A 68,725-nucleotide genomic window follows, 5' to 3' on the forward strand; every position below is an offset into this window, starting at 1 on the left:
CCATTTTAGCTATTTTAGGTTTAATAGAGTGCGTTACTTAGATGACGTATTACAAGCTGTATTATCATAATGATGGTGGAGGAAAAGATAAGAAGACGTCTTGCATTACATTAATAAGTTGGGGTCTCAGATTTTCAATTAACCAGTCCATTAATCATTCATCTAAACTGAATTATTGACTAATCATGTATTTGCTATAATAGTCTACTGTATAAATAGTTAATATCAATTATCGACCATTTTCCTATCAATTATTATTGATATAATATATGATTTTAATTTGTTTTCAAATCCTAACAAAAGTTCATTGATATTTCACGTGTGATCCTTGCATGATCTTCATGGGCTATTAATATATCTTTCTCCCAAGCTCCATGCTTGTTTTTCAATATATTAAGCCGGCCAATCGTATGCTCCTAATTAAGGCTATAATCTTAATTAATTAATTAATTAACAATAAACGAGTTGTGACAAAAATCACAACTAGTACCTGAACTATACCTCAATCTTATCGATGGTACCTGAACTTTATTTTTTGTCACAACTAGTACCTGAACTGTTGGAACTGAACTATTTGGGTTCTTTTGTAATGGTACCTAGAGCCACATTCGGTCACTATTCCGACTAAAAACGGCATGTGAGGCTATCATATATAGTGATGATCTTTGGTGATTTTAAGGGCTGTGATCATAGTTATGATCGTTTTGGTAATAGACTTGCCTTGAATTATTTTTTTTTTTTTGGATTTAGTTTTTTTGGTCGGAATAGTGACCGAATGTGGCTTTAGGTACCATTTAAAATGAAATCGAAAAATTCGGGTACTGGTTGTGATCAAAATTAAAATTCAGGTATCATCGATAAAATAGAGGACAAATTCAGGTACCATTTATGATAATAAGTTTTTTTTTTTTTTTTTTCTTGACGAGTGTGACAAAGTGAGTTTGAATAGAATAATCGCAACGACAAAAGATGGTAGGGCAAAAAAGTGAACAGAAATTGGTCGTATTTGGGTGTCTCGTGCTGGCTGCGTATTTTACAAGATTAATAATCTTTCCTTTTTTATTTTCAAGTTATTTATATCCTCATACGTGTATTGTCGGTCGTGGAAAAACCCTCCAATCATTGAGGGCACAAGGTTTAATAGAGTGCGTTACTCAGATGGGAATTGATGGTGCGTGAAGTTTTCATTAAGTCAAGATTATGAAAGAGAGCTTGATTTGATAAGATATTCATGGTTCTCTTATGCTAATAATTAAGTGGGGGCAATTCCTTCTTTACAATTTACCTAATTAATAGTGTTAAAGACTTGGAAGGGAGTGCTTGTTTTTTCATACTTAATTAATTTCATGAATACATTAATTATGAAATCATGATCTTAATTACGTAATTATGAAATCTTTGGAGGGAGTATTCAGAAATGGTTATTTTGCATGAACATCCGTTGAGTTATTTCTTTGCATTTTGTCTTGGCAAAAACTCTTCCTAATGTATGTTTCTGATCTTAATTACGTTAAGATATTTCTTATATTATACGTGGCATTTTATTATACACATATAGGCGACATAATTTTTTTATACTATTGACAGACCAGAGAATCACCTTTTACGGTTTTACCTTACAAATTACTTTCATCTAAATCATTAATATATATCAACTTGGACGTGTATGTTAGAGATGAAGGACAACAATAATTAGTACAAACAGAAAAGGACAATAGAGAATTATCAATTCTTAGAAAGTACTTGGGAAAACAAACTCTCAATAAGTCGGTGAAAGAATAAAAAAAAAAAAACAAACTATATATATAGGCTAAATATACCTCAAGTAAAATTATCACCAACCCTTAATAGAGCTTAAGTAATTAAGCTTGCTAATAATACATGGAATTCCAACTGGGTAGGGAAATACCTAGTCGAACAAAAAAAACTGGGTAGGGAAATATAAAAGAAGAATGAGGAGGAGAAAAAGGGGAAAAGGGAAATTGTCTGTTCTTTCGTTTTTTTCCTTTCTGTTTTTTTCTTTATGTTTTTGCTGTGTACTTTTGTGATGGAATCTTAGGTTTTTATTTTTATGTTTGTTCTGTAGAAAATTGGATAGGTATACGAAGCGTACGGTCAAGATTGTACTGGGTTCTGACTCTTATAAGTTATATATGTAATAATTTTCTTTCTTTCTTACATTCTTCTTCTGGATCAAGTTCTTATGCATGAGTCAAATATACGAATGGATTATGGAACCCACACTCGTTGATTTGCTACTGTCGGCTGTCTTTTTTATTGAATAATTATTAATTTGTGTCATATTTTTTCATGGTACTCAAATGCATTGCACCGCATATAGAAGCTGGAAAAGCATGGATGAGACCTTATTTTATGGGGATCGACAATGTGTGAGTTCTAATTTCCAATTGAATGAAATCTTGAGTTAATATGTAACTCTGAAAATGGCATTTGCAAAAGAAAATTTTCAAAAATAAAGAAAATATGTGTAATAACTTTAAAAATATAATTCCTATGTAAGATATATAGAACGAACCTCTGCTAATGAGTCGAAGAGATGATGTGCATATGCAAATTCGTCATTTGTAGCTGAGATTCAAATATGGTCCCGGATCTCCAAATAACTGTCAATGGTAGAGTGATCGGCTGTTAATTGATTGGTTTTAGGTTCAAATTCTACTTTAACAAAAACCTAGCGTCATATTTAGTGATTCTGATCCATTACTTTCGAAACAAAATATTTCATCAGTTTCCTTTGTAGAAGTCTAACTTGTAATCAAAGTAATTGACTTTGTAATCTCCTTTGTATTTCCACAAAAAGTCTACAAAATATTTGATTCAAATAAATGGTTCTTAACCTTACCAAATACATATAGCAATATGGTGGGTGAGACTAACTAAGTGCACTATTATGAATCTATAATTCTAGTCACAACTTGCACATGCTCAATTTAAGCTAAAGGTCTCCTACTTGTGCAAGCGACACTAAAATTGAAAGACAATACTTTTTGGTTTATGAGGTTTTAAAACACAAGCAGCCGTACTGACCCTATTTCAAAAAAAAAAAAAAAAAACACAAGCAGCATCTTTTTCCTCAAGCCTCCAAGCCCCCCGTTATTAATTATATATTTATGAATCCTAATTATACCTAAAAATAATAACTGTATTTCCCATACAAAAGTTAACGTACAGAGCTAGCTGTTCTCATTTATACACTATTTCCCTTTTCCTTTATGTTTAATTTCTAGACTTAGAGATATCTTAAAACCCAATCCAGTCCCAATGCAAAAGCAGCAGCACCAGATTTGCGTAAAACCCACTTGATTGCTTCAACTTCCTCATCTCTCTCTGTGACTTGAACTCTAAGTATGATTTATCCCACTTTTTTCTTTAAATCATCAGAAATTACTCTTAATTTTTCCACTCTAGCTCTCCCTTAGTCTCTCGCACCAAAATAGAGAGAGAGAGAGAGATAGAGAGAGAGAGTCATATAGAGACGACAGACATATATTCCCAGCTAGCTGCTAGCGGCTGCTTTATAAAGAAAACCAAACGAAAACACATATCATTGTCCTTACAAGCTTAGCTTAGCTAGCCAAATATGGGACGCCATTCGTGTTGTTTGAAGCAAAAGTTAAGGAAAGGTCTCTGGTCACCGGAAGAAGACGAGAAGCTCTTCAATTACATCACTAGATTTGGCGTCGGTTGCTGGAGCTCTGTCCCCAAGCTTGCAGGTACTTAAATTCACTACCCCTATACTTCAACAACTTAATTGCATTACTATGCATTTTTATCTGAATTCGGTGCATGAAACTTTCATCAAATGCTTGATGTTCTTTTTGAAATTTCAAACAGGGTTGCAAAGATGTGGTAAGAGTTGCAGGTTGAGATGGATAAACTACTTGAGGCCTGATTTAAAGAGAGGAATGTTCTCTCAGCAAGAAGAGGACCTCATTATTAGTCTCCATGAAGTTCTTGGGAACAGGTAAATAGTTAAAAACTATGAATTCGGATATGAACAAAAGAAATGGCGGGGGAGGAGTCATTAATTGTGTGTTTTGGTTGTGAATTTCATTACCAGGTGGGCTCAAATTGCAGCACAATTGCCAGGAAGAACAGATAATGAGATAAAGAACTTCTGGAATTCGTGTTTGAAGAAGAAGCTAATGAAGCAAGGGATTGACCCGACCACTCACAAGCCACTAACAGATGAAGAACTACTCAAAGACGATAAGACGAATATAGTCAAGTGCTCAGAATTGAATAACGAGTCTTCATCCTTGCCACTAGTGCCAGCTCATGAGCATCACCACGAACTTCCCATGGCTAATTCATCACAAGGTCCAACATTTCTCGTCAACGATTCGAGTTATTTTGATGGTACTAGTACCGGAATAAGTACTACACAAACTTCCAGAGCTGCAGCTGCCTTCGACTCTCTATCCTATTTCGAATTCCAAACTAGTATCGATCCATCCGGGTACAATTCTGACCTCGTTACTAGTACTCAGTATCATCCGCCTACTACAAATTCCATTAGACCCTCTTTCAATTATGAAGCAATTATCGGATACAATTCTATGCCAAGTTTGGCGAATTCGGACCATGGAAGCATGTCCGGCACAGACTTCTCCTTTAGTTCAAGCAATAGCTCAACTGCAGGTTTCCATATGAACCACAACAACAATGTAGTGGAAAATAATGCAGGTACTTTTTCTTGGGATATAAACACAGAGAACAAATTAGAGTCCTTGTTTCATCAATTTGATGGCCCGAAATCAGAGGAACTGGTCATGATGAAGCCCAATTCATCATCATGGGAAGAAGGGCAGCTTCATCATCAACACCAGAATTCAGTAGATTTCAGTAGCTATCCGTTAACGTCGCTATCAGAAGATCTAACAGGTGCAAACTTTGATGTCTTCCAGCATATTTGAAATTTGTAAAAAGAAAAAGAATTCCATTTTTAATTTCTCTCTCTCTCTCTCTCTCTCTTTTTTCCTGGTTTCTCTTTGTTTTATTCTTTTTCAAACAAATACACATAGAGAAAGAGAGATGTTGATAGTAACAGGGGGAATCCTACTGATGAAAAAGGTTTGATTTTTTTTTCTTTTACTGTATTTGGGAGCATATTGATCCATTCTGTGTAATTTGTTTTCAGAGAAAATTTGAGTAATAATAATATGATGATGATGATGGTGAGTGAAATTAGAAATGTTGCTGTGGTCCTAATTAATTGATAATTATCTTTTCCGTTTTCGTGTAGTTTAACTAATGATGATTATAATATGAGGGAGAGTGTTTTCATGTCTGTCATTTTCCTTCTGCTCATTCCAAAAGTGCTTTTCAATTAGAGCGGCCAAAAATTATCCTGAACCCACCAAACAGTGCTAATTAAGTCCAATTCGTATTATTAATCCCCATTATTGATGACCCTAAATGTCTGTATGAAGAAATATTATACACTGAACGTGCAGATATTTACATACACACATAGATATATACAAACTGCATATATATATATATGGAAATGGAAATGTGAATGTGTATGATTAGTGATATGAATAGGTGTGGGTCTGCAGTAGGGTTGCTCAGAAATGAGATTGTGATATTTCATGAAACGCTGGCAGAGTTTTAAGAAGATTAGCCGGGCCTAGCTCGCTAGCGATTGAGCTATACTAATAATATTGTTCTGTCAGAGATGCTGATTTTCTTTGCAAATATGTGAGGGCTCCAGAGAGGCCCTTCATGCATTCAGTCGCTTCCTTCCAAAAGGCCAATATTGGCTGGCTTCTCTCTTTTCTCTTCGATATCTCTTCTCTGCATTATTGGAGAGAGAGAGAGAGAATTATATGATTTATGGGGTTTTCTAATTAAAAATTAGGTAAAGTGAATAAATTGTTCAAGTTGCATTTATGTTTTATACAGCAAGGTGTGTTATTGTGACGTCAGAACTCCTGCATGGATAGGAGCCCATGCAAAAGGGTAGCTTGCTAATTCTAACTTAGAATGAGGAGTGAAATAGTTAGGCTTTTGAATGAGCTCCAGTTTTTCCCAAATTCTGTTATTTGTGTTGGTACAAAGATACTTACCGGCCTCCTTAATGAAAAGGAAAGAGGATGCTTTAACTCTGAAAGTCCATCAGTCCATTACAACTACTTATCTAATATAGTTCTAGTATGTGGAGTGGACTTGTGTAATACGGTTTCCAGGATATAATTAAGCCGCACAACTCGAACAATTTAAATTATATCTGCTATGTACGTATAGGGAGGAGGTTCGTAAAAAATGTCATTTTCAGTCACCATGAAAACATGATTCAATAATTGTAGCTGTCAGATTTGGTTCGTCGAGGAATGATATTTGTTAAAAGATATTGTTGTTCTAATAATAATCTTTAAATTAAATGACGAAGGGTATAGGTCCGCAATTATTTCTCATGCGAGATGGTCAGGACTAAGACCATTAATCTGGGTTCATATATATTAAGTGGAATATTGTTAAAACAACATTTTTGTTTTTGACTGAAAGCTGAGTGATTTGAGTGAAAGAGAATATCACCCTCTCTAACACTCAATTGAATTAATCAAAGAAAGAAAAAGAGAGCAACAGGAGAGGAGGACCAAATCGGAATCTCCCTAAACAAGGAATAATGTAACAAAAATGAAATTGAGGAAAACCCAAGAGTTCACAACATTACATACGAGTGTTTTATGAAAATTAAACTACATTCTTAGGCAGTGGCGGATCTAGGATCCGAAAATGGGGTGGGTTACGTATTCATGTGTCTCCTTGGGCGAAGCCAATTTTTTTTTTTTTGTACAATTATGCATAAGTGTGGGAATGCAGGAGCGGGAGATAAGAACCTGAGAGTTTAAGTGTTCAACGATGAAATTTAATCTAGAATTTAGGCCTTTTTGGGAAGAAGAAGAAGAAGAAGACAAACAATGGGAGTTTGTGATGGACGAAGAGAATGAGAGAGCCAAAGAGGAGTTTGACTTCGATAATTCAGGAATTCGGATGGACTTTGTCAAACAAACATACATACAAATAAAAAATATATATCATATATATAAGTTTTTTTTTTTCAACCCAAAAGTCTGGGGAGGGCTTGAGTCCTCCCACCCCTATACCTAGATCCGCCCCTGTTCTCAGGTCATTTTTCACTATACAAGTAGTAAGATCCTGTTACTTTGTGAACTAAGAACCTCGTACAAATTAACCACATATCGATCTACTTGATCGATCATTGTACCAACACAAAGTCTATCTTTATAGTGCAACAGTTCGATAATGATATGTGTGACGAGCAAGTAAGATAGGTAATATGTGGATGCGATAGGCATTGATGACCAATAAATTATAAACAGGATTGAACAAGTAGTCTCTTTTATTTTGCATGTGTTATCAAAGTCTTGAAATTAAACCACAATGCACGCTATGGTCCTGCCTCAATTTTTCAAACAGTGCAAGAATGAATTCACTCACTGTGGTGACGCTTATTAATAACTCCAAATCAATCAAACGTCCATCAGTACTTCTCAACGGTTTAGTTTCTTTAAATTTCTCTTTCGTTTTCGTTTCTGGTTAGAATTAACACCTTGTTGATGAGTGGCTCTGAGCTCGTTACTTACTTAGTCCTTACTCCTCTTGATGTCTTAAGAGGTTGCTGGCATATGCAGACGACAAAGAGTCCGAGATCACACCGCGAGTGAATTGTTATCAAGGGTTCTATAGTTCGATACAAGTCATGGATGTAGATGCGTAATCTTACATTACGTAGAAGCGAAACGTACGTACAGAGTTGATGAGCTCAATCAAATACTAAACCGACATTACTAGAGGCGAGTCAAAAGAAATTTGAAATGCATGAACCAAAATAAAGATGGTCTCCCACGCTGCTTTCTTTTCCTCACGAACTAAAAAGATGGAAAGGGTAAAAATGAAAGATGTGGAAGTACTGATTATGTAGTGTAGCTTTCTTTGGTCAAACAAGGGTGTGGGGAGTTGGGTATGCTTTAGCTAATGAACTACTCTTTTCTGAATTGAGACAAATCAAATATTCAAACTGCACCGACTTCCATGCATGATGAGTCTTTTCTTCAAGTCATTGAGTCAATTCCGCATGCAACATGTTACATGCATTTAGGTTTAGGCTAGGGGTTTAGAGCTGGATTTAGAATTTTTTCGATCTAGGCGCAAAACCAAGATTAAACAGCGCATTCCTACACAATACATATAGGTGCAGTGCATATCTTCTTATTTTTCCCCAATGTCCATTGTGGAACCTCTTTTAGCATATATACGAAACTCTTGCCTCATCTTCCATGCGTAAGATGATGTGAAGTTCTTCCGATTCATGACTTGCCAAAAATCTGACCGGAGGATACAATTGCCTACACTAACTCCTGGTAGCCCCGGGTAGGTTTGATTTCTACAAAAGCAGGACTAACAGAATTGATCCCTGACAGTATGCACTCTCCATCTCTTTTCTGCTTCTCCACTTGATTAGTCTGTTTTGGCAAAAATTAATGATGCCAGCCTAATTAGTTATTTAATTTTTGATGACCAATCTATATATGTATATAGGACATTCACTTTTGAGAGCTCAAATGTTTGCACATGGTGGAGGCCGTGGAGCTCATTACAAGTTGATGCTTAAAATCATGTTGCAAATCAGAACTAATTTGCATATTGGCTTTAGTAATATAATGAATTTAAGCATGTAAGAACTATAACAAACTTAAAAGAACATCAAGTGCCCGGGTTTGCTTATCTTTAAAGTTTCATCATAGCTTCTCATCAAAGGTAACTAGGTAAGTAATTAAGCTACAGTCTTATGAGTTATGACCAATAAGGGAGAGTGGTTTCATGTCTCTGTTGGTTGCCTTTTTCATGGTTTGAATTAAGGAGCAACTAATGACATGCCTAATGAGTGCCTGCTCTTGCATAAAGATGGGTTAGACTAGCTGTCCCTCTCAAATTGGAATTTGGTTCATGGCTTAGTTTAGACTTTACAGAAGGTTGGTGCAAGAGTACGTACACTGGAACTGCAATTTAATTAGAACCTCCAGAGGACCCCTAGTAACTTCTCTGCTATCCATTGGTTCCGAAAAGTGGTATTCAACGGACTTCGTTACCATTTGTTTAAGACTAGTGATTCTATTTCGAAGTTTAGTGTCACTGATGAACAAGATACATTTCTTGTTATGAACTTATGCAAGACTGTGAACTCGTATTTTGATCTGATACTGATTGACATGTATAATAGACATGGAGAATTATAAATTGGAGACAGAGTGACAAACAATCTATCTTGCTCTGTTTCACTTTCATGAAGCCTAATACATTATGGGTTTTAGAAAGCAACCCAATTGACAAAACAAAACCAACAAGACTTACTGTAGCAGGTGGTGGTGGTAGTAGACAAGATATTGTTGGTGAACTAAAAAGCCCAAAACAAACGTGTGTGCTCATAGTATACACAGTTGATTCTTAAAGAATTAAAGAAAAAAATTAGGATTGTGACTGAAAAACTGGTCATAATCAAGGTAATATTTAGGGGATTGGAGTTCCTGGTCATAGTTTTAAGCTGTTCATTTAGAGCTTATCAGCTGCAAAAAAATCACCACTGAATGCTCGTTGAAGATTCACATCTATGTTTCCAGGTTCTTTAGAGTTTAGGACCACATTTTTCATGAAGCAGATTCAGGTTTGAATCTTGAAAGCTCTCAAAGAGTGATTTCTCTCGAGGGAAGCATCAGCCTATGTAGCTAGGGCTGCATTAGGAGGAGAAACAAAAATTTCGAAATCATTACAAAGAATTTGGTATATAAAAGAGGTGAACATAACAGATCATGATTTTGACTGACTGAATAAGACACGGGACGATTAATTCTAATGTAATCAGTCACATTACCCCTACTTGCAATGCAGACACGGCAGAGGTTATAATCTTCTCTTCTGCAGAAACAAATGTCAATGATTGATAAGATTTGGACAATGTTTTCGTTACTAGGATATTATGTTACTATGATTTAAGTAGGTTCCTCACAAAATGGACTTGAACCTAGATCCAGTTATTGGATTGCAACCACAGCCATCACAGCAAGCACCGGTATGAAGCATCATACCACTTATGGCTTCAGAGTAGTTCCTTTTAAAACAAGCAACAGTAGGATTAACCAGGTCATCTGCAATGAAGGAGCATTCATGGAAAGAAGGGCTACTTGTATAATCATTATCACGAGTTGCATAACCACTGGTACTAGCTCTGTTGGTCTCCATGTTGTCATCACTAGTGCCAAGACTCGATCCAACAGAATCCATCATCACTCGAGTACTCCTTTTGGAGCTTGATTTGCGATAAACTTCGTTATCGTTCATCAGTACATCAATCCTGAAGGATTTCAGATGCTGCCTCATTGCATCTCGCAGATCATCGTCGTCAACAAGAGTAACTACATCACCGTCTTCATCGATATACACTAGAGTAATGTCTGAACCAGGTGGGAGATAACAAGTACTGCAGATTTTCTCCCTCAATCCACCCATGTCAAAACTCAGTTGTCCATTCTCATCAATAGGAGCTTTCAAATACCTCTCTCTGTCCCCAACCTTAACCTTCAGCACAATCAAGACATATTAGGAACAATATTCAAAAGTAACAAAAAGAACAGAGAAAATCATTGTATCATTACAGTTAAACCCCAATGAAAGATCAGATCTTTTACCTTTGAGGTTCCAAAATATCGAACCTTGATAACCATGCTGGACGCCATGGCGCCCCAAACAGACAATGGAGAAGGTGGAGAAATATCATGAGAGATATAAAGATTCCAACCCTTTGATCTCTTGACTATTCTACCTAATCAATTTTCAATATTGCTATTCACACATGGCGGCAAAAATTAATTTTTTAGGGTGGTCGGTTTTGTTGAAGGAATATCGATTTAGTGTGCCTTATCAAACTAGGAGTAGCAATAGGAGAGAAGGTTCTAGATTTCCCAATCCTACACGGATTGGTATTCCTTGTAACATTAGAACTAGTACTTTGTAATCCTTATATATAGGGCTCATATTCTCAATAATAATACACATCTCTCTCTACAATTCTCTATCGAATCTATTTTACTTAAACACGTTATCAGCACGACTCTAGCCACAAAAACCGAAACCAACTATTCTGCCTACCTGCGTGCCTACTGCCCCAGCAGCCCCTAGCCCGAGCTAGCCAAGCCTTCGCTGCAGCCTGCTCCTTGCGCGCCCAGCGCTACGCGCCCCTGCGCTCCGTGCTGCCCGCCTACGCGCCCGTGCGTCTGCAGCCCCGCGTCGCTGCACTGCTGCTCCTACAGCTCTGCCGCACATCTGCTGTCCCTGCAGCACCTACGCGCCCCTGCGCACGCATCCCTACTGCCCCTGCAGCACCAACGCACACCGACTGCACCTTTCCCCTTTCCTGTGCACGTCCGTCTGTTTGCAGGCTCCGAAACATCTAGTTCGGAACCTCGGATCAAAATCTTTTCTTCATCAAAGTTGTTCATCTCTGTCTCTTCCATCTGACCTCCGAATTTCAGCCTTATCGGAGTTATTTTGAGACCAGTACAACTATCAAAGTTCAAACCATGACTGGTTAGAATTTCATTCCCCAAGGTTGTATTTCCCTTTGAAACCTTTTGCCATCGAGGAGCACGGACTCCGAAACTAACTTGTCCCTGTTTCATCTTTCAGGATGTCAAACATGAACAAACTCGATTTTGTTTCATTGGATTATGCAGGCAAACGGTACTTAATTTGGGTCACTGATGTCGAGATCCACCTTATTGCCAGTGATTTATTGCATACAATCCAAGAGATTTGTCCTATAGAAACAGCTCCAGGCCCTCAAACTGAGAAAGATAATTCCAAGGCACTTGCCTTCATGAAACGTCACATGGATAGTGACCTACAGTTTGAGTTCATAAATGAGGATAGCGCCATAAAGCTTTGGCATGCGCTTCGCGAACGATATGGCAATGTCCGTGACTCCATACTTCCGAATACAGAAGCAGAATGGAAAGATCTTCGCTTCTCTAAATTTGACATTGTCATGCAATTTTATTCGGAAGCTCTCAGCATCAGAGCAATGATGCGTCTTTGTGGAAAAACAATCACAGAAGACCAGTTGATTGAGAAAACCCTCAATACCTTCCCCGTCTATGCTATGAGGTCCTCTGACTTACTCCGGACTCATGTAAATGCAAGACGGATCACAAGTTTTCAACAGCTTATTGAAGCTATGGCCACTACTGAAAGACGTGGCAATGAACTTGTGCAAAGAAGATTTGATAGGCTTCAAGATAGCTATCAAGAGCCTCGTCCTATGGCTAGAGAAAGTCGCCATCGACGTCATGATCCATACGATCGAAATGCTCAAGAAGGTAATCGCTCAAGGCGACAATCCCACGACCGTAGGAGGCGTGATTTTGAGGGACATAGGGTTGGAAACCATGGAGCCAACGTTGGCCATGGGCACCACTTTCCAACGCCACCAGTCCTAGGGACTATGCATATTGCGCCAATGCGCCTCAATCAAGGGAGAATCCTCTTTATGGTGTCTATTTCTGATATGGAACGTCTGATCAATGGACTTGAATTTGCAATGTACCTACGAAGGTAGTTGCATCAGGGTGATCAAGACATCAAGTTCACAAAGACTTTAACTCAGGCGATGAAGACAAAATGCCGCAGATTTTTATAGTCTTTATTATTTCCAAGAATCATGTAATGGCAATTATGCCTTAAATCAATAAAATGACTTATTGTATTAACTCTTTCCCTCTAGGCGTACTCAAGAGTAATTGTGATGTCTAGGCAAGGTTTGATCTGAGAGAACGGTTTTAAAAGTGAGCAACGCTCCACCAAAATCTCGCCTTACCTTACCTGGTCACAACTAAATTGAAATTACCGAATGGATTGAGTGACTACGATTTGATTTTTATATTGGATTAGATTTTTGTCCAGAAACTTTGATGTAATCATTGGATATTATTAATAAAGTATCGATTTATTTTTCATGTCATGGACATATTTTTTCGAACTTTATTACTTCAAAGATATAAGAGCCAATGGTTTTCATGTGGAAACACATTGTGAGAATGGACAAGAGTTTCTTTGCATCACCTCTAATGACTACGGACATAAACGAGTCTTAGAGAAACTTATGTGTCGCTCTAGTGGGTTGTACGCAACCACTATTCGAGTCATTGAATCCAACCATGTCATGAGAGATGATTTATGGGATTCCGACACATATAGGCTTTGGCACGACCGTTTGGGACACCCAGGTCGTGACATGATGATCCGTATATTAAAGACTTCACACGGACATCCCTTTTTCAGAACGAAAAGAAGTAAAACTCGGTTTTTGGACACCGAATGAGCCCCTGCGCCTCACGGCGCCGTTCCCCCCCAAATCTGGCCATCCTTGGCCGGCGCCGCCTTCCCTCTGCGGCCTCAGGGTGGCATTGACGCCACCAAGGCTCCTTTTGTCTCCAACTTTTACTTCTAAAGTCACTTGTGATTTTGTGGCTCAACCAAAATCCTCATTGGTTGTTTCTACAGCCTATCATTCATTCTGCAAAGCCTGCTCTTTAGCAAAGTTAGGATCGAGACCATCCTATGCAAAGGACACCAAAGAAAATATACCATTCTTGCAAAGAATCCAAGGTGATATTTGTGGACCTATTCAACCATCATGCGGACCATTTCGATATTTTATGGTATTGGTTGATGCATCGACACGCTGGTCACATGTCATGCTATTGTCCACAAGGAACGCTGCATTTGCTAAACTCCTAGCACAAATAATTAAGTTGAGGGCTCACCACCCTGATCATCCCATTAAGTCTATAAGATTAGACAATGCTGGAGAGTTTACATCAAAGACTTTTGATGATTATTGCATGTCCATTGGGATTGATGTTGAACATCCTGTTCCTCATGTTCACACCCAAAATGGTCTCGCAGAAGCCGCCATTAAACGACTACAAATGGTCGCTAGGGCATTGGTAATGCGCACCAATCTCCCTATTTCTGCTTGGGGCTATCCAATATTGCATGCAGCTGTGCTTATTCGTCTGAGGCCCACTGCCACTCATCCCTTTTCTGCGTCCCAGATGGTGACTGGGTATGAGCCTAATGTCTCACACTGACGCATATTTGGGTGTGCAGTTTATGTGCCAATTGCGCCACCACAGCGCACCAAAATGGGTCCTCAAAGACGATTAGGTATTTATGTTGGATATGATTCTCCAACGATTATCCGCTACATAGAACCCTTGACAGGCGATCTCTTTACCGCTAGATTTGCGGATTGTCACTTCGATGAGACAGTCTTCCCGTCGTTAGGGGGAGATAAGAACATCAATGTTCAACAGGAACGACAGGAATTGTCGTGGTCTGTCCCCACTCTGTCTCATCTTGATCTCCGAACCGCACAGTCCGAAATTGAAGTGCGGAGAATTCTCGATCTTCAGAACGTAGCAGAATCGATGCCTGATGCGTTTTCTGATATCGCTAAAGTGACGAGATCACACATACCTGCTGCAAACGTGCCTGCAAGGATTGAAGTCCCTAAAAGTAGAGGACATGACGCCAACTCAAGAATGCATGAGCATGGCGCCAACGTCCCATCTCTCAATGATGGTGACGCTATGGCTAGGCCCACGGCTCCTGCCAGGAAGCGCGGGAGGCCCATAGGTTCGATGGATTCTCGCCCAAGAAAGAAAGCGAGTTTGACACAAAATAATCCATTAATCATCGATGTGAATAATCCATCTCATGAGAATATTCCGGATTATGGTTATGTCCAAGAGACATCATTGGGGGACGCTCCAATGTCAGAACCAACTCCAGAGAATAGAGAGATCTCCATAAATTACACTAGTGTACATGAGATGATGGATAGAAATTCTATGACGATTGATGATGCATTTGCATATCATATTGCAAAAGGAATTATAGAATATGATGATATCGAACCTCGCTCTGTTGAAGAATGTCAACGAAGAGCAGATTGGCCTAAATGGAAAGATGCGATCCAGGTTGAATTGGATTCACTAACAAAGAGACAGGTATTTGGGCCTGTAACGCAGACACCCCCAAGTGTAAAGCCTGTTGGCCATAAATGGGTCTTTGTTAGAAAGCGTAATGAGAAAAATGAGGTGGTAAGATATAAAGCCCGCCTTGTGGCGCAAGGTTTCTCACAACGCCCTGGAATCGACTACGAGGAGACATATTCTCCCGTAATGGACGTTATAACGTTCCGTTACCTTGTCAGTTTGGTAGTTTCCGAAAAACTTGACATGCAGCTTATGGATGTGATTACAGCATATCTCTATGGGGATCTAGATTCAGAGATATATATGAAGGTTCCAGATGGACTTCAATTACCCAAATCAAGTGGTTCTAAACCACGGAGCGCGTTTTCAATAAGATTAAAACGCTCACTATATGGATTAAAACAATCCGGACGGATGTGGTATAACCGTCTAAATGACTACTTGATTGGGAAGGGATATATTAACAACGAAATATGCCCATGCGTGTTCATTAAGAGAACAAGTTCCGGATTTGCAATCGTAGCAGTTTATGTCGATGACATGAACCTAATTGGAACTCTAGATGAGTTGAAGGAAACTGCTAAATACTTGAAATCCGAATTTGAGATGAAAGATCTTGGGAAAACACGGTTTTGTCTCGGTTTAGAACTCGAGCACCGTAGTGATGGGATTTTGATCCATCAGTCTGCATATACTCAGAAAATCCTAAGGTGCTTTAATGAAGATAAAGCAAAGCCTGTGAGTACTCCCATGATCGGCCGTAGTCTTGAGCCCTGAAAAGATCCGTTTCGTCCAAGGGATGAGGACGAAGAACCATTAGAGGCCGAAGTGCCCTATTTGAGTGCAATAGGCACATTATTGTACTTAGCTTAATGCACAAGACCGGATATCTCATTCGCAGTGAACTTGTTAGCTCGACATAGCTCTGCGCCAACACGCCGCCATTAGATTGGTGTAAAGACAATCTTTCGATACCTAAGAGGTACGATTGATATGGGCATATTTTATCCCTACAGAGAGAAAAGGAATGACGGAAGAATGGGATCGGACCCCATTAGGCATGGAGCCGCCGTCCATAACATGACCGTCGGCCATGTTGTCACCTCCAGCGCCGCCGCCGCCCATGGTGGCCGGCCTCACCCTATTCCCCTCCATCAAAACGACAACAATGTTTTGATGGGATTTGCTGATGCAGGGTACCTCTCTGACCCTCACAAAGGTCGCTCCCAAACTGGTTATGTCTTTACCATGGGAAGCACTGCGATATCTTGGAGGTCTACAAAACAGACCCTTGTTGCTACTTCCTCGAATCATGCAGAGATTATTGCTCTACATGAAGCCGTTCGTGAATGTATATGGCTAAGGTCTGTGATTCGACATATTCAAGGAAGTTGTGATTTGAAGTCTACCACAGATGAACCTACATGCATTTATGAGGATAATGCAGCTTGTATTGAACAAATGAAGTTAGGTTTCATCAAAGGCGACAACACCAAGCATATATCGCCTAAGTTCTTTTATAATCAGCAACAACAATCACTTCTAAAGATTGAAGTGAATCAAATCCGATCAGAGGATAATGTAGCGGACTTATTCACTAAGTCGTTACCTAAATCCACATTCGAGAAACATGTGAAGAGCATCGGATTGAGAAAGTTATCCGAACTCTCACGATTGTAGCAATCAGGGGGAGATATCGACATCAGGGGGAGTTATGATGTCTGCATGTTCGATCTCGAAGAGTGAAGGACGTGTTGTGCTCTTTTTGTCCTTCGACCAGGGTTATTTTTATCCCACAGGGTTTTTGTTACCTGGCAAGGTTTTTAACGAGGCAACAGATGAAGTGTCACCACCAAGTTTGAAGCGGCACAAGGGGGAGTGTTGAAGGAATATCGATTTAGTGTGCCTTATCAAACTAGGAGTAGCAATAGGAGAGAAGGTTCTAGATTTCCCAATCCTACACGGATTGGTATTCCTTGTAACATTAGAACTAGTACTTTGTAATCTCTATATATAGGGCTCCTATTCTCAATAATAATACACATCTCTCTCTACAATTCTCTCTCGAATCTATTTTACTTAAACAGGTTTGAAGATATTGTGATAAAAGACTCGGACACCAATGGCGTCAACGTTATACACATTTTGTATAGGTTATGCCCTGCCGTACCAAAAAGCAAGAGTTCATTTTTCTTAACCAGAGCAACTTCCTAGTTGGAAGGGTACCTTTCAGCTTTCACTAGTCAAAACAAGAAATTAGGGATCCTAATCCACATGATGAAATTGAATAATGTGAGGAAAGGAAGGCACCATTTCGATTCTACTAACTTGTTCTGTTTTCAACTTTATGACTTGGGCAACTACACCAGGTCCCTTCCCAGAATGATCCGACAGTAAAAATTTGAGGGGTTAAATTTCATTACAATGTTTTTCTTTTTTTACCCTAAATCATACCAAAATTTGACTAGTTCAAACAAGAAATTAGTGATTTGGAGAAATAGAAGAACACTTATTGGGATTTATTGAGAAAAATCTACAAAATTTGATGCTTTACTAAAAGAAGAGTGTTCCTTCAAATTATGTGCAACAGACTGCAGATACATGTCTAAACATACACTCATCTAGTTGAAGACAACAGCTGAAACAGGTCTTCCAAGATCAATCTATATATTACATACAACAATTTCTTACATCAGAGCCAATCTTTTCGGCTTTGCTTTGTCCACAAGGAATCAATTTGTTTCTATCTATGTTACAAATACATGATCAACTCACATGGCTAAAACTCCGGCATCATGGCATGTAGGTTTGCCTGTGGGGATGAGCTCCAGGCTGATAAAGACTGAGATGGTGTATGGCTTTGAAAAACAACTCCTTCAAATCTGGATTTTGTGCCACAGCAGAACGAGCTCCCCCCTCGAGAGTACTCAACACCTGTGCTTGTTCAAGAGCTTTGCTATTGCCTACGTGCAATGCGAGGTAACATAATAGTTCTAGGCAGTGCATGTGAGCAAGTTCGTTGGTCCGATCAGTAGCCTTCAACAATCTCATCAGAGAAGGAACCCCATCAAACTCAATTATCGTCTTGGAATGCTCTACTCGGTTGAAGTTCTCCAAACACACAAACTTTTCCAATGCAATGGCAGCCTCAGTTGCCACATCCACATTCTCATTACCCAGCCGCGCAACCAAAGGACCAACTATCCGGGTTTCCCTGGCGGCAAAAGTTCTTGCGAGTGACCCAATTGCCTTGATTGCCGGTATTTGCAGATCCGGGTTACTCTCTTCTTGAATAACCCTCATAAGCTGATCGACAACTGCCTTTGCAGCCGGAGAGTTGGGCTTAAAAGCCGATCGTCTAAGCTCTGGATTTGACTCTGCCACTGCAGCTATTTCCATCACAGTCATCAAGCAATTAAGCTGCAATTCCCCAACTTCCTTCTCAACAATCTTCGCCAAACAAATCAACCCTTTAGTCTCTGTAACTTTTCGACTATTCAACAAACAATCTCTACACAACTTCCACAATGCCTCAGCACAACCGACCTTGAGCTTGAGCTTCACCTCAGGGCTCTCAACCTCTCTCTCCCTATCTTTCCTATAATGCCCACCTCTACTACTCCCATCAGAATGATAATGATTCGAACTAAACGACCCCAACCTACTACTCGAATTCGCCCCCTTTCCTACCAACTCCTTATTAATCACAAGCGAATGAATGCTGGGCTTACCCGACTGCGGTTTCGGCTCATCCAAAACCGTATCCATAGCCAACAGAGACACCAACGGCCTAGTCACATTTTCTCTAGCAAAGTCCTCCTGCGCAATCGGGTCAAGCTCCGCCATTTCCGCCACCAATCTCACCACCGCCGCCTGAACCCTCATCGGCGAATCCCCCAAGACCGAAACTATCATCGGAATCCCATTCAACTCGATTACAGTCCGAACCCTCTCCTGGTCCGTAGCGATGTGAAACAGAGCATTCGCCGCAGCAATCTGTGCCTCCGCCGAAGACCCCTCTTTCAAAAGCTTGAGCAGCGGCGTCACTCCTCCCTCGTCCACTATTATCTTCTTGTTCCGGTCGTTGTCCCTCGCCAGCGAGACCAGCGAACTCGCCGCCTCCACTCGGTCCCGGAGCTGGCCCATCTGAATGGTGGCGATGTACGACCAGACCCAGCTCAGAATCGGGTCGTTGCTGGCGATGGGCGGCAGCGAGAGGTTGGCGCCGTCGGACTCGAAGACCGAGAGGAGCCACTTCATGTCGCCGATCGAGGACTCGAGGAGGTTGGACACCTTGCGGAAGTCGGCGGTGGAGGTGATGGAGAAGACCTGGCGGAGGACGCCGCTGTGCTTGCACTTGCGGACGAGGGTGAGGGCGCGGTCCAGGTTCTTCGCCACGTCGGCGGCGATGCGTCGGACGGGGCGCTCGTAGAGGGAGGCGGAGGCGGCGGCGATCCGGACGGCGGATCGGAGCATCTGGGAGAGGCGGTCGACTTGGTGGGCCAGGTCGGCGCACTCGGGCTTGAAGGACTCGGCCTCGTGGGCCGACTTGAGGACCCGATCCGCGAGGAGGATGGGGAGGGACAGCTCCTCTTGGAGGGTCTTTTCGTCATTTTCGGCGGCGGCGGCGGCCATTAGAGAGAGAGAGAGAGACAAGACGACACGACAGGAGAAGCCCAGAGAGAATCTAGAAGAAACTGTAGTGGTGCAGGCAGTGTGAGAGTGTGCGCGCCGGCGACACTTTCTTTTCTGAGGAGAGGAGAGGAGAGGAGAGCACGCCCCGCCAGCCACGAATATGTGGTTGGGGACGTTTTCTAGTTTTAGGGTTTTTGGGGATGACGTGGAAGGATGAGGAATTAGAAATCAGGCGGAAGAAGGTAAAAAAGATTGAATGATTGATGATGAAATGAACAGACTTTCGTATGGATACAAATGGGGTAAAAAATTTAGGAATCAAAAGAATGAAGTGTTGGATTCTAATTCTATGTTTATTCTTTCAGCTCCATATACGCGGTTATGATCTGTTGTCATTTTACTGAGTTGTTCGTTTATACTTTGATATCACTAAACGCCTAAAACATATGAGAAGACCGGTGATGTTGTGTTATGGACTGCATCACTATCTTCTGGCACCCATGTTATTGGTGACATGCATTATCGTTACATTATTTGATGGGTTCTCTTAGTTGGGTCACAGAGTTTTGCAAGAATAATTTTATCTAATTTGATTATGAAACTCAAAAGGTAAATAAATGATGAAAAATTATTTTGAGTTTCGGAAATTTCAGAAGTTTTCTCGTCAAGCCAAGAAAAAGTCCCCAACTTAGACATTACAACAGTGAGGCACTAAGATTTCGGAGTCGGGTCGAATGATATATTCTCCGATTATTACGGATGAAGTTTGATGTTCAAATTTTTCATAGTAAGAACAAAGTAATGAAAAAGTGTTGTAACGAAATTACATAATAACCCTCACGTCCCCATATAATGCACTATTTCGTTATCTCATCTCTTTGCAGCTGCTTCCCATTCTCTGGCGATCACTCAGAGCAGAGAGGAGGAGCAACACAGACCAATTTGCGAGGGTTTGTAAATTTCTTTTCCTTTTCCTTTTGCTCTCATTCTCATTAGCTTTATCTATCTCCATGAACTATGAAGTGCTACTTTACTTAAAACTGGGAGCTTAAAAGGGTTTATATATGGAAGATCTCATATACTATTCATGATATGTGTGCGTTGGAATCAAGGTGTTTCAACTATAGACTCTTGATTGACTTTCATTCATCTGATTCGGATGAAATTGATTTGGTAAAGTTAGCATAACAGTTGAATAATTAAAGAGGTTTTGTTAAATATATGGATCTGTTTCATGCCTTGTTAGCTTTTCTGTACACTAGCTTTACGATTAATAGTTATTACGTAACAGTAAGTAACCTCTATCATGATATCTCTCTCTGTAGGATTCTACATGTTTGCTTCTTTGCTATTTTGAGGTTCTCTCACCTGTGTCCATAATTCAAAAGAATACAACTATAGGAGGAATGGAGTTGGAAGGCAAACTTGAAGCGGAAGCGGAAGATAGGATCAGTGAATTACCAGATGCAATTCTTTGTCACATACTTTCGTTCCTTCCCACCACATTATATGCTGTGCGGACTACTATTTTGTCTACCAGATGGAAAAACGTATGGACTTCCGTTCCCAACCTAGTCTTTGAAGACAGAGAATTCCCTGGAAGATTTGAAGCTTTTATGATGTTTGTTGATCGTGTATTTTCATTACGCAACAACTCGTCCAACATCCTGAAATTTCGTTTCCTTGGTGGTAGCAATGTAGAAAAGGAGGATATCTCTCGTATTGATCGCTGGATATGCACTGCTGTCAGGGGTAATGTTGTTGAACTTGATCTTCAGTTTTATTCTGGAACGTTTGAATTCAAAATGCCTCAAAGCGTGTTCATATGCAAAACTCTGGTGACTTTGAGGGTAGAATCAGATTGTATTAGCTATGCTCCTCCTTCAACATCAGGTCCTTTCCCAAGTCTTAAGCTCCTTGATTTTACAGCTTTTAATGATTATACTACCTCACTGGTAAAGCTTTTTCCTTTATGCCCGGTTCTTGAGGATTTGGTGATTGGTATAAATGGTTATGATAAGAATGTCAGAATCTCTGCACCTGAATTGAAGACGTTAAGGATACACTCTCCATGGGACGAGGTTATTGAGTTTTTTTATTGATTCCCTAAAGCTTGAATACCTTGATGTCTGTGACCAAAGCTTGGATTTGGCTTCTCTGCTATAACTATAATTTGCTAGAAAAAAAAGTGCATCATCTGGCCCTTAAAACTTCTTGATGTTTCTTGATGTGGCATCAGCTGGCCCTTAAAACTATATTTGACGGCTATGATGAAATCCAAGCAAATTATAAAGCTTATCACCTTATTCTTTTGAGAATGCAAAATCCTTAAGTCACAGCCAAAATTTTTTTCAACTATGAAGATGTTGACTGTGCATCTAGGTTACTGGGAGGAGTTTCCTGTGTACAATATTTGTCTCTTGAAGCTCCTAATTTTTTGGAATGCCACCTGCCCACTTTCAACCATTTGAAGCAATTGAAGCTACTTGTCTTTTATTCCTCTGACTGGGAGGAATATGTAACAGAGTTGACAGAGTTTCTCAAGAGATCACCTTGTCTTGAACATCTTGTTTTAGAAATTGGTTTAATCGGATCAAAGTGTGAAGGAGATGAGGAGCCCTTCAATCCACCTGAGTCTGTGCCTAGTTGTTTGCTTTCGCACCTTAAAACGATTTCCATTTCTGTTAAGGGATATGAAAATCAGTTACAAGTCGTAAAGTATTTGTTGAAGTTCAGTGAAGTTCTAACTACAATGACTATTTCTCTAATTTCCTCACATTGCAAGGCAAAACAGGAGTTGTATGAGGAAATTTTAACGTTTCAAAAGGGGTCGAAGACTAGTGAGCTTGAGTTTGTCTAAGATGCAGTCCAGTGACTTGCCAAAGTTGTAAAAGCATCATCTTTGTTGATCGAAATGGATTTATTTTTGCAGTAAAGCATCATCTTTGGAACTTGAAGTTAAATTTGTTTATATTTCCTGTTTCTACATTTTGATGTATCTCTTTCATTGTCTTGATCAGTCAGTTATCTTATATGTATATCAATGAAACGACTGCTAGTGTCAAATTGTGTTGGACTCTTCAGGATTTCACCTGTACAAGTTGCTTTGGCGCAGAATATATATATATCCAAGGTACTGATATGCACTAGGGGGGATATCCATTGCAGGACAGCTGTTGGAAGAATCCATGAGGCTGCATAATATACATGCAGCATCATTAAACTTCAACTCTAGCAAATTAAGAATCCACCTAGCCACATCGTTTGTGCACTCCCAATAATATACTGGATCAGAAAATACCACAAAAGATGAAATTGATGCGCTCCACTGGCAATGCCAGTGTTCTAAACAAGGAATTTGAGTTGTTTCAAATACATACCTGCAACATTTACATATCAAATAGTTACATACAACTCTAAGAAGGCAAGCTACCACTACTACAATAATAAATCGGAGAAACCAACCACCAAAGAATAATATCACTTTCTTCAAGAGTTTGATTCTGCTTCACCCAAGTGGCCATGCTTATGAAAAGTTGAAGTGAACCATTGAACTCGAAGTTGTACATTTTTAGTGTCGACTAATAACATGCTGATATTAAAGTTTTAATTGTAATTTGAAGAATGAGTTTCCATCATCCACTCTGTGCATTCCTCTGCAGTCCCGGAAGGATGAGCTAGCTGCCATGCAAGTACTTTCCTTTGCCATTTACTGACAGCTGGTCCTCCAGATATAAGCTGCAAATTTGTTATGATAGCCTTTCCATCAAGTAATGGCTTTACATCCCAGACTTTGTCAAGACCTAAATCATCAACTATGGCCCTTTCAACTTGTCTAAACAATGCTCTTCGATCTTCTAGTGTGAAGTTCTTGTCCAAAGGATCTTGCGCACAACAAATGAGCAAAGCAACTCGCCAAAAATCTTTTACTTCTCGCAAGAGAAATCCTGTCAATACTCGGAGTTTTGATTCTTTTGAAGTAACAGAGACATCATCAACATATTCTCCAATTCCCAAATCATCTTCAGCTTGTTGAACATCAGCTCCATTGGATCCAAAGTGAGGAAGCAAAGGTAAGAACTTCTCAAATGCATAGTGTATCTTCATAACACTTTCAGCATCACTGACTTTTTGCTTAAGGGAGTATCTGAAAATGTAATTCACCACAGGAAAAACTTTACCTTTCTCATCCCTGTACATGTTCTTCCTAAGTGGGAGGAACATAGCAGCATAATAAGAGAGCCTTCTCTGTTCATCATCAAAAGTAGTGCGCCCAATTACCGGAACAAGGCTACATACACAATCCAAGTAAGCTACACAAGCCCTGTCGCATCCTTCCGATGGTGGCTCACACTGAGGGTGAAGACTGAAGACATCCCAAAACCACTTCAAGTAACACATATCCTTCATAGCTCGGGCAGGATGATTGCCACAGATCATGAGATCAATTTCAGCTCCGATTCGCTCTCTGCTGATTTTAGTAGCAAATGCAGCTCTCACTTCATCACTTGCAGCAGCTTCCTTTAGTCCTTCATCTAGTATGAATCCATCTAGCTTTGCGCAAATCCGGATAGCTCGAAGACCTCGTAGCGGATCCTCCAACAAGGTCTCCATTGGTGGTAGAGGAGTCACAATTATCCCGGATTTCAAATCATTAATTCCTCTATCAGTCCAATCCTCAACTGATTTAGTATTAACATTGTAGAACAAGCTATTGATAGTCAGATCCCTCCTCATTGCATCTTGTTCCGGTGTGCCAAATTTTTGGTCACTAGGAATGCGACTGTTGTCACTATACTCTTCACAACGCAAGTTCACAAAATCAATCCACAATCCAAAAATGCGCATCCTCGCCGTTTCCAAGTGCTTTGATTGCTTCGGATTGCTTCCAATCACAGCAATTCCTTGAGCTTTTTCACCCACAGAGGTCATGTACTTTTGGACATTCTCAGCAAAGTCTTTGCCGGTCATATTTTCCAAAGCAATGTCAATGTCCTTGCACTCTTGTCCCAGAAGCTTATCCCGGACCCATCCACCGGCGACGCGAAGCTCCGTCTTCAGGTTACAATGCTCAATCATCCTGAACAACAATTTGAAAATTCTCTCCTCAGTTTCATCAAGTTCAATGTTGTCCCTCACTCGTAGGCTGGTCGTAGACATGTGTGGCGGAAAACTCCAAAATTGTTAACGCCAAGAAGAATTAAGAACACAGCACACACAAACAGAGTTGTTGATGTTGATGAGGAAACAAAAATGATCACCCAAACCCTATTTATATGTTATAGGCTTAGCATTCCTATTCCTAAATGTTATAGGCTTTGGATTCCTTTTCCTAATGGACCTTAGATTTCCTTACATATGAAGCAGACCGACGATTGTTTGTCGGTTGTAATTTAACATTTTTTATTTTATTTATTTTTTTAATAAGGAAAGAAAATTACAAAGAAATCCCCCTAGAACAATCACTCTCAAAAAGATCAAAATAGAAGGCGGCGCTGGAGAATAGAGGCAAACTGAGAATCCCAAACAAAATGAGAAAGAGTAGTATAGGAGTGCCCAAAATTATCAAGGCTATCAGCCAAACAGTTGGCCTCTCACCAAATATGACAAATGGAGAGCGAGGCAAAACAATGAGCAAGCTCCTTAATATCTTTGCAGCACAAATTTAATGCGTCAGGGAGGAGATATGGTTTGGCCGAGGGCATCTATCAAGTTCTTCGAGTCACCTTCAACAATGATAGCTTGAGAGGAGAGACATGAGAGAGATGAAATAAGCCTTCACGCAGGGCCATGGCTTCAGCTACGAGAATGTCCATGCAGCCAAGATTCTTACTTGATGCAAGCAGTGGTTGACCATCTGAATTACGGACATGCAGCCATATGTAATTTAACATATGTTGTGACTACAGGTTTATAGCTGAAGTGAGATCTAAATTTGGCTTTTTGATTATCTTCATCGACAGCGGACAATGTTGCTTGTTCATATCGTTCTTTAAACATTCGTGAAACTTTTATCTTCTTATACTAGAAAAGTACTACTGGTTTTTCAAGCTAAACAAAAGACAGCAGTTCCATCTATAAGCTTCAGTATCATTAACAAAGAATCTGTGTTCTTAGCGCTTGGTTCCCATGAGCCAATTGAAACTGAAGACAAATAGCAGCTTTGCGAAGAAAGTGGTACACAGCATCTCTTCAAAGCTTTGCCATCAACCCAGTCTGAATTGGCTTGGCAACTCCATTGTCTTTGACATCATTTTCTTTGACTTCCAATTCACAGACACTGGGAGGAACATCCACTGCAGGAGAGCAGTTGAAGAATCCATGAGGCTGCACCCACAAGCATTAACAAAGCATGATCAGAGACACCAAGCAACAACAATTGCGGTCCAGTTCAAACACATATGAGTACAATATATCCAGTTTCATGTTTAAGCAAAAGCAATTTCACAATTAATCTTAGTATAATGATAGGCTACCCCTTGTATATAACCCAAATGCCACTTTGCGACATTAATCTTATTCAAGATAACTATATTATGCAGATGCTAGCAATCAGAACATGGACAGTAATGATAAAGGATGCATAAGAAATTGAACCCAGTAAATACCATAAGCACAAAGCCAATGCGCTCCACTGGCATGACAGGCCAGTCTTCTAACCGAGGAACGTGAGTTATCCCAAATACGTACCTGCAATTATCACCGTTCTTGTTAGCATCTGAGCTTGAACAGTTTAATAAAAACAAGACGGCAATGTATTATAAAGTACACGGAAAACACAAGAGAAACCAACCAAAGGACAATGTCAGTTTCTTCAAGAGATCGATTCTGCTGAACCCATGTAGCCAATCCTTCACTGACCCGTGGGTTTTGGTTGGGAAATTCTCCTCCAGGAAACATCTCATCACGTGCATATGGTGTAACCCAAAGATTATGTTTCAAGAAAGCAGCTCTTCTCAAAAACTTGGCCTCAGAACCAGCTAATGGCAAACAATTTGAACCAGGTACAAGCTTGTAGCCTGTTAACTGTCCAGTTCTGTTAACAGTTCGTGTGTTCCTTACCTGGACCATATTAATACAGTACTCAATTATAACAATCTAAGTTAAGTACCAGAATATAGGAAATTATAACAAGCTAAGTTAAGTACTAGAAATCTAGATTTTTTTTTGTTTTTTGAAAGAGAAATCTAGAATATAGGAGACCTAAAAATTATGGCAAGAATGCCTTACAATCCAATGGCGGGCAGACAAGGGATTACAGTCTCGCATTGCCTCCGATTCAGTTCTAAGAAGTCTCTCTTCAGCATAAAATGCATTGCTGTGGACATTATTGTCTCCAGGTTGTTCAACTTTAACATCTAGCTCCACGACCTACAATATATAATTAGATGGAAAATATTGACTTCATGACTTATGCAACAGTAGAAAAGGCATTTTGTTTATAACAACAATCATCAAGTCGCAAACTTAAATCACAAATACTTAGGATGAAAGTAAACTTGTAAGTCATCCAATAATGAAGTGAGCAAGCATCACTATTTGTTTTTTTTTTTTTTCAACAAATACAAGAATCATCAAGAAACAATAAGCCCATAAATTTCTTCCTCATCATGGGTTTAAGTTACAACATAATGGTTGCTGGTTATAGCTTGAATGAAAATTCTTTGATTGGGAGCTTTGTCACATGCTCCTTATCGAAGTTCCTACTCATTCCCCAGTCCTATAAGTAGAATTCTTTCAATTATTCTTGATTAGTCCTAAAAATTAAGCAGTCAGAAGGAGCAGGGGACCGCTCATGTCTTTCTATTTCACATCTTAAACTTTCAGGTTTTTCAAAGTGTTGTACAGTTTCTATGGGTAATGACAGGTTTTCCAAAAGGAAGAAAAGCAGCTGGTAATGGCATGGTATTATAGGGGTATTATAAGATGTATCAAATTCATACATACTGTCACATCTATCTTCTACCGGTGAAGGTGTGATACTTGATTGTGAGAGTTTCCTTATGCTTTTGCCAATAAATTATTGAGGAAACATTTCAGAATAACGACCAATGTAAAAAGTTGAACAACAAAAATCTCAAGTCTAAAGGCACAATACTTGATTGTGAGACTTTAAGCATCATACCTGATTGTATGTTTCCCCAGGTTTGCAATCAACAGCCATATCCATACGAGCAACAAAAAAGTGCTGATGAACTGGTGCATATAGCCCCGGTGCAATAACAGTACCATATTTTCGGACTTCTCCAGGTTGTAGTGCTCCTAAGCTGAGTATTCCAGTAAGTTTAACTTCAGCTTCAATCTTTCCATCCTGCAATAGATTGACATTCATGTCAACAAAGCTGAACTTGTCTTTACCGGTAGGGTACAGAAGATAATGGGAAAGCAGACACAGGAACTTGTAAAAGATAAACAAGTTAAAATTCAAAGCAAAGCAAGAAAATTGTTCGCATTAAGTTGGCAGGTACTTCTTCAACTACCTCCCTGTATCCGAAGTCATACAACTGTATCAAAGACAAACAATCACACAAAAACCATAAAAGGAAACCTAAACTAATCCAATAGAAATTTTCTTTAGCTTCCAGTTCAAAGTTTAACAATTACAGAAATACGAGTACACAAGCTATTCAAATAAATTTATAGTATAAAAACTTGCCTGATAAAAGTGCCAGAAGAATCCATATTCATAATTAGCCACAGTACATATAAAAGAAACTGTCAGCCGTCTTGACCTGCGCACTTCTGCTAAACCTGTTCTCCAGTCCTGGTGCTTCCACAGAAGTCCATGGTCCTCTTCGTGCAAACATACACAATTCTCAATTGTCTCAACACCTCCAGTAAAGTTTGTAAAATGGGCATCAAAGTATTTGATATAGCCCAAACAATCACACCCCTGTTATGGTAGTTTGATTTCAGCCCAGCAAAGATTGAGTAACTTCAAAGAAAATGCAATAACTTCAAAAAGAAAACATGACATAACCTGAGTCATGAATTGGTCATACCTTCTTTAGGGAATGTGCATTTTTACCAAGGCCATCTTCCCCAGCATCAAAAGCATTTTTTCTGTAATGTGGATCATTGGGATCTCCATATGGCACCACCATTTCCACAAAACTCAACCTATGGGCTACAGGTCTTCGTCCCCGACTACCATCAACATACGCAATTGAATATATAACTAGCCCCTCCCTGGGAGTGAATCCAATACGAAAATTCCACTGCCAAACAGAACATGGAGTTAATATTCAAAATTTAGTAAACAAGAAGATGATTTCAGAAATAAATTCAAAATTTACCTTCTGCCACTCCACAAAATATCCATCAACACGAAAGCTTGGACCTTCAGCCTGAACAATTTGTAAAGGCTTCACATCACTCCGATCAACACCACCTCTTGTTTCACCAGAAGTATAGTTCCTCAATGGATCGGCTGGAGGTAGGGGAACCAGCTTACGGTCTTCAAACTCTATCACCACCATGCTTTGCATATCAACAAGTATATGGATTCCCTCAACAGGGCGTGCGTAACCATTTTCCATTGGGCAGTCACTCTCAGTTCTACAGAATATCAGTGGTTTAGCAAGTCTTTTGCTAGGAGCATCAGCCTCACTATGATAACCAACACACCTGCAGTATAAAGTACCCCCCATATATTAAATAAGAGTTTATTTGTTAACCTTCTGAAATTCTATCTCTACAGGAGCAACTTAGAACACATACCAGGCATCAACCATCACGAGATCCATATCTTCAACACCCCTCTTCTTCATAGCATCTCTAAATGGAGGAAAGTCTTTCACAACAGCTTCACATTCAGCGTATTCCACAGCATCCTGTAGTCCCGAGGCAATGAATTTTTTATTTTTAAAGAAAAAGACATCATGGAACTATGCTAGTAATCAAAATTCATCATATATTGTATTCTTTTAGCAAATGGCAACAGGCAGTTAGGGAAAATAAACAACAACTGTATGATTATATCCTATTGTTTTAAAAAATAAATGTACAATACAATCCTAGATCATATCCATTCCGTGATTCTATCACTCGTGTTTTTCAGCTGGAAGTCTAAATATCAAATTAGTGAGTAGCACCAAGCAGTACTTCCAATTAACATAATTAAAAGGGTACAACACAAGTTAAAATCCAAAAAAAAAAAAAAGAAGAAGAAGAAAAAAAGAAAGCAAAATGTTACCATGGGAGGCTGAACATCAGGGATAACTTGTGATGATATTACTTTTCCTCTGTGATGTCCACCACGAGTAGCTGCATGTACTTCTGACAGCTCAACAATCCATGTGCTTGTCTCATTTGACTTCTTGTTGTAAACAACAAGTCTAGCTCGCCTCGGAGGAAGCTTAGTGGGTATTATAGGTCCACCTTTGGTTCTCGGAAGTAATGAGGGTTGGAAAGGAGGGAAGAAGTATGCATCTGCTAATGCAACGACATGTTTTTCTGGTTCTAGAAGAACCACTTCAACAAAACGCATACTATCTCTAACCTGGAAAGAAAATTATTATTTAGCCAAAAATCTAAACCTCAGAAGAACAGAAAATAAGAGACAAGTCAACAGTTGAATTCACAACCTCAGGTGTTGCTCCAGCTGCCCTGACAGTCGCCACTGCCACAGAAATTTCGGCAGCAGATAAAGGTTCCAATGGATGCCTTGATTGAGGCCTAAGCATGATCGGGATGCCTACACGAGCAACGGAAAAGACTCAAATTCACAAACCAAATGCAACAGACAACACTCTGTATCAAAAAGTACTTGAAACAACCCAAGAAAAATCAGGCTTCAGATGATTAATGCGGAATGCGACAGTGCTCAGCTCTACATTAGGAATTCTGCGATGATATGCATGTAATTCTACGAAAATATAAATGTTATATGAGTAAAATACGTAATAATTCCAGCCGTGCTTCGATTTTCTGACAAAGTAGCTCGCCAAAATCCAAAATTTTAGAATGCTTCGTATTAATCTAAGCCCCAATCCAGATTAGGTTGTATTAATCTCTCATTTCCCTTATTCTCATCCAGATATAACAAAAAACGCATCAAGAATCTCAGAACAAGAAGAAAATCAATCAGAAAAATCACGATTCAAGAAACTCAAACGTTCCAACCACACAGATAACACGTCAATGAATCGCGTAAAGAGAGCGAGTATTCACATGAAAGTCAAAGGCAATAATACCTGCGGCGGAGGCATTCTTGGCGGAAGGTTCAGGAATCAAGGACGCCATGGCGATCTTCTTGGAGCGCTGATCGTCGCGGCGGTCCTCGGTAGCCGCGACGCTCCAATCCTGAGCCACGGCGGCCGAAACGACGGCGTTCGATGGAGGCGCCGCGGCCTGGCGAGGAATGATGGAAGAAGAAGAATCGGAGCAACATGAAGGCGTCGCTTTTTTCGAAGCTGAGGCCATTGCAAGGGGTTCGCGAGCGCGCCAATAATTCCACCACTATAGCTCTCTCTGCAATCTACTGACATACAGCACACCTCTCTCTCAATGCTCTCCGCCGCCACCACTATCGCACCGCCGCGCCGGAGAAGAAAATGGTTCCAAGGAGTTTACCTTTTTTTGGTAGTTTGCGATTGTTTTTGAATCACTTGAAGGTCTGGTAGGGCACGGAAGAGAATGTGAGTATGAATTTGATCACGGAATTTGAAACCAAGGGGAAGAGAGTGAGTGATCAGAGAGAGAAACGGAGCTGAGGAAGGAGGAGAGGGGGTGGCTATATATAGTAAGGCTGCCACGTGCTTTCTATTTTTCTTTTTTTTCTATTTTTCTTTTTTTTCTTTTTTTCTTTTTTTTCTTTTTTTCTTTTCTCAAGGATTATTGGATTTTTGTAATTGTAATTATATTTTTTTTTTTTTCTTTTCTTCTTTTGGAATTTTGGGTTTAACTTTTTTTGTTTTAATAAATAGGGGAGGGACCAGATAAAATATATATATATATATATATATATATATATATATATATATATATATATATATAGGGGAGGGGGACTTATCAATGGGAAAAATGAGATAAGTGAGTGGTGTGATGATAGGGCGTTGTACTATTAATGGGACAATTGACACATCAATTAGGGGCAACAAGTTATTGTGATATTTAGTATGATAAGGCCAAAAAAGAGTTGTCTGTTTGAGTATAAGGACCTCTTCTTTGGAAATGTATCCAAAATGACCATACTTTTCACAGATTTGGACGTCACTTTCCGTGTGGTTTGTGGAGGAAAGAAAAAGTAGAGAAGAGACCCAACTCCAGGGTCTTCTAAAAGGAATAGAAATAGCTTAGCATGATGGATGATGTCGACTGCTACTTGTTGTTGTTGTTAAACTAGTTCTCTCTCTCTCTCTCGTTGATCAACTTTACCCTCTTTTTAGTATTGTGCCAAATTATCAAGAACTTCTAAATAAGGGTTAGATGGTGCCCTTGAGTCTTGACCATGTATACAGATAACGTAATCATGTGGATGATTTGTTAGCAAGTTTAGAACATGGTTGTGAATATGGATGCAGGTTTTTTAACGCTCTTCCTTCTGATGTTATTCCGGTGGATTTTTTTTTGAAACATTTATACAAAAAAATATTATGATTGATGTGAACTTTTTAGAAGCTGATTTATTAGGCTTGTCTAAGCCAAGATTAGTTGTGTGTTAAAGTTATTTTTCCTTTGCCTTCAGGCTTCCTCTGTAATAAAAAATAAAATAAAAAATTAGAGAAGAGACATCTTCAATTAAAGTAAAAATTTGAAGACTTTCGGTTTAATTGATAGACAATATTTTCAAATATAGATTGAAAGAATGCTACTCATATTTGTTGAACCCGAACAACAACTACCTATTTACGAAATTGTGGAACGCTTTGTCCAATCCTACTCATATTTGAGCAATTGCAATAAGTAACTATGCTTTTTAAGAGACTACCAAAACAATGTGTTACAATCATACTAAGGTCGGTACAGTTCATATCCAGTTAAGAAAAATAAAATTTTGAGAAGACAATTCCTATCCTATTTTTGACATGTTTTATCATGTTTGATATATTATTAAAAAAAATATATTATTTTCTTAAGTGGGCGACGTGTATCATGACGTCACACGGAATCAGATGGGCAATGAAACTGAAGTTTATGACAAATTTTAGTGGTTCAACCAAATTAGTAGAGTGAATTTGAAACAAAATTGATAGGATGAAGTGTCACAAAAAACATATTAAAGGGGCAAACTGCAAGATCTATTTAGTTAAAGGTATAATATTCTTAGTTGCCCTTATTTTTATTAACCAAAATTTATCAAAAGAAAAAAGAAGAATTTTTCTTTAATTAATTAAAATTATAAAGAATTAGGATTTTCTAACCAACAAGTTGAATAAGTTCAAAGTGTGGTGACAGCAAATGGTATATATTTTGAAAAAGTGGTATACTATAAACGTATACTTTTTTTTTTTTTTGGGAATTTATTAAGAAGTAGGAAGATAACAAAATAAAATATCACGGGGAGGGCCTGAAGCCCTGAACTCGTGAATTATCCTCCAGCGCACGTGCTTCATGTGTCATCCTGCCAATTTGCATCACTCCATTTTGTTAATTTTATTTCTCTTGCTCCTTGGCATTCTAGGAGCTCAACTTCATAATAGAAGTTAGATAATATTAACAAATCAAATAAAAAAAATCTAGATATGGGATGATTCAATGAGCTTCTATATATACTATACGATTAAACAAATCCTCATCTTTCACTCAGATCAATTCAAGTTATAATCAGAAAATAGATATTTTAACTCGTTTTGATTTTACGTGTTCTGAGCAAGAAATGACTCTATCCCACAATAAATATCAAGTTTTTCATCTCGCAAAAGCTGGATCAGTGATAAGAAAAGGAGTTTTTTTTTTTTGGGACAGGTACTTGCCCCGTGTTTATCTATTGTGAGAAAAAGTTCAAAGTGTGGTGACAGCAAATGGTATATATTTTGAACCCATATGAACTACCGTCCATTTCTTGTTTTATATTAGTGCCTACCCTTTTGTCTGCAAATCATGATATGGCACAAGGTGATTGAATTTAAAAACTATACCTTAAAGTAATTAAGTAAAGGTATAACAACCTCTTCACAGGTCAAAACTCAATCTTATGAGGCTAAAGAGAATTGAAAGGACTTCATTAGTTAGTGCCTGTTGCCTCGTGGTATACATCAAAGTGAAATTTAGTGAGAAAAGCATGTCAAAACTAATGTCAATGGTACCCATTTATTTTGTCTAATATATGATGAAATAATATCTTAACGACCGCAGGTGACCCTTGTTCTTTCCTATTGTTTATAATCAGATGATCCAACTTAATTAATTATTTTCTTGGTGAGTTGGTGGTGATGCTTAATAGACATCCACTTGATAACTACAAGGAACATGCTTGCCTGACTCAGCTTTCCCACTTACCTCCACATCCACAAAACTATATATATTGCCAAATTGTACAATTGATTATTAATTAACAAGCGATTAGTTTAACCTCTGATTAATATTAATTTTGGGGTACATATCTTTCAAGTTCCAACCATAACTTGTTACTTATAATCCTAGATTGGCCTGGAAAAGGGGGCAGATTCAGTGATTCACGCCTCAGTCTCACATCTACAAACCTACTTTTTTTTTTTCTAATTTCTCCCCACATTTTTCTCGTTTCAATTCTATTATTTGAAGTTTTAAACACTAAATCAAATCTTTGACTTTGGTGAATCTGTTTTGAAATTTGATGTTTCACTTGTTCAATATTTCAACGAAATCACCCCAAGTTCCTCGATCAAACTATGAGTTTTGACAGCATCACCTCAGTAAAAAAGTACCCTTCAAGTAACAGTTGGTTAATTTCCAGATTAAACAAGATATATAATGTTCTTGTTATTGTTCATTATAACAATGTGGGAGAAAGCTCAGTTCAGAAACTGCTGAATCATCTAGTCACCATTACGGTGTTTCACCAGACTGGTCATGATTTGATGGAGATATATATAGAGTAAAGACTCCAAAGGAGTATTTGGCTTATCAGTCAGTGATCCAAAACTGGGCAGCTACTTTCATGAACTTGTCATTTATAATTGAATCTGCATATATATGCTGTCCACCACCCATTGATAATTCATAATTGATAACAAAAATGAAAAGTGGTCCAGCTCACGATAGACCCTACCCATTAGAGTAGAGCACTCATCATAGTGCATGTCAATTCTATTCTTTTTACATTTTAATTCTATCCGTAAAGAGTGGAGAGTTAAATTTGAAACTTTATCAACACTATCACAGAAAAATGACTTACCATTAAACTCAATGTTACTATTTGTTAGAATTGGAGTTGATTAGATTCTAAGTACTTATAAACAAATCACTACGCATTATTCTCGATCTTAGTTTATCCTATTATGATAAACACTCTATATCCGTACTCATAAAGTGAGTTAATGAGGTGTAGTTCTCTGTCTTCATATAATAATTAGGGATGACGCTTAATCCAACTTATTAATTGGATATCTATGTTTCAACCTAGCAGAGTTCTGCTAGGGTTGGGAGAGCACCGCCTTCGGGCTTGGGCTCTCTGTACCTTTCTCCATCCTGCGTGGAGTACACCTTCGGTATCCCCTCTGGGGTTGCCCAAATCCGTTCCAACTGTCGCTGTGGTCTCTCGGTGGCAGAAGTTTTCCAGGCCCTCATGGCTGGCTGGTGTGGAGGCTGGTGATTTCTCGGATCATTTGTCTCTTGTTATGCAGGCCTGTGCAATCCCATTGGAGGTGTCGTGTTGCGGTGGCTCGGCTAGGCCTCGGCGAGCGCGACTCAAACGTCATGGTATGATGATGGCAGCGGCGCTGACAGATCTGGGAGGACCTTGGTGGGCGCAGTTGGCGACTTGGCGAATTTCCGGGTCGGGTCAGCAGCAATCTCGACATGGAGAGCTTCTGGCTGTTCAGTGTCTGGATGCTCGGCTGGCCATTTGGGTCTTGTGGCAAGATCATGGTGCGACAGTGACGGAGAGAGGCAAAGGAGATGAAGTCGGTGGCACTGCAGCAAGGATCGACTGGCACCAGTGGAGGCTGCTGGGTTTCTCCCTCCGGTTAGCTCTCCTCCGTCAGACGAATGTGGTGCGGCGTTGGGCTTCAGGTGATGGCAGTGGACTTCGGGCTAAAGCCAGGGTGCCCAAGGGTTTGGGTGCCCAGATCAACTTGAGGTGGGCTTGGGCTTTTGTTAAGTTTGACCCGCCAGTTTTGACTTTGGATTCGGGCCGAATTTGGATCCGTATTTGGGATCCGGGTCGTATTCAAATTCGGATCTTGGATCCGAGACAGCTGCTCATGTTGATCTGGTATTTGTTCTGGTTCTTGGGAGTTCGTTTGCTAATTTTCGAGTTTTTGACACCCTCGGTTACTTTTGAGCTCCCGGTGAGCGAATCACCTCTCCTAGGTGATCATATCACCGGTTACGGTTACAGTTTCTCTTCTATTTACACTGCTCTCGTGACATATGCAGTGCAGCGATGTCGTCTGACATCAAGTCACATGGTTACCTTTCATTTTAGATGTGTCTGTGCATCTTGCTATCCTTTATTGTTTTTCCTATTTTATAGATGCGTTTGTGCATCTTGTTATGCTTTATTGTTTTTCTTTCGATGTGTTTGCATCGCTCCATGTACTTCTCAATTTCAATTAATATAGTTTGTCGTCTTTCCCTTCAAAAAAAAAAAAACTTATTAATTGGATGAGTACTTGCTACCTAGGGTTTGTTCCCGGGAATCGGGTTGAGTACTGCAAGTGGCCTAGTAGTTCTTGCCTTGTTGGGTGTGCTCCCCAACCTAGGTTCGAACCCCGAAGCTGTCAAAGTGGCTAGGCACTGTGCTGCAATGCACAGTTGGAGCATTTCACATGCGCTGAAGGGGTTTATCTTGGGCCTAGAAAGCCTTTGGGTTCCCCTTGACAAAGTCAAAAAAAAAAAAAAAAAACACTACAACCAACATGACAAATGAAAAGGAAGCACTAGATAGCACTAGGGAGACACCAGTCCTCAGCATTAGGAACTAACATTACACTCAAAAAGCATAATATATGCAATCCCACTGAAGACAAAGTTGACGTAATGCTGAAGAAACCACCATGCTAGCTAGCTGCCCGAAATCTACTGTGACAGTAGAAGTAAATAGAAAGACGACCCCATCGAGGCTTGCTGTTCTCACTCCTTTTCTTCGATCCCATGGTTGTGGTTTAAATCATATATATGGCACAGCACTCGTCGCTGTCGTTGCCTAAAACTCCAAGTTGAAAATGAAGAAGGCGACCCCATCTGCGACCTGAAAAAATTGCAGAAAGTGATAGTTTTGATCTGACTTTACACAGAACAAGCGAGCGTGCATACCCACCCTGTTTGGCGTTGAAATTGGAAGTTGGAACCCACCAGCCAAATTTTGGACCCCCTTCCTCCAAAGACTCAAACGTCCCCAGTCTTTGTTTATCAGTCGTTCAATCTCACCGCCCATAGAATTCAAAGTAAATGGGCTTCACAATGTGAGACCATAAAAAGACAGTGAGGCATTATAGGAATCCCAATCTTAAGTTTAGAACTTCAAGGAACTGAGGACGTTGTCGGTCATCTACTTATCTCCAATCACGATGGTCTAAATTTTTGGTCGATCTGAAAAATATAGTTACCAAAGACTTATGATTTGCTCAACTCCAAGTCTTTCCCATCCACTTGTGGTCTATAACATGGTCTAATATCGACCAACCTTTGGCTTTAAGACCCTCAAGGGTCCAAAAAGTGGACCAAGGATTGGAGATGGCCTTAACTTGCAATAAGGTTTTGAGGTAAAACATCACAAGGGTTTCAAACCCGACAGGTTTTGGAGTAAAACAGCAAAGAAATACGTGATTAAAGATGAATTGAGATTTGTAATGGACTAGCATTGCCCCAAAAGCTCTGGCCCTTGGGTCAATTCCCAAAATTAGTTTCCATGATTCCATCTGTGTGATCCAAGAAAAGCTGATCACTTCCACATCATAAAATTAAACTCTTTTCTCCTTATTGTTTGCTTTTAGATCCCAGAGTCTACATCATAAATGGTTTTCAAATGTCGAAGGAAACAACTGAATGATATTGCAATAAATTTATAGTAACAATAATTAGCATCTCTAGCCATATAGAAAAGAAAATTCAATAATTCTCATCACTAGCCAAATACAAATGACAAAAAAATAAAAAATAAAAAACAGAACATTTCCATTATACTACTTTTGCTTTTGTTTCGATCGAATAGATACCCAGCCTCCTTCACAGCTGTGACTACCAAGGTCTCTTATAACCAACAGGAACAGTATTTGAACCAGAAATCCGATTACCAAAGCCTCCTCGTCCTCTAGAGCGGAAGTTCCCCCCTGATTAAAAACAAAAACCACATTATTCACCAAATCCACAACATATTTGCAAACATTGGACACTTTCCAAAAGAGAGATTGCATTTGTAATCAAAATTTGAGAAATTGAATCACCTCCGGAGTTAAAACCAGATGATCGTGCCATGGCAGACAATGCCGGACTCACAACCTGACCTGCTTCCTGCAGGATCTTGATCAGTTCCCTAGCAAATTTACCATTTGACTCTGTGAAAAAGGTCAAAGCAGTTCCTGTTGCCCCTGCACGTCCCGTTCGTCCAATCCTGTGGACATAATCCTCAAGGCTTGATGGAAAATCATAATTGATCACGCATTTTATGTCCTTCACATCTACAGTCAACAAAGCAAAAAAAAGGTCAAAAGAGTTCAAGGAACCAAAAACATGGACTAAACTGCAAACAACCTTATCCCTGCATCCCTACGATCTGAAGATCAAATTGAAGACAACATTCATCACTAAATGTGCCCACCTTAACCTAGCAGGGATAAGGAGCAGCTTCACCACAACCACTTCCCATATCCAATCAAATGAATAAGCATGTGAGTCAACCGGGCTGCGAGGGTAACCAGCTCCATAACCGTGGATGGGCAGCGACAACTTCAACATGTTACGTAGACACTTCAAAGGAGCAGCCATGCCATTTCAGTCCCTCTAGTACAAAAAAGTGATCCTTTCACATAACTTTCTTGACTAATAAAAGATACATGCTTGCATAATGATGTAATGGCACAGCACCCAAACCAATTTTAGGAAGTTTCGTATTCCAGTGAAACTTTGCTCTTGGTGTCCATGTAACATGAGCTTTCAGAATAAGGTAGTGCCCACAGTGTTATCTATCATAGGGGACATTGTACAAATAAGAGAAACCAATATTGCTCCTCAATCCAACTTATGCCCCTGCTGAAGTAGATAGCATGGTGCTTAAAGGATAGCAAAATAGTAGGAAGTCCCGATCATCAGATATGATGGCACCTGCCTTCGCACCCAAACCACAAATTACATTTTCAGGAACTGGAAAGCAGCCGGCCGACTCGCAACCTTTGAATCAAGACCCAAATTTGTAAGACACCTAAGACTCCTAGCATAAAGTAATCCTACCAAGACCCCGTGCAGCCACATCAGTGGCAGTCATTATAGGAGATCTGCCACTTTTAAACTCAGCCAAGACCCAATCTCTTTCAGCCTGGTTTTTATCACCATGAATGGACAGAGCTGGCCATCCATCCATCCTTAATTGCTTAGTGACATGGTCACAACCCTTTTTCGTCTCCACAAATATCAGAATTCGGCTCCCAACGATCGAGTCTTTTAGCAATTTGAGCAGCCTGTCAATATTAATAAATAATAAGTCAACTAAAGAATTGAAGCATTGAAACAGAAAGCAAAGCACAGGTTCATTTCACCAAATGCCAAACTCAAGACAAACCTATTATATTTGTCGAACTCAGACACAACTTCAACAACTTGCTTTATGGATTGGTTTGCTTTCAAACTTGCTGATCCAATAATTACCTAATGAGACAATATAAGAGACCATTATACCTCAATCTGCATGCACATATCTACTTATTGCAACTGAAATATCATATCTTTATGGGAAGATCTACAAAACAAACCTTATAGGGGTTACGTAAAAACTGCCTTGCTAAGGATTCGACCTCCCTTGGCCATGTGGCACTCCAATACAATGTCTGCCGATCTGGTCGGGTCTGCAAAAATAATTTAACTTGATCAAATGGAGCTCTTAAACTCGTGTCAACATTAATTGCCAAATTAGTATTTTGCATAAAAAACTTGATGGCATAGTGATACAGGTATTCAGGAGACGAGCTAGAATAACTCATGAAACAAAAAACATGTGCTGTTAAGCATGCTAGGTAGGTCCAGTGTAGAATGACTATAAATTTTGGGTATTACAGCCATTCCATACTGAAGTGTTTTGGTTTATTACCATGGTTAATTTCAGTCAATGATAAATTAAGCAGAACAAATTATGGAAAATAACATACTTGAGATACAATTTTCCTTATCTGCGGCTCAAATCCCATGTCCAACATCCTATCAGCCTCATCCAAAACTAGGTAAGTCACTCTTCGCAAACTTGTGTGCTGAGCTTCCAACATATCTATTAGTCTGCCAGGTGTAGCTATCACAATCTCAACCCCTGTGATATGGTAGAAGTTAGGATATTATGATACATGGGCCCCTACTCATAAACTGCCATAATCAAATAAACAAGTTAGCAAGCACCTCTTCTAAGATCGCGTATTTGGGATCCTTTTGGAGCACCACCATAAATGCAAGTACTCCTAATATAATTTTGTGAACAAAATTTTACAGCTTCTTCTTGAATTTGAACTGCCAATTCTCGAGTAGGTGCTAATACTAACGCAATAGGACCATCACCTTGAGCTGAATGTTTAAAAAAGAAAACATAAATAAATAAATAATGACATTCAGAATAAATTGCTATCAAGAAGAGAGGCAAACTAAACTGGAATGGTAACGTATACTGACCTAATCGAGGCTGAGCACTAATATGTACCAGAGCTGGCAGCAGATAAGAAAGGGTTTTCCCGGAACCAGTCTCAGCAATTCCAACTAAATCTCTACCCTTTAGTGCCATTGGCCATCCTTGAGCCTGAATTGGTGTTGGTTCAACAAAACCCAACTTGGCAATCACGTCGAGACAGTAACCTAGCATATCAGATTATCAATCAGCTTTTTAGCAACTAGCATAAACAGAAAAACTCCAAATTCGCAGCAAATACTCTTTTTATGACATTCATCAAGTAAGGAAATAAAATACCAGGGAAACTTGCATCCCGAAACGTCTGAATTGGCTTCGGGACATCATGCCCATCAACCGTAATCTCCCTCCTAGCTCTATAGGCCAAAACTTCATGCTCTGACATTGCCTTCACCGAAGGGCTCTCAATGTAGAAATTCTTCTCAAAAGGAACTAAGCTCCCAAAATCCTGCTTGGGGAGAACAATGCCATCCAAGTCACCTCTTGATGACCCACCACCGTGTCTACCACCGCCTCCACGCCCGCCCCCGTAACCCGAACTTCCACCACCCCGACTATAACCGGAGCTTCTACCACCCCCACGGGCACCATCAAAACCCCTACCGCCGCCGCCACGGCCTCTCCCGCCAAAACTACCACCGCCGTCTCGGCCCATACTGAACCGACCCGCCGGGGGCTGGAAAGGAGGGTATCCATTCCTATCTCCCGGAGCTCCTACCGGTCCAGCCCCTCCTCCTCCATAAGGAGACACCGGAGGCGCTGAGCCCCTGTACGGGGCTACCCCACCGCCACGGCCGTAGATCGGTGGCGCTGCCGCCGCAGGCGCTGGACCCATTAGGTCACTGCATACATACATATATATATAACCAACCAATTACGATGATGAAAGAAAATTCATAAAGCAGAAAACTTGAATCAAATTTAAGAGATCTGAATCGGAATCAAATTGAAATTCCAGTACCTTCGGCGCTCGCGGTAGGAGCCTGCGTCGGCGTATCGGTTGTCGTAGGCGTACATCAATGACCGGAATTTATACGGTTTCTAGGGTTTCTGATCTATTAGGGTATGAAAGAAAACAGAATCGAAGGAAGGGTATAGAGAGACACGAAAAAGGGCGAAACTTTAGAGTGAAGTTTGGTTCTTGTAACTTCCGGTCGCTCTGGGTTTAATTTGCCGGAGATTTAGTATTGAAAATTGGAATCACGATCTGAGGGGGAGGAAGAAAGTAAAGAGAAGAAGAAGATGAGATTGGGCGGCTATCTATGTATATATATCATTATATTGGAGATTGTCGGGGGAGGGAAAATTAACCGCATTCTTTTCTCGGCGGTGTGTTACGTGGACACGTGGCGTTGTGGAAACCGTACGACTTGAGGCGGCCGACATCGATTTGGAAAAAATAGTTACCGGGGTTCATCTAGGGGAGTTAATGGCTCTAATCATTGTTCGCAACTCCACTCTTTGCTTTCTTGTTTTCTTTTCTTTCTTTATTTTCTTGCGTCTAAATCTTGCATCCCCTTTCTTGTTTTCTTTTATTTTCAGGCGGTAACTTCCTTCTCACTTATATTTGCTTGGTAATTTGATTTTTACATAGAGAAAATTCTAGTAATGTGGCAATAGATTAGGTTTGATGTAGTGTTAAACCGACTCCATGCATATATAGGATAGCTTGACTTGATCTCAAATTAATCTACTTCCGTATCGAGTTAGTCTACCACTATACCGAACTAGTCTACTTGATGTCCCGAATGTACCACAAACAAACCCTTAAACTTATATGGTTCCACTTGCTCCGTTTGATGTAAATCAATAGTGTGAATTAAGCCCTCCATCGGGGCATGGAAGTGGGATTAAGATTAGAATTAGTCTTGAGGTTCGATAATCTCTAATGATTTGGTATACATTTATATTGACAGATCTTGATTTCGCAAACAAGGATCGAAGGGAAGAAGTGGGACTAGTAGTGGTCTGATGGGCAGTTTCTGGTGGGAGCATTGTCCGATCGATGTGAGGGAGAAACGGCGTCACCTTAGCACGCGGAAGCATTGGCGTGTCGTACTGTTCTTCAGTTGGCATTGGAACATTATAAGTTCCATTAAGCTAATGAAGTTCCTTATAGATTGATCATTTAACTTATTTGGTAACTAAATAATTTTTGCACCATTTAGCTTCAATAATCAATAGGTCAATAACATATGTTATTCAGTGGTTGACATTTGAGATCGCTTCAAAAGCTTGACACTCGCTCTGCTATCATTTTCTCCCATATTCAATCTTCGATCTGTTTTCTCAACTCTAATTCTTGGTATAATAACCAAACATGAGGAGATTATTAACTTAACACGAGTACTACTGCATCCTCCAGCTGATAGGTTGCTAGTCTCTCATAAATTTGATCACTTTCTGGCGCGCCTTTCATGTCCATATATAGTCCATCGAAGATCGAAGCATTTGTTTCAGGTAACCGTGGCGGTGTGACCACGCACCATTGTTGGTGCTGCTGCTGCTGCTGCTGCTGCTTAAGACATCCTGGGATTTTTCCCACGCACTGTTAATCAGAAAAGTAAATGTGTTAGAAAGACTCATTTGGAACGCGTTCTACTAAGTGTTACAGTAATGTATGCAACCTGCATATTATAATTAATTTCTTCACAAAAATGCTTGAAGTAGATATGTTGGTCTGCAAAAAGAACTTGCCTGGAAAGCATGCCCACTCGAAGATGCTTCTTTCGCTATGGGGAGGCCTTTGTTCATCAACCATTACCTTATTGCCTTTATGAATGATGCTAACCTGACAATACCCAGGTGCACTTTTCCTAACAAATTCTCCTAGTGATAATTGTTTCCTCCTGATCGCGTGAACAACATAATTTAACCTGTTAAATGCCAAATTGATTGCTCTGATGTAACACATTTACCAGACATGAGCTTATCTTTACCAGAGAAGTGATCAGCAATGTAAGTTGGTAATGTGATACAAATTAATACACAACTTCAAAGTTCAAGTTATGAAGACGAAAAAAGCAGGCAGCATTACCTTGAATGAGGTGCTCTTTTGGCTCCTATGACAAGGTGAGTGATCCTAAGAACGGACATAAGATCAGTGATTGCTTTTGTTCTGTCGCTGCTCTCCAGGAGCATTGTGTCCACTGTTACCTGCACTCGAATGGAAAAGAAGATGTTTTCATCATCAATGATTTTGTGGCCTAGATATAAAACACAGCTAGGGAGCAGGAGAATAAAATCAACAGTACCTTAGCATTGTTGCATAAGCAGACGTATTTCTGCAAGAGGTTCTTCCTCTTATTATTCTCTTCATTGACGTAAAATCTCACTTGATCTTCACTTAATTGGCTCATTGATAATCGTCCAACTATTGACATTTTATTGAAGAAAAAACAAACACTTCTTAGCATTCATCGAGGAACTGAATCATCTCTATTTGGAAAGAACACTCGAACATCAGTGACAAAACTGCAAACATGTAAGACAAAGCCCCTCCATACATATCTTTCTGGTATCCGGACCATTCAGTCTTGTTACAGAGAAAATTCAAATTGCTAGGCTTCATTTTAAGCTTGTCAAGGCAGTGTTCACAAGTTTCACACATGTGACAAAACTTGGTACAATCGAAGGACTTATAATTTGATGTTGGCGTGACGCTGTTTGATTAGATTCCAAATTTCCAATAATACAATACATTTCATAGAAAAAGCAGACTAGAAACTACAAGAGACTGACACTGGCATTACCTGGTGTAGGGATGTGGGTGATTGGAGGGAAGACATGGACAAGAAAGACCCGAGAACCAGGCGAAACAGCATTATCAAGCACCCATTTCAGAACATCAGTGTCATCTTTACCAACAGCCACATAAACATCATTGACACCTACAATATCTCTGCTAGTGCTGCCTGGAGTGATATCACTAGTACTCGTGATATCCTCTCCGAGCTCCACAATCTCAGGCGAGAAAGTCTTTCGAGGACTATAGTCCTTATAAAAATCCTTAGCTTCCACCGGAACATAACCATCCTCGCCTTCCATAGAGGCGTGGAGAATCAGAAGTAGTACACAATGAGAAGAAAAGAGAGATGATAGGATTAGGGAGTGAAAACAACAAGGGATTGGATGTTAATCACTTGGCTGTTTTATAGTGAAAGAGGCGTAAGAGGCGTTGCCTTCAAAGCCACTAAAGAAAAGGTAAGATTCTCTTTTGTCAAGGTTAACAGGCTGTTTGGATATGTCAATGTAGCTCCTCCTCCATTTTCTCCTAGCTAGGTGCCTTTCCGTATTAAAGAAAACTATCTCTTTTGGTATTTTTCTCCGCCATAGATTTTCAAGTTTCTCAATCCTTTGTGAATGACCTCACATTTCCGGAAAAGGGTGCATACATTCATCATACAATACAATAAGAGCAGGGGAACGACGACCTTCTATAGAGTTGGGCATGTGGGACTTGTAGCTAGAATGTGATGTTTACTAGAACAAAGCACAAAAGCAAAGCAAAAAGAGCAGGTCCTATATTCCATTCCACTCAAAGAGCCAAAGTCGTAGGAAATTGCTGCATATAATTCAATGCCTATGTTTTTCCGAAGCTTTGTCGCCACACAGGACTTTTAACATATCTGATATACATAAAAACATATTTTTTTCAATAACAATAGCAACATAAAAACAGATTTGGTGAGAATCCTTGTCAGATTTTCTGCAAACAAGCATGATACATTCTACAATTACAACTTATGTGTACAAGAAACATTAACATGAGTAAAATTGAATACTAAGAGCAGCCAAAGTGTGTGCAACTGTCAAAGAGATGTTTTGCACCTTTCATGATCACAGAGATGGCAGTAATGGGTTGGCACATTAGTTTAGCTATATTTGGTCCTTGATCAATCAGAAGGTGGAAGGCTACAAATTGTTTGATTACGTACGTTAGAAAAAAAATTGAATTTTGGAATTTAGATAGATGACATAGAACAGCTGCAGCAACATATGGACTTTTTTTTTTTTTGGATCAAATCATCATCCATACTTCATTCCAGCATAAGGAAAGTTACAAGCAGGGATGCAATGTAGTACAACAGCCAAAAGACCTACTTCTAACTCAAAGTCCGATAATCTGATCTGAACATACCTTCTAAACTCTAAAGACAAAAAAAGAGGACCAATAAGGCAACAGATGACCATAATCTGGCAACGGGCCACAGCTTGGTTCGAACCAACGCCGGCATACCAACTGAGTCGTGGCTCAGACCTAAAAAGGAAGAATGCGCACCAGTCATCTCCACCTCGTCGGCTAGTGAATACAAGGGATAGATTCTGTTCTAAAAATCGACATATGGACTTGGTTCTTGTACAACTTGCTATCAATAAGTTTACATAGGGTTTTCCTAACTATATCGGATGGAAGCAATCAAGCAATTGATATTCTTTAAAATATTGTATATCAAATAACCAATCATGATGTTGGGTATTTTTGTGACCCACTTGACAGCCCAAGAAATAAATGGGGCAGGAGACAACAGGAAATTTGCAGTTTTGCCTTGAGCTCACATACTTGTCACATCCAGCCGGTCTATTGTTCAATGCCCAGATATATCCAACTCCAAGGTCCCCCAGTGAGGGGTTAAATGAGTCGAGCCAAGTCGAGTATCAAGATTTGATCAACGTCTTTGCTCTTGATCAATATTTCTGCTTATGCACGAATTAGATTTATCAAGCTTGAGCTCGGCTTGATCGATTTCTTTTAACCTCAAGTGGACTCATTTATTCCTAGCCTAGCAAAATACATGCTTTGCTGTATCATCATTTTCTTCTAGACAAACACCATGATTTTATTTTTTTGCTCTCTTTGCTAAGCATGCGCTAATCATAGGTACAAAAATATCTTAACAAACAGGTTGACCTTATATTTAGAAATGAAATAGTAACACTTCCAAATGAAGATTGAATTGTAATCAGATGTATCATAGCTAGTATTGTAAGAAGGGAATTGACATTAGTTTCCTAAAGCATAACAACTATTATGTATTAAATAATATGAGATGTATCATTGTGATATTTATGTAAATAATCTGATTAGACAAATATTAGGGAACTCATGAATATCTTGATTATCAAGACACTGAAGATACACATAAGCAGAAGAAATGGATTGTTACTCTAAATCTGTTATGGGATGGAGACTAGAGTAATCCTGATGTGCTATGATAGGTTGGTCCCTAAACACTCTCACTACAACGTTTTCCAGAAATCAGTCCCATATGATAACCTTGTGAGTGCTAGCTGTAGAAGATCACCTTTGACATTCCAGATGAACAATCAGGGTTGGTACTCTAACCTCTAGTTCATTCCTAGAACATATATGTATACATATGTTTAACTGAATATTGGCTTGACATATTTGGTGATTGTTTTGTGTTCATTGTGATTATAAAGTAGAGGCAACATGTACTATGTAGTGGACTATGTGTATTGTATATGGAATTAGTGAAACTTTTAAAGAAATCTATGGAATTTAAAAGTCTGGGTGTATTCAATATAGACTTTTAACAGTCCATGAAAGCCTTGAGGTATTCAATTAGGATTTTTAAAGACTTCATAAATTCCACCAAAATCTAGGGGTATTCAATTAGGACTTTTAAAAATGAATAAAAGTACAGAGGTATTCAAAATATCATTCATACTTATGGAATTAGAAAATCATGGATAATCATGGACTTTGTAGTGTTAACTATACATACCAAACTCCAATAATTTTCCAGCCTCCAGACCAAAGATTTCAAAAAGTCTATCAAAGTTTCCTCTTCAAAAAAAAAAAAAAAAAAGGTCTATCAAAGTTTTTCTCTCCACGCACGAAGAAGTTTGTCCTTCATCATCTCTCTTTCTTAATTTTTTGTCTTTTCTCTAATCTTTTATGAGGGTAAGGCTATGGTATGTTAATGTTTCTCATACATTAACTTTTTTTATTACTTTGAGAACTCATTTTACCACTTTAAGGACTCATTTTATCACTTGAGAACTTATGTGGTAACTAAGAAAATTTACAACTTTAAGGACTCATGTTACTACTTTGAGGACTAATATTACTATTTTGAGGACTCATTTTACCACTTTAAGGCAATTGTATGCATGTCATACGTTAACATATTGTAGAATTTCCCCTTTTATGATATCAACCTTTTTTGATACCCAACATGTTCATTGTAATTGTTGAATGTGATTTTTGTTTTTTTTTTTGTTCAATTGTGGTACTTTGAACCCTAATAGCAATAAAAATGATTTATGAAACCCTAAAACTCAAATATTGTGGTCTAACCCTAAGACCTTGAACCATACTAAATTTTATCTTATTAATTAATTATTCTCATTAATTTGAATTTATATTATGGTTCAAAAAAAGGTTGAACAATTGAATTTCAATTGATTGATTATAGATCAAGACATTGACCAATATTGCTACAATATATGTTAATCGGCGAAAACAAAATTGATGAGAATAATTAACCATAAACATCAAGTGATCTATATTGTATATTTATGTTGTTGGGAGATTAGGAATAAGAACAAACTCGCTAGACAGACTAACAATCATTTATTTGAGCCAATTTCTATTAGAAGATACTGGAGCATTGAAGAGACAACAAGTTATTATTTTGTTTTGTGTTTGAGCTGCATTTGTTTTAATTTTTTTTGTTTTTTGTTTTTGTTTTTTGTTTTTGTTTGTTTGTTTGTTTTTTTTTTAATATTTTGTACATCTTAGGAAATCTGTAGAAGTCATTCATAATAAAATATATAGTTTTTCATGAATCAATAAAAGTCTATTGCTAAAATCAATGGTTTTAAGAAATCCATAACAGTCTATCAAATTTTTAAAGAGTCTGTGGACTTTTCAAAAAGTCTGTCATTTAAAAAAAGTCTGCACAAATCCAAATACAACACACCCCCTTAGATGATAACCAGAAAGAAAACAATAATGATGGTACATAAATTGGCTATTACAGCGGCACATAAATTGGCTATTATCTTGGCATGTAATGATGGTATTGTATGGAAAGTGGAGCTATTACAGCGGCACATAAATTGGCTATAATGCACTTCTCACTTCAAAGGAGATAATATATAAAGATTTGCACAGATGAGTGGATTTGTAATGATGCTGAGGGTCAATGCATTGATCGAATAGAATCAGTTGTGTTGGCTTAATGCATATCCTTAACTTATGGTGACATTTTAATTTCTTAGGATCTAATGATTATCTAACATATTATTAAATAGGTCACGAAATCGAAACCCCTACTCCGGTATTTTCTATTTCTCATTTAGTAGCACAAAAAGATCACAGGACACCAATATCTATAATGTCATGAAGACAAACATCCATCCATCATTGACCTCTAGACGCTTACACACAATTGCACAAAGTGATGATCAAAGCGTCTCAAGTTGAGACTCTTTGATCATCACTCAAGTTGAGACGCTTTGATCATCACGGTAAACATGTTGAGACTTGAGACTCTCAACCAAAAGTTTTCAATTATAATCCTCTCCATACATTTATTTGTTTATCAACTTGAGACTCTCAACCAAAAGTTTCCACCACGGTAAACATGTTGGATCCTAACTTCAACCGACAGCAGTAACCAACTTTGAATCTCCCTCAAAAGTGACCATTCCCCAACTAAAAGTAAGTTATATATTATATATACCGTGCACGTTTCTATTTTCTAAACATGAGATCAGATGAGATGGTAGTTTGATATAAAATTCAACTTTAAGAAAGAATATACACTAGCTAGCCTTTGGGGTTTCAGTATGGAAGAACACTACCTTTTCACATTACCAGAATTAATGACTCTTCACATTACTTGTTGTATTAGATTCACAATATGGTCTCAGAATAATGTGCTAAATCTCATTTTCCAAAAGTAAGACAAACAGAATATTAGATGAGAAGGTTACACTAGGATGGACCAAAACTCCACTATATAATAAAAAGGAATTTTCTAAGCAGAACTAAAGGGACTTTTTCCCCAGCAATTCAAAGATGGGAATAACAGAAATCCCAAAAAAGCTGCCAAACAACTAAAAATAAAATACGACTCTTTAATGGCATATGCATGACATATAAGTGTCCCATGCATCGTCAGTCCACAAAAGCCACTGTGTCAGCTTATTACTGGTTGAAAGGATGTAATAGCTAATTATGTGTGTGTCTATACTCTATATGTATATCATTGAAGATATATTACCATAATATATGCATGTCTCATTCAAAGGTTGCAGCTGAAATTGCAGACTATAAGTACCTGGAAATATGCTACATAATTGACAGGCACTCCTGGAAGGTAGTGGTGGGCTAACAATGAAATCTTAGTGGATTCAAGCTTTTTCAGAATCTCTAGCTCTTTATATTGAAATCTTTTTAGTACTTGGTGAACTCAAAATTGACATGGCAAGAACAACTCATTTGGCTGTTCTTAAAGTTCTCATGGCTTTGATATTTGCTGCTTGGATTTCTCTTTGGATTCTCAAGCCAACTCAGCTTTGGACAAGAAAATGGAAAGCAGCTGAAGATTTAGCAAGGCCTACTTTGTTTGGATATTATGGTACACAATTGAGATTTCATTTGAGTTTAATTTTGGGAAAGGTAAGCACTTAGAAATGTAATAATGTTATTGAATCTTGCTTTTTCTGCAGGTCTTAATTTTGCTGTGTATACATTCCCGCTTATTGCTCTGGCTACTGTAGGGTCTATCTACTTGAATTTGACGCCCAGAGAGCCAATTAGGAGGTAGTACATCACTTTATGTTTAAGCAATTAAATAATGATTTACTTTAAGATATGCCAATTGAAATTTTACTAGTGTGCTTTATTTGGATATGACAGAGAAGGGAGGAGAGTAATTGCTGGTTTCTCAAATCCATTGGTGGTGAACAGTCTTCTGGGAATTTTATCAAGTATTGAAATTGTTGCCGTCTTCCTCTTCATGCTCTTCTTAGCTTGGACGTTCTATGTCCGAATTGCAAATGATTTCAAGAAATTAAAGCCTGACAAAGCACTAAAACTGAATCTGTGAGTGGTTTAGTGTGTAGTGATTATAAAACAAAATTCTAGTTCAAGTGCTAATACCATGCTTCAATTGTGTATCTCAGATGGCAACTCAAATACCTAAGGGTGGCAACTCGGTTCGGTTTGTTAGCAGAAGCCTGCCTGGCTTTTCTTCTTCTCCCTGTACTAAGAGGGTTATCCGTATTTCGGTTACTTGGCATTCAGTTTGAAGCTTCGGTAAGATATCATATCTGGCTTGGGACTACAATGCTATTTTGTGCTACTTTCCATGGTGTAAGCACCTTGTTCATTTGGGGTGTCAGCCACTATATTCAAGATGAGGTAGAATACTAGTCCTTTTTCAATTGGTTTTATTCAATATAGAACTTTGTGCACATTACTGATCTCTTGGTGTAATTCATTCAATAACAGGTGTGGAAATGGCAGAATACCGGGCGAATATACCTTGCTGGGGAAATCAGTCTAGTTACCGGGTTAGTAATTTGGATCACAGCACTGCCTCAAATAAGGAGAAAAAAATTTGAGATATTTTACTACACACACCATCTATACATGGTTTTCCTAGTGTTGTTCTTGTTTCATGCCGGAGACCGGCACTTCTATACCGTCTTCCCTGGAATTTTTCTGTTTGGACTAGACAAGCTACTTAGGATCATACAATCTAGACCACAAACGTGCATTCTATCAGCAAGAGTCTTCCCTTCTAAAGCTATAGAGCTTATACTACCAAAAGATCCAGGTAAGTTTTCATAGTTATATTCTGTAATAACATATTTGGCTCTAATTTTTCATCTGAAACAATTTGGCTCTGATTTTTCAGGACTCAAGTATACCCCAACAAGTGTCCTATTTCTGAAGGTACCAAGTATATCTAAATATCAGTGGCACTCATTCAGCATTATTTCCAGTTCTAGTGTTGATGCCAACTCAATGTCTATCCTGATTAAATCCGAAGGATCCTGGACAAGTTCTCTCTCGAATTTGATACAAACTGAGCAGAAGTCAGATGCTGATCATATGAAATGCATACCTGTTGCAGTAGAAGGTCCTTACGGACCTGCCACAATGGAATTCCTAAGGTGCACCAATATATTTCACTCTTTTCATGACACACTATGATAGGCATAATATATAGGCTATAGTTCACAGTTATAAATTTGAAATCTTGTGCAGGTATGACAGTCTACTTCTTGTTGCTGGAGGAATTGGTATAACCCCATTTCTGAGCATCTTACAGGAACTTGTTGCAGCCCAAAACAGCGGCCGATACAAATTCCTACCTAGGATGCAACTTATATTTGCTGTCAAGAAGGCCCAAGATATATGTCTACTGAACTCAATTTCACCTCTAATTTTCAACCAGCCAGCTGAAAAGTGCCATCTGAAAGTGAAGGTATATGTGACTCAAGAAGAGCAGTCTGGTGTCACAGTAAGAGAAGTACTACTAAATGAGTCTTCTCGAGTGCAGACAATAAACTTTGGCATCAAATCTTCAGTTTATCCTGTAACTGGACTTGAAAGTCCACTCTGGTTGGCTGCCATAGCTGGAATTTCCTTTATCCTGTTTCTCATCTTCCTCATCATTTTCAACCACATTTTCATTCCCTCCCAGAAAAATGCTACCAAAGAAAAGACTCCATCTTCGGTTGCAGATCTGCTTATCATATGTTCTTTCATCACAGTGTTAATGTGCATCTTCTTTGTAGCATTTATTATAAAACGGAGAAGACTAAAGCAACAGAGCCCTCCAGTTTTCCAAAAACAAGGCAAAGCATTGGAAATAAGTCCAACAGAAGCAAGGGATGCTCTTGAGGAACATGAAATCCATTTTGGAGGAAGGCCTAATTTTGAAGGTACTTATTATATTCGTTTTTTTCCATTTCATCCCAAATTTGTTGTCCAGGATATGTTCTAAGATGTGGTAAATTTGAGCAGATATCTTTGCAAAATTTCCAAATGAGACTGGTGGATCTGATGTTGGTGTCCTGGTCTGTGGACCTGAAGCTATAAAAGAATCAGTGGCATCAATATGCCAGCACAAGTGTGGAGGTTTAAAAGTGGGTGCTAATAACAAGCAGAAAGCCAATTTCAGTTTTCACTCTCTCAATTTTGCACTTTAGTCACAGACTTCCCACCATAAATTATTAAATACCAATAAACAAAGTTCCGATGATAGTTAGATTTGCATCCATAAGCATATATTGAAATAGTAGTTTGTTTCTACTGATTAGTCACTTATGATTGCTTGTTAGGCATGTAAATCGATCATGTCTCTTTGTAGTATAAATTTGATCTTCAAATTGTGAAGTGTGCTTCTGTCATCCATATCTTTTTAACCCCAAACAACAATTTGGGGTCTTGTACTCTTGTAGTATAAATCTGAACTTCAAAATGTATGGGATTGAATTGTATTCGGCGCTATTTCAATGATCCATAGCATCTCATCTTATTAAGCCACAGATATTGTAACATTTTATACATCTGAATTACATGGCAAGAGTAATGCATATGTGATCAAATTGCTATACAAGAAATATCATTGATGATTCAACTCAGATTTAAAGGCGTGCAAATGGATTTTGCTTGACATTACCAATTGGAGAAATCAACTCGAGGAACTCTGAATCAAGCTCGAACTTGGCTATGTCTTCCTCCTTGAAGTTAAAATATGACTCTATTCCATCACCCATTTTGGTGTCCATTTTTATGTCTTTCTCCTAAGGAAAAATCACTCATCTAGTCTAATCTGCCAATACCCAATTGTGGTACAAATAACAACTAGAAACATCTTAGAAAAGCTCATAAAGATTACTCCAACTTTAAAAGACCTGTAACAAGAATGTCTAAAAGCATAAGGATTTAAGAAAGCACTAGTTCCTTCCCCTTAGGGTTGGAACCATCACCATTCCCAGATTCTTTAGCAGCCAACAACCTCGGCATTAGGTTGGTCTGCCGGCTCTTGCTTCCATTCTTCTTTCTTGACTCTGTATCACTTTTCACATTATTACTTTTCCCTGCCATACCATACGGCAGTTTATTGACACTGCCCACCGGACAACCTCTCTTCCTCTTTGGTTGTTCAGCATTGTCAGATGGCCCCTCCAACAAACCCATAGTTACTGCATGTCTGCATCCAAGTTCTTTTTTCCAACTGCTAAACTCAGACGTAATTTTTTTGGAGAAATCATTACTTCATCTCCCTCACTCTGTTGAATCTGTCCAGTGATGGGTGCAACATTGTGCAGTGGTTCCTCAATCTCTCTAATATGCACCAGCTTCCTTGCACGACGCCCTGCCAACACAGACTGAGGAGGACAAATATCTGGACTACCTCTAGGAACAAATTGGACTTTGCTCCATTGGGAACAACTGGCTCTGGATATCACAGGTGGGTTCGTGATGTCCGCCAGCATCTTAAGGCCGATGGAATCCTGGATACGATTCTCGAGCCTAGCCAGGACGTGCTAACTGTTGAGCAAGCTCAAGCTTTGGAAGCAAATAGAGCATCCTTAGAGGCAAATAAGGCGAAAGCCATCATCCTAATGACTCGTCATATGGATGATTCGCTCCAGTACGAGTGTATGAATGAAGAAGACACCAGAAGGCTGTGGGTCTCACTCGAAGAAAGATTTGGCAACGTCCGTGACTCCCTGCTTCCTGACCTAGAAGTGAGATGGCATAGCCTCCACTTCTGTGATTTCAAGTCAGTTCTTGACTACAATTCGGAAGCACTTCGCATTAAATCCTTAATGAAATTATGTGGTAAAGAGATCACAAATGCGATGTTGATTGAGAAGACTCTCTCTACCTTCCCCGTCTCTGCATTGATGGTTGCTAAGAACTATCGAATCGATGTTACTGTAGGACGGATCACAAGGTTTCATGAGCTCATTGGAGCTATGAATTTTGCTGAAAAGCATGACAACATCTTTGTGAAGAACTATAATTCAAGATCCGTGGAAACAGAGCATATTCCGAAATCCAATTATAGTCGTGCCCCTAAGAAAGGGCGCCAAGAGTGAAACCCTAATCTTAGTGATACTTCCGGACGTTCTGGTCCATATAATCGCTCTACTTGGGAAGGTAACCGCCAAAATAGTCGAAGACGGAACCGAAGAGGTAAACGTGGAAAGAGAGAGGGAGGCAACGCCTCTGGCCATGTTGGTGGCCCCACAAACACTAAGAGCCATCTAAATGACGCTTTCAAAGCGCCTCAATCAATGGAGTCTGAGCAAAGAGATGTATGTTCTCGATGTGGAGTATCCAGTCATTGGGCACACATTTGTAGAGCTCGTGAAGAAATTGTCACCGCCTACAAAGCATATTGTGAAGCAAGAGAAGCTCACGATGTGGAACAAGAAGATCAAGAAGATGATCTAGAGTGAAGGGTTGAAGACTACAAATCTGGCTGGGATCAATAGATCGCCAATTTTGTTTAAGTCTTTATTTTTCCAAGAGATGTAATAGGCAATTGCCATATACTTTGTAGTAAATGCCATTGGTTTAGTTTTTCTTCACATAAACTCATCCAAAATGAGTATGATGTCTAGGAAGGTTTTGAGATAAATGGTACTTAAGCGAGCTTTGCTCCACCGACATCTCTCTACTCACCTGGTCATATTTATTTTGGAGTTACCGAAAGAAGTCAAACGACTACCTTTGTTTTGCATTAGCTAACATTTGGATTAGATTCTCCTAATGGTTAAGAGACAATGATGTACTCTGTTGGTTTATGAATAAAATTTTGAGTTCTTTTCATTATGACTCTATTTTGATTCTGAGCATATTATTTTGTGACTATGATGGTTGGGCCATCAATGTTAATTCAAGGACATGGAATAGCCCAAGTTCCCCCTGCCAAATGGCACCTTGATTATTGTCACAGAAACTCTCTACGCTCCTAGGGTAAATCGCACATATGAATAGCCAACGGATTACATGCGAAAACGCATGTAAAGAACGAAAATGAGTTCTTTGAAATACCTCTAATGATTGCGAACAAATGTGCATCTTAGAGAAGTTTATGTGTCTCTCTAGTGTACTCTATGTCATTATTCGAGCTATTAAATCCAATCAAGTCATGAGAAAAGATCTCTTGGATTTAGACACATATTGGCTTTGTCACGACATGATAGGTCATCCTGGTCCTGATATGATGATCCATCTACTAAACATTTCACACGAACATCCATTCTCTTGAGCGAAATGAAGCATGAATCAAAAGTGCATCTTGAACTAAGTGTGACCGCCGTCACTGCCTCTGGCACCGCCGCCGTCCACCACCAGCCTAGGGCAGGTACAGTCCCTATCCATGACGCCATGGATGGCATCCATCATGGTGATGGCACCCTAAGTGATGCTGCAATCACCAACTTTGCTTCAAATAGCGTTTCAGACGCTCAGGCCCAACCACAATCCTCATTGGTTGCTTTTGAAGCCTCTCGCTTGTTTTACAAAGCCTGTTCCTTGGGGAAATTAGGGCTGAGACCGTCCTATGCAAAGGATATGAAAATACTCATCCTGTTCTTGCATAGAATCCATGGGGATTCTATGAACTGATTCAACCAACTTGCGGACGTTTAAATATCTCATGATGTTGGTTGACACGCAAACACGATGGTCACGTGTTGTGCCATTGTCCACTTGTAATGCTGCTTATGCTACACTCCTAGCACATATCATATGACAACGGGCTCACTCCCCGAAGCATCCTATTCAGTCAATTGGATTTGACTATGCTAGAGAGTTTACATCGAAGATTTTCGATGGATATTGCAATGGGACTGATGATAGACATCATATTCTCATGAACACACCCAAATGGTCTCGCGGAAACGACTACGATGGTAGTCAGGACATTGGTAATGTGCACCAATCTCTTTATATCCGCTTGGAGTGATGCAATATCGCATGTAGTTATGCTAATTCGTCTACGACCCACCGCGACTCAATCTACCTCTGCGTTACAGCTAGTGACTGGGTACAAGTATCGTACTTACGCATATTTGAGTGTGCCATTTATGTGCCAATTGCGCCGCCACAACGCTCTATGATGGGTCTTTACAGACGAATGGGCAACTACGTTGGATTTGAGACTCCAACAATCGTTCTCCACTTAATGCCCTTGCAAGGCGATCTCCTTACCGCTAGATTTGCGGGTTGTCACTTTGATGAGACAGTCTTCCCGTCATTAGGGGGAGATAAGAACACGGATGTTCAGCAGGAACGACATGAATTGTCGTAGCCTGTCCCCACTATGTCTCATCTCGATCCCCGTTAAAGTGACGAGATCACACAAACATGCTGCAAACATGTCTGCAAGGATGGATATCCCTACGAGAGGATGTAGCGCCACCCTACACGGAGGTAGGCATGGCGCCAACGCCAGAGTGCGCCAAAGAGAGTGGCACTCTGGCGTTATAGACCATGGCCCCAGCTAGGATGCGTGGGACGCCCGTGGGTTCGAAGGATACTTTGGCACATTCCAATCCTTTGATCATCAAGACTCAAAATCCATCTCATGAGAATCTTCCGGATTATGGTTATCGTTGGGGGACGCCTCAACGTCAGAACCTATTCCTGATTATATAGAGCTCTATGAAAATTACACTAGTGTACATGAGACGTGGGATAGAAACTCCATCATAATTGATGATGTAGTTGCGCATGAGTTTGTTGAGTCTGATGATATCGAACCACGCTCCGTTGATGAATAAATGCCAACGTAGAGAAATTTGGCCTAAATGGAAAGATGTGATCCATGTTAAGTTGAATTCTCTAACGAAGATGAATGTTTTTTGAGCCAGTGATGCCAACACCTCCTAACATAAAACCTATTGACTAAGGGGTCTTCGTTAGAAAGCGTGATGAGAAAAAGAGATGGCAATCTCGCCTTATGGCGCAAGGCTTCTCACAAAACGCCCTGAAATCGACTACGATGAGTTATATTCTCTCGTAATGGATGTCATTGCACTCCACTACCCTGTCAGTTTGGTAGTTTCCGAATAACTGATCATGCAGCTTACGAATGTGGTCACTACGTATCTCTATAGGGATCTAGATACGGAATATACATGAAGGTTCATGGTGAACTTTATTTACCCAAGTCAAGTGGCTCTAGATCACGGAGCGCGTTTGCAATAAGATTGAAACGCTCACTAAAATGACTACTTGATTGGGAAGAGATATGCCCGCGCGTTTTCATAACAAGTTTCGGATTCTATTGCGGTTCATGTTGGACATGATCTTCATTAGAAGCCCTTAAAGAGTTAAGGGAAACCGCTGAACACTTGAAATCCGAGTTTGAGATGAAGGATTTTGGGTGAACATGATTATGTCTCGGTTTGGAACTTGAGCATCGTGTTGATAGATGCTTAGGTATTTTGACAAGGCCAAACCTTCAAGCACCCCCATGATCGTCCGTAGTCTTAATCCTGAAAAGGATCCTCTTCGTCTGAAGGATGATGACGAAGATGTGCTAGAGGCAGAAGTGCCTTACTTGAGTACAATAAGCGCATTATTGTACTTAGCTCGATGCAAAAGACCGGACATCTCATTTGCCATGAACTTGTTAGCTAAGGTATAGCTTTGCGCCAACGCGACGCCATTAGATTTGTGTAAAAGATATCTTTCGGTACTTGAGATGTACGATTGATATGGGCTTGTTCTATCCCTACAGAGAGATGATGAATTCGGACCCATCAGACACCAGGAACACTGCCAACACTAGTATGTGTCCATTATCCCCATCCCAAAATGACATGTGTTTTGGAAGGTTTCGCTGATATTGGGTATCTCTCTGACCCACACAAAGGTCATTCCCAAACTGGTTAAGTGTTCACCATGGGTAAAGACTGTGATATCTTGGAGGTCTACAGAAATAGACCATAGTCGCTATATCTTCGAACAATGCAGAGATTATTGCTCTTCACAAAGTGGTTCGTGTATGTATATGGATTGGATCTATAATTACGCATGTTCGAACAATTGTGGTTTGAAGTCTACCACAGATGAGCCTACGAGCATATAGGATAATGCTGCTTGTTTTGAAGCAAGGCTACATCAAAAGCGACCACACCAAGTATAATCAGCAACTAACAGACTCTCCTCAAGATTAAAGTGAACGAGGTTCAATTTGAGGACAGTGCAACAGGCTTGCTCACTAAGTCATTGCCTAAATTCCACTTTTGGGAAACATGCTGGTAGCATCATTTGCGGAAGTTATCTGAACTCCCATGACTGTAGTCATCAGGGGGAGATGTCTACATGTATGGTCTCAAAACGTGAAGGGTGTGTTGTGCTCTTTTTCCCCTTCGACCAAGGGTATTTTTGTCCCATTAGGTTTTTGTTACTCGGCAAGGTTTTTAATAAGGCAACGAGAGGAGCACCACGTTTGGGCGACACAAGGGGGAGTGTTCAAGTAAATCCAGAATATGTGTCTAGCCCAAACTCGAGGTTACTTGCTCTAGTTGAAATAGGGTTTATATTAGAGATATTATCGGAGAATCTTAGGAGATATTCAATCAATGTACGATTATGTTTCCATGTATAACTCTACTCTATGCTTGTAATCCTCTATATAAAGAGGCTCTTATTATCAATGAAAGCACAACTCAATTCTCTCCCAATTCAGTTTTCCTTAAACAAATCTCAGATTATTGATTTACAAAAGATAAATTTGTGGGGTGGAAAGAAGAAAAGAAAAAGGGAGGGAAAAATCGGAAATTAATATCTTCAAAAAAAAAAAAAAAAAAAAAGTAGACAATTGGGTTGTGACGGCCCGAGCAAGAGGTTATTAAATACGAAAGTTGGAAGAGCAAAAGGTGAAGGAGGGACTGAGAGAGAGAGAAGAAACCTAAAGAGCTGCAAGAGATGGAAGCGCAACGACCGCTCCGAGATTCATACTATTTTCGATCTTCAGACTTTTCTCGATGCGCAGGGGCGTACCTATTCATAGGCCCGAAGGGGTCCGGACCCCCCCCCCCCCCCAAAGAATTTTTGGTATACTTCAATTTTAGTTACGTATTTACCTTACTAATATTAAAAATAGGCTTAATTTAAGTATTACACCCCCCCAAAAACTTCTATAACCAATCAATTTGAATAATTAATCAATTATATTAAGAAACATAATTATTAAATTGATTGGTCTTTATGTCTGAATAAGTAAAGTAATTGATTTGTTTTATTTGAAAAATAGAAAGTAATTAATTTACCAAGAAAATGTAAAGTAATTGATGAATAAGTTATTACTTTCTTCACATGAACATTTGTAATCTTTATATGAGTTTAGGAGATGTATAAAATAGAATCTTGCTTGATTTGAAGATGAAAATCTTCTATAAGGGAAATATACAAAACAATAATTTTTTGCAAAATTTTAATATTATATACTATATATGTCTGGACCCCCTCCCCGATGTCAAATCCTGGTTCCGCCCCTGTCGATGCGGGGTAAGACTAAGACTTGACTGCTTTTCACGCCAATTTCTATCTTTCGTTATTCCGCAGACCAATTCTGTTGCTATTGTTCTAATATTATTGTTTTAGTTTCGAGAATCGTATTCATATAAATTAATTAATGGTTTTTTGGTTGCTTCTTCTGGGGCCAATTCGTTCGTTTTAGAAGGAAGGAATCAATAAGTTGGATGCCAATGAGCTTGCTTTTATACTGTCTCGGTTAACGATCAAGGAAGCAGCAGCAGCTAGGCTTGTTTCTCCCCAATGGGCCCGTGCCTTTTATATCTATTTCTCTAGAATTAGCGTTCTCAATTTCAAACGGAATGAAGCTTTGCTCCACTTCTGTAACAAGCCTCTGAAATCAAGACACAGGGAGAGCCACAAGTACGTGGATTGGGTTAATAATGTGCTGGAGAAGCATGATGGTGGAAAAATCAAACAGTTTAGTGTCTGCTTTGACCTGGATTGTCGTTTTACCAGCTCCATTGATAGATGGATCCAATTTGCAATGGAAAAAGAGGTCGAAGAGCTCGAGCTGGAGTTTCTGGTTACCCAAGGTCATAAATTCCAAGATTCCTACATATTTCCTCATCAACTATTGGGAATCTCTCACCTTTCTGGTCCAGGCTGCCATAATACATATCCACCCCGTTGGGAAGCATGTGAGGATTGCATCACTAGTGCTTCTTCTTTTGGCAGGCCTCACCTTGATCTCCCAACTGGAGGAGGATTTAAGTGCCTCAAAGTTCTTCACCTGGAAAACGTAGATGTGGATGGACAAGTTGTCAAGTATTTTCTGTCCAACTGTCGTGCCCTTGAAAGGCTGTCCGTGACTGGTGCAACTCATTTGCTCACCTTAACAGTCGCAGCTCCCTCTGCACCTTCTTTAAGGTATCTAGTGGTCAAGCACTGTATTCGGGTCACAAGCATTACCATCTGCAACTCCCACCTTTGTTCCTTCATTTATGAAGGCATGTCAATACACTTGCAACTTGACAATGTGCCCTCTCTTGTTGAGGTCTGCCTTCATCAGGCCGACCCTGAAACCTCTGACTTTGCCTCTCTTGCCTTCGATCAGCTTTCCTCCCATCTTTTTCAGCTACACACACTCATGCTTGATGTTATGTTCAACGCGCCGGTTAGTCTATGCTATTCCTCTCGGTTGCATTTGGATTCCTCTTTTTTCTGCTGCCCTTTTTCTTCCAATTGTCCTTGTTAGTTTATGTTTTAGCTCTTGTTTTGACTCCTTTTTTTTTGGCATTCAGTTGTATCCCAGTGCGTTTGCTGGTGCTGTTCCCAAGTTACCAAACCTCCAGCATTTGGAGTTGGTTATTCTAGCTGATGATCTAGGGGCCTTCGTCGATTAGCTGCTTTCCTCCAGGCGTCTCCACTGTAACGTCCCGTATCTTAATTCACCGGTTTACTAGTCATTTGGACAGTAAACGACAATTTGATTTACTTTTACTCTTTTTCGGTAACTTTAGTGGCCCTAAAAATTGACTTTTTGTTCGGGTCAAAATTTGAGAAAATGTTCTTCATGAAAGTTGTAGAGGACGTTAAACCGAGCGCGTGCATATGTGGTACGTAAAAATCGGAGTTCGTATGTAAAAGTTATAAGCGAAATACTAAAGTTACTGTTTATGTGGTAAGTTTCTATAAATAGCCAAGTTACTGTGGTAAGTTTCCATTTTTGGAAAACTTACCCGGCTTTTCTCTCTCCTCTCCCCCGACTCCTTCCTCTTCGGTTCGATTACGTCCTCCTTCGAATTCTTCCGTTTCCGGCCGACCCACGACTGAACCCGGACACCGGCAGGCTCGCCTTCTCTCCCTTGTCACGCCTGGGGTGGTGTTTTGCGGTGGCTCGACCGGAGGAGCTCGGAATTTAGCTGTGAAGTTCACTGTAGCCAAACGGAGGTTTCGTCGATTTCCAGCGATTCCGGCCACTTCCGGCCACCAAACCATTGTCGAAGGCGCGGTTTTTGCCAAGGATCGTTTTGCCCCTAGCCTTGAGCCACGATTTGCAGTGTAGAAGGAGAATCAAGGAGAACCCGATTCTAGGGTTCTTGGGTTTTCTGGGCTTGTGTTCAACGGCCAAATTGGAGCTCTTCCAGGTAAAATTGGAACTTGTTGTAGTTGAGAAAGAGGTTGGGTTTGTTGAGTAGATGGTGCTTCCAAATTTTGGTGGCCATCGGAGGTGGTTGCCGGTGGCGCGTGGAGCCCACGCGCTGCCACTGTTAGTGGCGCATGGAGGCGTGTAGGGCAGTGTTTTAATTTCAGTTTTTAGCCCATTAAATTGTAGAATTGTTGTAGAGCTTATATGTGAAGTTTGGTGAATTTTGGAGGAGTTTGGAATTGTTTGTGATTTTCCGAAGTTCGGGGTTTTGAGATTCCGACCGTCGGATTTCCCTCGTTTTCATTGTAGAATATGTTAATTGAGGAATTGGTGTTGTGGGAGAGATTTGGGTGGAATTTGAGAAGTAATGGAGATATGGATTTTCGGGTTTCGTTTAAGATCGTATTTATTTTATCGGATTGCCGTTTACGGAAAAATAATTGTGTACAGGGCAATGCCGCGAGCTACGGTTAAATGAAGGAACTCGTTTGCGTGGTCGCCCAATAGTACTGTGAGTGGACTTTTATTTTTAAGTAAATGATGCATGCATTTATTTCCTTGAATATGCTCTATTTATTTATCAATTGACATTTCGAGCATGTGATTTAATCTCGGAGATTGTTTTCGCTTTATCTCACATAATTACTTTCGATAATGATTCGTTTCCGAAGTTGCTTATGATTTATAATTTTAAGTGTTGAATTATTTTTATTTCCGAGGTGATTTCCGGAATTATACTTTTAATTATATTCTATTTCGATTAGAGATTTTTGAAAAGATTTTCGAAATGGGATTTCGATGAAATTCTTTCTTATTTATTTATCGACTTTCGGTTTTGGCATTGGGAATGCCCTATTGATGATTCTTGATTTGGTTTTGTTTCGAATTATGGTGATACTCTTGGCGTGTGGGACACGTCGTTGGAAATTCATTTGTGAGAGTTGGGGAAGCCTTATGTATTTATGGATTTACTTGGTTTTCGGATTTCTTTTGCCATATTTTGGGTGACTATTATCATTGCTAGCATTGATCTTCCGCCTTTGTGGCGAGGTGATGGGATCACCGAAGCCCTCCGCCTTTGTGGTGCTGGTTACTGTCTCTGTGACAATAATTCTGAAGCCCAGTATCCTATCGCTACACTTAGTGGCGTAAGGGTATATTACGGGAGTAATGAGAGTACTTTAGCCTGGGAGGCTATCACCCGAGCCTGGGAGGCTCACTCGTATGGCTATCATCTTCCCCTACTCATTATATTATTGCTGGGCTAGCGGGGTCTAGTCCGATTCCCTTAACCAGCGGGGCTGGTCTTATTTTCTTGAGTATCAGAGTTCTTTCCTCTTTGCTTGGTTGTGGCTAGCGGGGCTAGTCGGTTTTCTTGAGATGAACTAAAGTTGTGTTTCTTTAAATTGTTGCATGCATCGGGTTTTTAAAAAGATAAATGTGGGAAAGTATACACTCTTATGTTTTTACAATTATTTATTTTTGTCCACTCACACTAACGTTTTCATATACTTTTCCCCTGGGCCCTTCGGTTTCAAATGTGAAAATATTGGGATGAAACTAAAAAGCCTAGAGGGGAGGTGAATAGGCTACTATCACAGAAATCACACTTTCTTTCAATTCAAAAAGTAACAAACAATACTAAGGATTGAAGTATAGATATGGATCCCAAAGCAGCAGTGAGATAATTAGGTAAACAAATATAATCACAAACACACAACATCCAAGAGACCAGAATTGTTTGCGCAGTAAAAACCTCAAAATGAGGAAAACAACTGCGGGGCCTTAACTCTCTAAAGCCCTAGTGAAAACCAATTCACTTAATGGAAAGATACAAGTTCTCTTACAAACAACCAATAGCACTGACCTCGGCTATACTTACTAGACACATTCTAGAAGGTTGTATGATCACGTCTTCGTAAATCTTCTCCACTGATGAACTGCTCTCACTGGTAGAATTGACAGGTACTGACCTCGACCTTCAATCTTCTTTGCACATCAACAACTCTAACTGACCTCGAGAGCACTTTGATGTGAGGAATGTAATGAATGATGGATGTGTTTGACTCAATGATCTACTTAAGCATGGAACAAGTAGTTCATAGACTCGAATCTGAAGCACGCGGTTTCTCACAAAAACAAATGAAAAATCTTGACTCAATAGATGCACCAATTCTTATTCGGCTCAAGGTCACAGATGAATGGTTGAACACGTTGTATATGTATATCAGACTCCCCCTAAAACCTTGGACAATCAAGACTCCAAAACCTAATTGACTCCTAATATGGAAGGAACTAATCATAAAAAGATATTCAACATGTAAACCCGATTCTATCCTTAATGAAGACGATACGTCTTAACAGCACAAATTATGTAGTGAAATATCCTTTTAAGACGCAACAAATGAAAGTGCACAAAACGTGAAAAAGAAGAAACAATATCCCACGACTTGACCTGACAGGGATTGAAGAACAAATTGCAATCCCAGTATGCATGTAGATTAATTGACCTTTATGAAATGCAAATATCCAACGAACTGACCTGACAGGGATTGCAGAACAGATTACAATCCCAGTATGCATGTAGATTGACCTTTATGAAATGCAAATGCTCTTACCTGGAGTGCATCGAAGAGTCAGCTGGAGCATTGTATGACCATATATCATTTCCAGTTTACACTTGATAACTCTAGCATACCTATCATTCTAGCTTTTGTATTAGGAATGCCAACATACATCAAAACTATACTAACAAAATGCCCAGTTTGCAGGCTAGATTAGTTGAGGTCGGGCGTACATGGAGTCGAGACATAACCAACTGTATTGCTTCCGCGTACTCATTCTATTTATGTTTTCTTTGTTACCTAGTGGATTAGTATTGCTCTGATAACCTATGGGATTAATATTGTTTTTGGGTTGAGACTGATATTTGTGAAATTGGAGTTGTGATTTGGGGGAGCAGATGGCTCCAGGAGATTAAGGATGGATGATTTAGAAGTGTAAATGTTTTCCTACAGGTTTTGGGTAGCCTACTTTTAGGAGAAGTTCCTCCAAATTTTTGGTAGAATTTCTTCTAAAGTGGGCCCCCCAGGGCCACTTCGGATTTCACGGGGCGGGTCCTGTCATCCACACTTGAAGCAACTTGTGCTCCAGGTACGTGTTCCTCCAACTTGGTAGACTAATGACATCACATGTTGTGACATGGTTTTTGTGCTCTCACTTTCGGCTACATTGTTCACCTACTACGCACGCACTACATTCACATTCGCGTGCTTGTACGACCGCTATTATTACATAATACATATACATTTTGTTTTGTCACGATCGATCTCTATTGGACAATTAATAGTTCTCCTGTCTTGTAATGGTAGAAAGACTTGAAACTGTGTATTAGACGGCTGTCTCCTTTTTTTATCCCCCTCCCTCAATCTGATCTGGTTTGCAGCTTTGTTGGGTTCAAGACTTCTGATGTTTACTTGCATGGTAAAAAATAAATAAAAATAAATAATAACAAAAAGAAGAAGAAGACTTGCGACTTTTGAGACCACACGGGTGTTTTATCCTAGTTTAGCCGTTGTTTTGTATGATATGATATGACTTCTCTTTGGTAATGGGGGCAAGACATGAAAGCTTGTGGTTACTTTTATTTGTTTTTCTTTTACTGTGTGAAATTGTCCTTTGTTGCGTGAACTCTAAGAAATTGGTCTCTTGGTGCAGCTGGAATTCTTCTACCCAATCAAAGGAGAGTTGTATAATGATGTGCAGTGTCCACATGACCATCTCAGGGTAGTGGAAATTGTAGGGTATCGTGTTTCCAAAAAGGCTATTCAACATCTCATGTTCTTGATCGAGAATGCTGCTGCATTGGAGAAAGTTGTCATTGATCCTGCTTGCCGCTGGCTCCATCATCGCACTGGAGCATACAGGAGTTTTATAGACGTCAAGGAGGAAGGAGAGGCAAGAGACCATGCTATGCTACAGCTTAAAGAAATAATCCCTCCAACTGTTGAATTTGTATGCTTGTAGTTATCTGGGTGCTTGAAATTATCTGGAGAGTAAAGATATGTTCCTGTTACTTATTACTTCGTAGTCGCGACATGCATCCCAGCAACAGATTCCTCTTTTGCTATCATGCAATTGTGCATCTGGGAATGTTTTTGATTTATGTTTACGTCTACCTTGGATTGTTCAGTCATGTGTTCAGTCAAGTTTGGAATTGCTCCCTCTTACACAACGAATTATTAATGAAGGGTGGAACCTTGAATTTAAAGAAACAGAACCATGAATTTGAAGCACTCTGGAGAACTTGTTATTTTTGGTCAATGAGTAGTAAAAGTATTGTGAGAAAGGAGCAAGAATGGTGGAAGATTGAAATCTTGTACTGAGAACCTTAAACCAAAGATATCACAATAATTTATGAATAGATTTATGCACATGATTGAAATTTTGAAGATGAAATTTGATAAGATTGGCCTTTATACTGGTACCAAGTATATCTAAATATCAGTGGCACTCATTCAGCATTATTTCCAGTTCTAGTGTTGATGCCAACTTAATGTCTATCCTGATTAAATCCGAAGGATCCTGGACAAGTTTTCTCTCGAATTTGATACAAACTGAGCAGAAGTCAGATGCTGATCATATGAAATGCATACCTGTTGCAGTAGAAGAGGTCCTTACGGACCTGCCACAATGGAATTCCTAAGGTGCACCAATATATTTCACTCTTTTCATGACACACTATGGATAGGCATAATATATAGGCTATAGTTCACAGTTATAAATTTGAAATCTTGTGCAGGTATGACAGTCTACTTCTTGTTGCTGGAGGAATTGGTGTAACCCCGTTTCTGAGCATCTTACAGGAACTTGTTGCAGCCCAAAACAGCGGCCGATACGAATTCCTACCTAGGATGCAACTTATATTTGCTGTCAAGAAGACCCAAGATATATGTCTACTGAACTCAATTTCACCTCTAATTTTCAACCAGCCAGCTGAAAAGTGCCATCTGAAAGTGAAGGTATATGTGACTCAAGAAGAGCAGTCTGGTGTCACAGTAAGAGAAGTACTACTAAATGAGTCTTCTCGAATGCAGATAATAAACTTTGGCATCAAACCTTCAATTTATCCTGTAACTGGACTTGAAAGTCCACTCTGGATGGCTGCCATAGCTGGAATTTCCTCTATCCTGTTTCTTATCTTCCTCATCATTTTCAACCACATTTTCATTCCCAGAAAAATGCTACCAAAGAAAAGACTCCATATTCAGTTGCAGATCTGCTTATCATATGTTCTTTCATCACAGTGTCAATGTGCATCATCTTTGTAGCATTTATTATAAGACAGAGAAGACTAAAGCAACAGAGCCATCCAGTTTTCCAAAAACAAGGAAAAGCATTGGAAATAAGTCCAACAGAAGCAAGGGATGCTCTTGAGGAACATGAAATCCATTTTGGAGGAAGGCCTAATTTTGAAGGTACTTATTATATTCGTTTTTTCCATTTTATCTCAAATTTGTTGTCCAGGATATGTTCTAAGATGTGGTAAATTTGAGCAGATATCTTTGCAAAATTTCCAAATGAGACTGGTGGATCTGATGTTGGTGTCCTGGTCTGTGGACCTGAAGCTATGAAAGAATCAGTGGCATGAATATGCCAGCACAAGTGTGGAGGTTTAAAAGTGGGTGCTAATAACAAGCAGAAAGCCAATTTCAGTTTTCACTCTCTCAATTTTGCACTCTAGTCACAGACTTCTCACCATAAATTATTCAATACCAATAAACAAAGTTCAGAAGATAGTTAGATTTGCATCCATAAGTATATATTGAAATAGTAGTTTGTTTCTACTGATTGGTCGCTTACGATTGCTTGTTAGGCATGTAAATCGATCATGTCTCTTTGTAGTACAAATTTGATCTTCAAATTGTGAAGTGTGCTTCTGTCATCCATATCTTTTTAACCCCAAACAACAATTTGGGGTCTTGTACTCTTGTAGTATAAATCTGAACTTCAAAATGTATGGGATTGAATTGTATTCGGCGCTATTTCAATGATCCATAGCATCTCATCTTATTAAGCCACAGATATTGTAACATTTTATACATCTGAATTATATGGCAAGAGTAATGCATATGTGATCAAATTGCTATACAAGAAATATCATTGATGATTCAACTCAGATTTAAAGGCGTGCAAATGGATTTTGCTTGACATTACCAATTGGAGAAATCAACTCGAGGAACTCTGAATCAAGCTCGAACTTGGCTATGTCTTCCTCCTTGAAGTTAAAATATGACTCTATTCCATCACCCATTTTGGTGTCCATGAAAATTATCTGGTTGCTGATTCTCATGGAAGCCATGTTCACCGATGCA

At 39.4% G+C, this 68,725-nt stretch overlaps 11 protein-coding genes and 1 pseudogene across 15 annotated transcripts in view; 5 read left to right on the top strand and 7 right to left on the bottom strand.

Moving 5' to 3' along the window:
* The first annotated feature begins 3,240 nt into the window (after positions 1-3,240).
* On the top strand, positions 3,241-5,253 carry LOC133707103 (transcription factor MYB86-like). Its single transcript, XM_062132639.1, has 3 exons — positions 3,241-3,734; positions 3,856-3,985; positions 4,082-5,253. Exons 1-3 carry the CDS (start codon positions 3,602-3,604, stop codon positions 4,935-4,937), a joined length of 1,119 nt encoding a protein of 372 aa, XP_061988623.1. The 5' UTR covers positions 3,241-3,601; the 3' UTR covers positions 4,938-5,253.
* A 3,607-nt stretch (positions 5,254-8,860) lies between these two features.
* Positions 8,861-10,804, bottom strand: LOC133707206 (uncharacterized). 2 transcript variants are annotated; one of them, XR_009844993.1, is made up of 3 exons: positions 10,734-10,804; positions 9,920-10,623; positions 8,861-9,779 (listed from the first exon to the last, which is right to left on the bottom strand). XR_009844993.1 is itself a non-coding variant. In XM_062132766.1 (2 exons), the coding sequence occupies exons 1-2, from the start codon at positions 10,779-10,781 to the stop codon at positions 10,051-10,053; spliced, it is 621 nt and encodes a 206-aa protein (XP_061988750.1). In that variant the 5' UTR covers positions 10,782-10,804; the 3' UTR covers positions 9,820-10,050. The 2 variants fall into 2 exon arrangements, 1 of the variants encoding a protein (XP_061988750.1); XM_062132766.1 differs by lacking the exon at positions 8,861-9,779 and having other exon boundaries at positions 9,820-10,623.
* A 6,795-nt stretch (positions 10,805-17,599) lies between these two features.
* LOC133743872 (uncharacterized) lies at positions 17,600-20,033 on the bottom strand. The gene has a single exon (XM_062171940.1). The coding sequence runs from the start codon at positions 19,734-19,736 to the stop codon at positions 17,895-17,897; it is 1,842 nt and encodes a 613-aa protein (XP_062027924.1). The 5' UTR covers positions 19,737-20,033; the 3' UTR covers positions 17,600-17,894.
* A 539-nt stretch (positions 20,034-20,572) lies between these two features.
* Positions 20,573-22,792, top strand: LOC133744009 (F-box protein At3g03040-like). Its single transcript, XM_062172107.1, has 2 exons — positions 20,573-20,686; positions 21,062-22,792. The coding sequence occupies exon 2, from the start codon at positions 21,143-21,145 to the stop codon at positions 21,836-21,838; it is 696 nt and encodes a 231-aa protein (XP_062028091.1). The 5' UTR covers positions 20,573-20,686; positions 21,062-21,142; the 3' UTR covers positions 21,839-22,792.
* A 327-nt stretch (positions 22,793-23,119) lies between these two features.
* LOC133743418 (tRNA nucleotidyltransferase cca2-like) lies at positions 23,120-24,990 on the bottom strand. Its single transcript, XM_062171353.1, has one exon. The coding sequence runs from the start codon at positions 24,894-24,896 to the stop codon at positions 23,343-23,345; it is 1,554 nt and encodes a 517-aa protein (XP_062027337.1). The 5' UTR covers positions 24,897-24,990; the 3' UTR covers positions 23,120-23,342.
* A 220-nt stretch (positions 24,991-25,210) lies between these two features.
* On the bottom strand, positions 25,211-31,461 carry LOC133743417 (amine oxidase [copper-containing] zeta, peroxisomal-like). Its single transcript, XM_062171352.1, has 12 exons — positions 30,932-31,461; positions 30,323-30,432; positions 29,932-30,237; positions 29,457-29,569; positions 29,033-29,363; positions 28,739-28,954; positions 28,393-28,629; positions 27,862-28,047; positions 26,967-27,107; positions 26,530-26,798; positions 26,345-26,426; positions 25,211-26,063 (listed from the first exon to the last, which is right to left on the bottom strand). Exons 1-12 carry the CDS (start codon positions 31,158-31,160, stop codon positions 25,929-25,931), a joined length of 2,355 nt encoding a protein of 784 aa, XP_062027336.1. The 5' UTR covers positions 31,161-31,461; the 3' UTR covers positions 25,211-25,928.
* A 6,388-nt stretch (positions 31,462-37,849) lies between these two features.
* LOC133742938 (DEAD-box ATP-dependent RNA helicase 20) lies at positions 37,850-41,953 on the bottom strand. Of its 2 annotated transcripts, XM_062170644.1 has the most exons (10): positions 41,663-41,952; positions 40,981-41,543; positions 40,689-40,868; positions 40,422-40,583; positions 40,181-40,335; positions 39,788-39,880; positions 39,598-39,683; positions 39,270-39,496; positions 38,267-38,500; positions 37,850-38,152 (listed from the first exon to the last, which is right to left on the bottom strand). In XM_062170644.1, exons 1-10 carry the CDS (start codon positions 41,716-41,718, stop codon positions 38,061-38,063), a joined length of 1,848 nt encoding a protein of 615 aa, XP_062026628.1. In that variant the 5' UTR covers positions 41,719-41,952; the 3' UTR covers positions 37,850-38,060. The 2 variants fall into 2 exon arrangements, 1 of the variants encoding a protein (XP_062026628.1); XR_009862834.1 differs by lacking the exon at positions 37,850-38,152 and having other exon boundaries at positions 38,362-38,500; positions 38,641-39,496; positions 41,663-41,953.
* Positions 41,954-42,870: 917 nt separating this feature from the next.
* On the bottom strand, positions 42,871-44,920 carry LOC133745540 (U-box domain-containing protein 52-like). 3 transcript variants are annotated; one of them, XM_062173624.1, is made up of 5 exons: positions 44,454-44,920; positions 43,956-44,074; positions 43,739-43,857; positions 43,399-43,601; positions 42,871-43,249 (listed from the first exon to the last, which is right to left on the bottom strand). In XM_062173624.1, the coding sequence occupies exons 1-5, from the start codon at positions 44,746-44,748 to the stop codon at positions 43,221-43,223; spliced, it is 765 nt and encodes a 254-aa protein (XP_062029608.1). In that variant the 5' UTR covers positions 44,749-44,920; the 3' UTR covers positions 42,871-43,220. The 3 variants fall into 3 exon arrangements, with proteins under 3 accessions (XP_062029608.1, XP_062029609.1, XP_062029610.1); XM_062173625.1 differs by having other exon boundaries at positions 43,399-43,577; positions 44,454-44,914; XM_062173626.1 differs by having other exon boundaries at positions 43,399-43,550; positions 44,454-44,895.
* Positions 44,921-49,985: 5,065 nt separating this feature from the next.
* On the top strand, positions 49,986-53,336 carry LOC133706954 (ferric reduction oxidase 8, mitochondrial). The gene is made up of 8 exons (XM_062132503.1): positions 49,986-50,315; positions 50,407-50,500; positions 50,597-50,782; positions 50,863-51,100; positions 51,191-51,518; positions 51,600-51,858; positions 51,953-52,632; positions 52,715-53,336. Exons 1-8 carry the CDS (start codon positions 50,159-50,161, stop codon positions 52,897-52,899), a joined length of 2,127 nt encoding a protein of 708 aa, XP_061988487.1. The 5' UTR covers positions 49,986-50,158; the 3' UTR covers positions 52,900-53,336.
* Positions 53,337-60,409: 7,073 nt separating this feature from the next.
* LOC133742322 (uncharacterized) lies at positions 60,410-61,628 on the top strand. The gene is made up of 2 exons (XM_062169987.1): positions 60,410-61,376; positions 61,504-61,628. The coding sequence occupies exons 1-2, from the start codon at positions 60,747-60,749 to the stop codon at positions 61,603-61,605; spliced, it is 732 nt and encodes a 243-aa protein (XP_062025971.1). The 5' UTR covers positions 60,410-60,746; the 3' UTR covers positions 61,606-61,628.
* A 4,333-nt stretch (positions 61,629-65,961) lies between these two features.
* On the top strand, positions 65,962-68,108 carry LOC133744940 (ferric reduction oxidase 8, mitochondrial-like; annotated as a pseudogene).
* Positions 68,109-68,368: 260 nt separating this feature from the next.
* Positions 68,369-68,725, bottom strand: part of LOC133743604 (stemmadenine O-acetyltransferase-like) — a 1,584-nt gene continuing 1,227 nt past the window's right edge. Inside the window, exon 1 of the mRNA XM_062171585.1 lies at positions 68,369-68,725. This exon is cut by the window's right edge and continues 1,227 nt beyond it. Within this exon, the coding sequence (XP_062027569.1) occupies positions 68,533-68,725 (193 nt within the window). The 3' untranslated portion in view covers positions 68,369-68,532.

This window comes from Rosa rugosa, chromosome 4 (genome assembly GCF_958449725.1).
Source record: "Rosa rugosa chromosome 4, drRosRugo1.1, whole genome shotgun sequence".
Lineage (NCBI taxonomy): Eukaryota > Viridiplantae > Streptophyta > Magnoliopsida > Rosales > Rosaceae > Rosa > Rosa rugosa.

Excerpts from the sequence above, each read along its gene's own strand:
- LOC133742322 (XM_062169987.1), top strand. The coding sequence starts at position 60,747 with ATGGAAAAAGAGGTCGAAGAGCTCGAGCTGGAGTTTCTGGTTACCCAA. Across the intron at positions 61,377-61,503 it reads ATGTTATGTTCAACGCGCCG|TTGTATCCCAGTGCGTTTGC; the intron begins GTTAGTCTATGC and ends TTTGGCATTCAG.
- LOC133745540 (XM_062173624.1), bottom strand. The coding sequence starts at position 44,748 with ATGGAAGGCGAGGATGGTTATGTTCCGGTGGAAGCTAAGGATTTTTAT. Across the intron at positions 44,075-44,453 it reads CACCCACATCCCTACACCAG|TTGGACGATTATCAATGAGC; the intron begins GTAATGCCAGTG and ends AAATGTCAATAG. Across the intron at positions 43,858-43,955 it reads GCTTATGCAACAATGCTAAG|GTAACAGTGGACACAATGCT; the intron begins GTACTGTTGATT and ends ATTCGAGTGCAG.
- LOC133743417 (XM_062171352.1), bottom strand. The coding sequence starts at position 31,160 with ATGGCCTCAGCTTCGAAAAAAGCGACGCCTTCATGTTGCTCCGATTCT. Across the intron at positions 27,108-27,861 it reads CTGGGGAAACATACAATCAG|GTCGTGGAGCTAGATGTTAA; the intron begins GTATGATGCTTA and ends TATATATTGTAG. Across the intron at positions 26,064-26,344 it reads GCATTGGCTTTGTGCTTATG|CCTCATGGATTCTTCAACTG; the intron begins GTATTTACTGGG and ends TTGTGGGTGCAG.
- LOC133744009 (XM_062172107.1), top strand. The coding sequence starts at position 21,143 with ATGGAGTTGGAAGGCAAACTTGAAGCGGAAGCGGAAGATAGGATCAGT.
- LOC133743418 (XM_062171353.1), bottom strand. The coding sequence starts at position 24,896 with ATGTCTACGACCAGCCTACGAGTGAGGGACAACATTGAACTTGATGAA.
- LOC133742938 (XM_062170644.1), bottom strand. The coding sequence starts at position 41,718 with ATGTACGCCTACGACAACCGATACGCCGACGCAGGCTCCTACCGCGAG. Across the intron at positions 38,501-39,269 it reads TGTGGCTGCACGGGGTCTTG|ATGTGAAGGACATAAAATGC; the intron begins GTAGGATTACTT and ends TGTTGACTGTAG. Across the intron at positions 38,153-38,266 it reads ATCTGGTTTTAACTCCGGAG|GGGGGAACTTCCGCTCTAGA; the intron begins GTGATTCAATTT and ends GTTTTTAATCAG.
- LOC133743872 (XM_062171940.1), bottom strand. The coding sequence starts at position 19,736 with ATGGCCGCCGCCGCCGCCGAAAATGACGAAAAGACCCTCCAAGAGGAG.
- LOC133706954 (XM_062132503.1), top strand. The coding sequence starts at position 50,159 with ATGGCAAGAACAACTCATTTGGCTGTTCTTAAAGTTCTCATGGCTTTG. Across the intron at positions 50,783-50,862 it reads AAAGCACTAAAACTGAATCT|ATGGCAACTCAAATACCTAA; the intron begins GTGAGTGGTTTA and ends TGTGTATCTCAG. Across the intron at positions 51,101-51,190 it reads GCCACTATATTCAAGATGAG|GTGTGGAAATGGCAGAATAC; the intron begins GTAGAATACTAG and ends ATTCAATAACAG.
- LOC133707206 (XM_062132766.1), bottom strand. The coding sequence starts at position 10,781 with ATGGCGTCCAGCATGGTTATCAAGGTTCGATATTTTGGAACCTCAAAG. Across the intron at positions 10,624-10,733 it reads GATATTTTGGAACCTCAAAG|GTTAAGGTTGGGGACAGAGA; the intron begins GTAAAAGATCTG and ends ATTGTGCTGAAG.
- LOC133707103 (XM_062132639.1), top strand. The coding sequence starts at position 3,602 with ATGGGACGCCATTCGTGTTGTTTGAAGCAAAAGTTAAGGAAAGGTCTC. Across the intron at positions 3,735-3,855 it reads CTCTGTCCCCAAGCTTGCAG|GGTTGCAAAGATGTGGTAAG; the intron begins GTACTTAAATTC and ends AATTTCAAACAG. Across the intron at positions 3,986-4,081 it reads CATGAAGTTCTTGGGAACAG|GTGGGCTCAAATTGCAGCAC; the intron begins GTAAATAGTTAA and ends TTTCATTACCAG.